Source organism: Gastrolobium bilobum, unplaced genomic scaffold (genome assembly GCF_033153095.1).
Source record: "Gastrolobium bilobum isolate Gb01-03AN ecotype WA unplaced genomic scaffold, APGP_CSIRO_Gbil_v1 utg16950, whole genome shotgun sequence".
NCBI lineage: Eukaryota > Viridiplantae > Streptophyta > Magnoliopsida > Fabales > Fabaceae > Gastrolobium > Gastrolobium bilobum.
In genome coordinates, this window is record NW_026896450.1 from 15,100 (window position 1) to 76,047 (window position 60,948).

Consider the following 60,948-nt stretch of genomic DNA (forward strand, 5'->3'; position numbering starts at 1 on the left):
TAACCTTGAATGGCACGTAGGAGTTACTAATTAAATAATGGTTATAGATAAGTAATGCAGTGGAGAATGGGCCCTACGGAGAATAATTAAACCCAAAAAAAAAAAAGTAGCAGTTGAGGGAGAGAAGCAAATGAAAGTATTTTTAAATATCCAAAAAATAATAAAAGAAGAAGAAATGATTGTAAATAATATGACAAAAGACCAAAAGATGGAATCCGAATGGCGATGCACAGAAACCACCAAAATCTGTTGCTTAGTTTTTCAAGCATAAATGATTGAGAATCTACGTATGAAAAACTTGTTGTATCATCAACTGACAAACATTATTCTCATATTTTTATTTTTATTTTTTCTTTGGAGAGAGCATTGATTCTTTAGCAAAATATATTTTGTTGCTTACTTATATTGGAACTCCACTATAGCTAGCTAGCTATCAAATAGAGAAGAAGAGGATAAAAGATAAAGCAATTACGGATGGAGAAAGTGCTCGAAAAGCCAAGACCGAAGAACTGAGACGGATCGTTCGGGAAGGCCACGTTGGGGTCTCCATGGATGAGTTTCCATCATGTTGATTTGTTGGAAGGTCCTTTGTTGTCTCAGTGTTTGATCAATGATTCTAAGCCTAGGTGTTTCACCCCTTGTCGTGCCTGCTACAACTGTGTCTTTCTCTCCCATGGCTTTCCTTGTTCCCTCAATCTGATCCAAAATCCCATCCTTCAAACATCTGAAATGTCTTGACATGGCTTTCAAAGCCAACGCCGAGTAAACTGTGGCGGCTCCATTGCCAGTCACTGCTTCAAAGGAGGAAACCACAGCCTTCATTTGATTGCAGTAGTGACTGTATCTTCTTTCAACCTTGAGATGAAGAAAAGTAGGGAAATAAAAAGTGAAAGAAAAGTAATATATATAAATTTCACTTTGAAAGTTACAGCCACCATATATTGGATTGATTAGTCTGTACCAATTTTTTTTTAAAAAAAGTTGAAATAAAGTTGCTAAGAAAAGGAAAAGGCAAACAACACTAGGGGTTTGGTTTCGGTTGTGAAGATAAATAAATAAAAAAAGTCGCGATTGTCACGATGCTGGCATTTATGACAAGACCGGCACTCGCTGCTTAATTAGTTCATGAATCAAAGGCAAAAGACCCCAATCTCATCAACCACACCAACGAAAAGTTAAGAACCTCAAGTGTGACGGGTTCACTTGAAGTAAAGGCATAGTTTTTACATACACCTTTTCCTTATTATGTGGAACAATCGATAAAAAAATATATAATATATTCTTAAATGAAGCGAAATAAGATTTGAAACATATATACCTCTTCCAGCATCGAAAGCAGCTTTGTCTTTCTCTTCTGCAATTCCACGAACTCAAGAGAGCTAAGAGAGTGCTTCTTAGTGTTATCCTCTTCCAACTGCTTGTTCTTTTGAGACTTTTGCTTTTGTACATCATTTTGCTTTGTCCCTAGACTACAAAACTCGTTCAGAAGGTCCTGTGCAGGTACCAAGAACTTGGAGTTCTTGAGCAGGAAATGTCCTTGATAAACATTTGCAGCTTTAGCACTAAAACACCCATCATCTTGCAACATTTGTTGATGTTGAGAATTGGTTGATTTTCCGAAGAAGAACCCATTTCTAGAAGTTGAAGAAACAAAATCAGGTTGGTGCTGATGATGACTAGTTTGTCTTAGCTCAAAAGATTGCAACCCAATACCCGAAGGGTTGGTTGAACTAAGAGAAAGTGAAAGACCTTGACTTGGCCTTTCATTAGCTTCACAAGGGAACACACACCTTAAAGATGAATCGTCAACTAGTAATCTGTTATTCTCATGCCACGGGGAAGAATCATGAGCACCGATGATTAGATTGTCGCTACTTGTTTCAGAAATCCCTGATGTGAAATCTTGTTTATTATACTCAAGCTGATGATAGAAGTTGCTAGAAGACTCGTTCATGGTTTTGGAAGAGGAAGGACCCGCGTGTTGACCAGGTTTGCCTAAGAAACTTTTCCACATGACGGAGTTGGTGTCACTCTGCTGCTGAAGATTCTTGGAAAACCCTATCATCTCCATGCCGGTTGTGAGGTTGAACATCTCCGGGTCGGACACAAAGCCTTGGATATGGTTCACCAAATGGGTTTGATGAATCGTTTGGTTACCGGATGACAAATCCGAATAGCAGAATCCATTTGATGAACCCATGTCCCTTTGATTTGTCTAGCTTCACAAAATTAAGCTTTCGGTTTCTTAAGTTGCAAGGGATGTGTTTTCATCAGGATTGAGTCCACCGCAAATAGAACTCAGAAACTCTCCTCTATAAAACGAAATTGAAGAATTGAAGAATATTTATGTATATATATATATGATTTATGAGTATATAGTTTTCATGTTTCTAATTAAAAGAGTGCGTGGAAGATATTACCTTAATGGAAGATAAGTGGAATAAGCAGGTAGCTGGGTATTGGAATCAAATTAGAGGTGAAGGTGGGTGATGTTGATGGTGTTGGATGATGATGATGGTGAATATATAGGAGGGGAAGTGCGAGCTCCTTTTTCTGAGTGTTGTGCTCTTAACTATAAGCAAACATGAGGATACCATGAAAACCAACCTAGGAACAAGGATGAGATATTCTTCTTCAGAAATAGAAGATCAGATAGGGGTGATGATCCCCTCCAAGCTATGATCATCATTTGATATATATGCCTGCCCCCACCCCACTCTCCCTCTATCTCTAAATAGAAATGAGTCAATGCACCAATATGTATAAATACAACCAAAATAGTTTTCCTTCAACCAAGGAAATTTCCTCAACTATTTCTTACCAGGTTTTAAAATATTCCTACAATCATAAACAATAAATAAGTAAAAGTCTCTATGCTGAATTAAATACAAATAATTCATTATATCATTTAATGTTCTACTTTTGCTGGAAAATTTTTTTTTTGCTGCCAGAATTACATAAAATTAAAGGGTTCGCTTTTTCTGCAGTTACTGCAGTTAAGTTATCTGCAGTAAGCCTAATACGACGTCATTTTGGGACAGAAATCATGGTGTTTTTGTAATTTTAATTTATTTCAGGGTTATTATAGTCTTTATAATTTTAATTATTTAATTTTTCAATCCCAAAACGACGTCGTTTTGAGAGTAAATGCAGATAACTTATCCACGATAACGGTAAAAATATTATTTTGAAAACTAAATGGGTTCAACTAATCTTTTTTTTTTTTCTCTTCTGTTTATTGTAGGACTCATTAACTTTTATATGAGTGTGACGAAATTTTTTTTTACAACAAAAGCAAAAATATATTTCCCATCACATTTATATTAGGATACAAATTATGACTTTATGAGTGTTATTTTAACGTACAATTATTGTAATAAAAATGATATTATTATTTAATCATGCATGTACTATTTTATCAATTAATGAATTTGAAAATTTATGTATTATTAAGTTCATTAAATAATATATAAAATAAACTTTCTTATATCAACTAAGGTGGTGTATTGGATTAGGATTTTAAAAGATTTTTTTGAGATAAAAAACTTATAGGTTTTAAAAGACTATTTAAAATTGGAGGGACTTTAAAGACTTTTTTCACAATCAAGATTTCATATGATTGAATTCTAAAGGATTTTAATAGAATTTATAATATTTGAAAGGATAATATGGATTTATAAGATTTTGAAAAAACATGAATTTTTAACAAACATCCAAGATTACAAGAGTTAATAAAAAAAATAACAAAGAAATGCAATGATATTAATAAAAAAAGTAAAACCTAATATAATTTTTTCAATCACTAAAATATAATATAATTTTAACAAACATTTGAAATTAGTAAGCAACAACTCTTCACATATCTAAAGCTATACTAGTCCTTTGCACTTTATCATTTTCTCGTTCTTGCTCTTGATTTGGCCAATGAGTTGAAATTATCTTCTTCATTTGCTATAAGAGCTATGCATATATGATTATAAGACCCAATTTTTTTATTTATTAAATTTTTTAAATTTGCATATAAAATCTAAAGTTCATGATAAAATTTCGTTTGAAATTTTTTGCAATTAATCTTGGAAACCTTGGGATTTTTGGTCTACGTGATGAGAGTTTTATAACCATATATCATATACATGTTTTCATTGAGTATTTTATGAAAATTTCAAATCTAAATTTCTGTGTTTTATTAAATGAAAGTTTAAAAAATTTCTCAAATTTTTTTCAATCAATACATTGAAACCTTAAATTGCTTTGGAATTTTTGAAAAATAAGCTTTTAGTTATCTATTGACATAAAAATTGTTTGAAATCATTTCTTGTAACGAAGGAATTTCGTTCATGAATGTATTGTTCCTTTCTTTAAATTGATATTATTTTATTGATGAAAAACAAAAACCGGTTTGAGAGTTTTGGTTCACTGTTTTATTTTGTTTTTAATACAAAAATCACATATTTTTGTGCCAAAAAAAATCGCGTCCTAAAGCTTTAAAAATTATTTTTAAACTTCCAAAAACTCTAAAAAAGGCTCAAAAGTTGTCTTTGATATGGATTATATTATAATCTTGTTAGTTTATTGTTTCTGGGTTGTTTTGTGATAAAAATCGCTAAAAAAATATGCTATTTTTGAACTTTGTTGAAGCTCCCATAGCAGAACCAAGTTTTGAGCGAGTCAAATCGCCAAAGAAAAAAGAAGACACTGTAACAGAGAAATCTCAAAAAATCCTATTTATATTTCTCACTAAAAAGTCTCACGAAATTCACACCAATAGAAAATTCATTATAATCGTCAAATTTTTAAATACCACAAGATTATTATTTTTTTGTTAAAATCTTGATTGAATACCAACGTATTTGGACGGACTCTAAACTAATCTTTTAAAATTGTAATTGAATACCACTTGACTTTTTTTTAATCTTTTAAAATCTTAATTGAATACCAATGGATTTTTTTTGTCCAAAAATAATCCATTAAAATCCTTTAAAATCTCAATCCAATACACCCCACTAACAGTTTTTATAATTCTAAATATACTATATTATTTAGAATTTTAAATATACATTATTTTTCAATCATACTGTAAAGAACCAATTCAACCCAAAAGCTTAAGCTATTGGGTGAGGCTACATTAATGGTTTTATATATCCCAACACGCCCCCTCACACGAAAGGCCACTGGACTTGAAGGGTGGACAATGCACAGGCCCACCTACCTGTGCGAAAAAAAAAAATTCCACTTGAAAGAAAGTGGGAGACGGTGATGATCGAACCCGGGACACGAGACTCTGATACCTTGTAAAGAACCTTGGGATACACCACCTCAAAAGCTAGCTCAAAGGGTGGGAGTGCCCAATGCCTTATAAACTCTACATTAGTTGCACATACAACCAATGAGGGACTATACATCTCTCAGCACGCCCCGCCCCCTCACACAAGAGCCCATTGGGTTTGAAGAGTGGATGATGCAACAGGCCCAGCCTACTTGTGCTAAGAAATTCCACAAGAGAAAGTGGAGAGTGGTGAGGTTTAAACCCGGAACACGAGACTCTGATACCATGTAAAGAACATTGGGATATTATTTGCATATTGTTTTATTTTTTCAAAAATTCATAACATAAACTCATAAAGTAATGATCGTCCTTTGCCTGGTACATAAACTACGTGCCGCCACATTAGTTGTTTTCTGAAACATGATGATTTTTCACGATAATATATACAGATCAATTTTTTACAAATCTCATATATTTTGTTACGAAGTTAAAGTTATAAATTTTTACAAATTATATATGTATTATGGGTAATATATATTATTTAAATATATATTGTTCATAGTACATAGTATAATTTATAAGTGTTTGTAAATATAATCTATCTCTTTATTATAATTAATTTTTGTTTGTTTTATTTTTTACTTTATTTCTCTTTCCATTAATTCACATGTTGTATGTGAAGTACACAGAAAGTATTTTGCAAAGAACATTTCTGTTAACAAAGTCTCCTCTTACCACCCCTAAGACCATAACAACAATAATGCTACCATCATTAAAGTTGTAGATTCGGGCCCAAACCAAACGACCATGAATTGTTTTATTTATTTGCAATCGAAATTTACTTGAATTAAAATTAAAAAAAAAATGGGGATGAGAATAAAAAGATCCTTATAGGGGAACGAATCCCCAGACTGAGGTCATTCCTAAGTAGAGTGTTTGACAGGCTTTTAAGATGGTTTTCAGTGAGAAGGGTGGGTCCTCGTCCTGCCACTCTCTGTTGTTTTTCTGAACCACAAGCTACCATACTTATTCTGTTACTTTTTGTTTACACAGACGAGATATAGAAAGAAGTTGCTCAACTATCCCTCCCACCCATAGATACGACGGGAGATAGGTTAATTATCAAATATTTCTCTATTATTTAACTTATTATAAACTTTCGTAAATTTATTAAATATCAGGCAATAAATATTTAATAACCTATCTTACTAAATAAATAAATAAAGATATGAAAACTGAATAATCCCATGTAGATGGATTAAGAAGAAAAAGAATAAATGCGCTTGTGTTTGAATAAAATGTTCCTAAATTAAGGGACCAAGCCTGGAAAAAAATTCAAAATGAATTTATCCGTTAAATATATAAATAATTGTGTATTTATTTAATAAATTAAAATTACAGTAATATTCTAAATTTATTCAAAGAAATATTAAATATATACTTTTATTTATACACATTTACACGTAAATACACTTAAAAGTTGAGAGGAGATATCCACATGAAGTGGTCCTATCTTCGCCCATCTAATTCTTGCTAATTGGTGTATTAAAGTACTCCACCCATCATTTTCTCTTACCATTTTGCATGGGAGGGGACCTCATCTTTTCTTTTTGTTTATTCATCATCCAAATATGCACCCTCCACGCGCATTTGCTTTTGCTATTACCCAACGGAAATGTCAATGAAGTAGTACTTAATAGCAATTAACCAATCATGATTATTAAGATTCGTATTACTTTTTTTCTTAATAGCATAAAAAGTTTAGTAAACATTATTACTAATTCCCATTTGCAGTGCACGTTGTTATATGTGGGTAATCCATCGGTCCTGTTGTAGGACAAAATTTTTCGGGCCCATGTTTTATTTTTTTTCTCTCTTTATATCATTTTCTCTCTTTCAAAATGTTGTGTCTACAGAAATTTTATTTTGTTTTACTGTAACAGGAGCGATGCATTTCCATATATATATACAAATGATCTCTCTTCATATATATATATATATATATATATATATATGAGAAAAATATTTCTCAAGCTGCTTGAGATAAATTTATCTCCGGCCACCTCAAAACTACGTCATTTTAATTATTTATTTCCTTATATGTATTGATTCACCTTTGAATGGTTATGATTCTTCTTTTCTCTCGCTTCCTTTATCACCATTGATTCATCTTTGTACGATTATGATTTAGCAGCCGGAGCCGGAGATAACTTTATCTCCGGCAGCTTAAGAAATGATAAGCCCTATATATATATATATATATATATATATATATATATATATATATATATATATATATATATATATATAGGAATTTATATTTCTGCAGCTACTGTACGTGCAGCAATCAAATACTTGCCATATATATACTTGAAAATATTAAATGTGGGGAATCATAACCATACAAAGGATGAAAACATTAAATGTGGAGAATCATATATCATACACCTGTCGTTGCTATACGTAAAGCGGCTGCAAAAATGATTTTACCATATATATATATATATATATATATATATACATATATATATATATATACATATATATATATATATATATAGGTCAAGATCATTTTACATCAGTGTAAGTTACACTCTCAATCTTATCCGTTGATCCCACTTATATCTAAGGGCTCTAATTTTTTAGTAATGTGAGCCAATGGATACAAGTGGATCAGTGGTCAAGATTAAGTGTAAGACTTATAACTCTTACACTGGTGTAAGAATATCATGTCTCTCTCTCTCTCTCTCTCTCTCTCTCTCTCTCTCTATATATATATATATATATATATATATATATGATGGAAGATTTGGTATTGTTAAAAAAGTATAACTATGTATTCTCGGGAATACATAGTTATAATTTTAAAAAAAAAATTAACTTTAATATTATAACTATGTATTTTCGAGAATACATGATTACAAATATTTTACCACATCAAATCTTGCCTATCTCTCTATATATATATGAGTTTGTTTTTCTCATGTAGTAGGAGAAAATAAGTCATTTCCACACATACCATAAACAGATTTGCCATTTTTTTTTGCTATTTTTTGTTTTTTTATTAAATAGGTGGATCGTACACTTATTGTATCTATGACATGATATTAGAATTCTCATGTAACATGAGATTTCTTTTTCCTACACAGGGAAAACATTTTCTCCTTTTAAAGGAGAAAATTTTTCTCATGTTAGTAACTCATAATATAAGTGGGGCCCCCAAATTAGTTGAGAGAGAAAAAGTTTCAAGGTGGGACCCACTTATGCTATGAGTCACTAACATGAAAAAAAATTTCTTCTTTAAAATGAGAAAATGTTTCCCCTTTAACTATATATATAGATATATATGTAAAGAACCAATTTAACCTAAAAGCTTAAGTTAGTGGGTGATGGTTAGGGAAAAACATTTTCTCATTTTAAAGGAGAAATTTTTTCTCATGTTAGTGACTCATAGCATAAGTGGGTCCCACCTTGGAACTTTTTCTCTCTCAACTATTTTGTGGGCCCCACTTATATTATGAGTTACTAACATGAGACAAATTTTCTCCTTTAAATGGAGAAAATGTTTTCCCATAGCTAAAACCCATTTTCAAAATTATAGTCTAGAATTAAAATGAAGATTCTCTTATATATTGTAAGAATTACATATGAATGCAGACTAGGGGTGTTCGCGGTCTGGATTGGATCGGTTTTGAAAGTAAAATTCATCTGATCCAATCCCTTCGGTTTGATCATGTAATCATCCATTCGATTTAATTTTTTTTTCAAATCCGATCCGATCCAATCCAATTTTTTTTCGGTTTGGATTGGATTGGTTTTCGATTTTTAGAATATCCTAAAATTAGTTTCATGATTATTGTGCAAATAATATCTTTTGTATATATTTGCTATGTAAATTTTTTGTTTTGAAATACAAAACTATCAATAAACAATACTATAGTTGATGATATGTGACTAAGTTTTTTCTTGGGTTTAGTTGATGAGTTAATGGGTCTTAAGTTTAGAAATTTTTGGGCTATGATTGGAAAAAGGACAAGTAGGTAGAGGATAATTAATATATTGGATCGGTTTGGATTGGATCGGTTTTCATCAACCCATCCGAAAACCGATCCGATCCAATCCAATTAAAATTTGTGGTTTTTTTTCGGTTTCCGATTTTTCAATTTTCAGTTTATTCGGTTATCGATTTTTCGGTTCGGTTTTCGCGGTTTGAATCGGTTTGGATTGGTTGATGAACACCCCTAATGCAGACTATGTTATGTCCATTTAGTATTGGCTTATTTGTAAGTGATTATTATTGGCGACATCTGTTTTTCATTTTCAATCAGAATGTATGTTGCACCGATACTGACACGGGATACGGGACACAACACGACATGTCGTCGTGTTAATTCTAATATTTTTAATATATATAATATAATTTACATTTAATAAATATAACAGTTCATAATAAATCATATAACCAATCAAATATTCAAATTTCATAACATAAATATAAACAAAAATAATTTTTTGTATCTTGTTAATTTTTCATGTCAAATTTCATAACAGAAAAAATAGATTTATACATCTATTTTTTTATGTTTAGTTAATAAAATAAAATTAAAATTAAAAAAAAACGTGTCGGATGTGTGTTGGAGTGTTGACCGCATGTCGAAAAAAGTGGACTGCATGTTAAAAAAACGTGTCGAAAAGTTGACCGCGTACCTTAAAATATTGATCACGTGTCAGAACATGTCGGTGTTGTCTGACACGTGTCCGATACACATTTTTTTCAAAAAATGTGCGTGTCCAGATACCATAGATCAGAACCACCTCCAACAATGTAATTTGCATCACGTCAAATGTTCTTAATTATCATGTTGAAAAAAGAAGTTATAATTGCTGAGTCACATTGCATGTGGAGGAGCCTTGGCCTCAGTTTGTTTTTAAAAATTAACCACGTTTTTAATGTGGCTAAATAATAATGGCTAAGTTTTTGGATAAAACTTAATGTTAGGTCTCACCTAAATTTTGGTTAGCCCTACCTCAATCAATGAGCTTTGTTCGCCACTATAGATATATGATTTTTTAACATCGGTGTCAAATTAAAAAATTTGATATTTAATTCTAATCAATGATTTTTGCTAATCAATAATTATAATTTATTGTAAATTAATAATTAATAATTAATTAATAAATATGAATTAATATAAATTATAAGATTCTTTGATATGGATGTCATATGATTCTGCTTATATATTTAACTAGCGAGATTGAATCAAGCATGCACGGGTATTGTGCAATCTGCTATATATGATACGAATCTTAATAGAGATCAGATGATTAAAATAAATTAAAGGAGACTTGAAAAAACAGTTTTTCATGGTCCTGAAATAATTTAAAGCCGGTAAGCATTTCTTAGTGCGGCATATTTTCCTTAGCTTATTTATGCCATTCTCTTGTGCTTAAGGTTGGAGGTGAAGGGGAATGAGTTTTTTTTTTTTTAAGAAATGGATTAAAATTATACACGATATTTTCCTATAAAATTTTAATGAGAATATGAATTCGTTTTTTGGTGCATTAGAAATTAATAGATATAAAAAAACAGGCTAACGAGGGTGGAGACGCGCGAGAGATGAGAGTGGAGGGTAAATGTGGCCACCACCACAGCTTTAAATTTTTGTCTGTGAAAATGGTTGTGGTCCTGTTAGGGAGAGGGAAGCAGTTTCCGCCGCTTGCCAAAATTCTCTTATGTCCTACACCACCATGACGTCACTCCTCTCTTGTGGTTTTTACCCTTCTCCCCCAGTTTTCCACTCTCTCTCTCTCTGAATCAGATATGCACTACCCACGAATCCCACTCCTCGCTAAGTAACAACACTTCCGGTCCTCTCGTTTTATATTTTTTTTGATACATTCACTTCCGGTCCTCTCTACATATCTCACATTTATAATTTTTCTCTTTCAAAATATCTTTCATTTATAAAATATTATATTTTTAAAACTTTAACTCCAATTTTTTATGAAAAAAATATTTATCATTTTAAATGACATAACTTGTATCATTTCACTCTTGTAAATAGATGAGACCCACATCTTTATCTTTTAAGAGATAAAAGTTGCTATTTCTATACCTCAATTTTTATATCCATATTTTATACTTTTTTCATTAAAATAATAGAAAATAGGAAAAAATAGAATAACTTATTTTTTTAAATAAAAGAAGTATAAAATAAAGATGAAAAATTGAAATATAAAAATGACTATTATTTCAAGAGGAATTAATAATGGAGAAAGTTATACTTATAACATATATTCGTTTACAATCTCTTACAATCATATCTTAACCGTTGATTTCCGTCAATCAACGGTTAAGATATTCACAAATTAAATTTATTAATTAATTATTAATTCGCAATAAATGATAACCGTCGATGGATGAAAATCAATGATTAAGATATAGTTGTAAGAAGTTGTAAACGAAAATAAGTTGTAAGTATAACCTTCTCCATTAATAATATAACAAAAGTGTTATTTTTATATATTTTTTATATTTTCCGTACACTTCCTTTTATGATAAAAAAGAGAAAGAAAAACTAACCTTTTATTTTTCTTATAAAAATATGTTAGAAAAATATAAAAATTACATTTATAATTATAAAGACAGTACCCGGCACCCGCCCCATAGCAACAGGTTCAAAATGGAAACAAATTAATGTGACATAAATGAGTAGAGGCTGCACAGGTTTTTATTATTATAATTATTTTGAAAGGAATAAGAGAAGATTTAGATAGACATACGCAAATTTCAAGGACCAAAGGTGTGGCCACTGGAGAAAGAGGGGTGACTTATAAGGACTCCATAAATGGCGGGGGATTGTATGCGAGTAAGACTCTGTTCAACTGTGAGACATAATTTCGACCACAATTTTGAACATGTTTGAAACTTGTATCTACATGCCACACAACCAGGCTACCCGCGCAGTAGGGTGGTCCATCTTCAGATTCTTTATACAAATAAATAATAATAACTTCGTTTATTCGTACATATTAGTATATTTGTGGTTACTGTTTAGGACCATCCTAAGCCTATCCTAGGGTTACTGTTAATGTCAATGTTGAAGTAGGGAAGGCATGCAGGGGCCAATGAGAACATCATGCAGCTTTTATTAAATAGAGGAATAGAGGATCCACCGTGTCAGAGATTGAAACATGTAAGTGGAGAGTACTTTAGGAAACCAACGGCCCCAAACTATGGTGCTTCCATCATTAACATACACAATATTATTAATAACATTCTTCCGTCGCCTTAAGAAAATCACCAGCAATCCCCAAGTATCGGCAATTGAATCGCATGTCTACTTTACAACTTTTGTAGTAATAAACTACGGTAAAAACGGGTCCAAGCTAAGCACGGGTTGGCAAAATTTATTCTACGACAAAAATATTTATTCTTTTAAATAACATAATTTATATTATTTTACTTTTACAAAGAAATCAGATTCATACTTTTTTTTTGTTCACTCTTTCTTTCTTTATCTATTTCTTTCTCTCACTTAAAATGACACAACTTTACATCTTTAAAATGAAAGACATTTTTCTCCAAATATATATGTATAATTTTCTTCATTAATTTTTGCTGGTGCTAAAAATATTATGAACTTTTTATTTAATTTACACAATACAAATTAGGAAATTAACGTTTACAAGCTAGCAATTTTATTTTGTTTTATAGTTAAAAAAATTTACTATTTTGTTTTAATGTACTTATGTTCTATGATATCATGGACTCTTGTGTTATTAATCTATGCAACGTGATACTATTTTATTCTATATTTAAGATTTTTTAAGAACTTCGTTTTTTTATCAATATTATTTGCAGTTCACTAGTCCTTTATAAAAGAAATTAGATGATTTTCTTAACCATTTCCTCAAATTTTTATTTTTATTTTCAATCCGCGCCGCTTCTTTTTATATTTTGTTTTTAAATACACGATGACAATGTCAGGGAATATTTTTGAAATTTGTTTAGTTGTAAATTCTTGTTTTCTTTCACGGTTTTACAAATCACAACATACTTGCACATATATTTCAGCCACATTGAAAGTATTTATCTTTAACTTTGGACCAAGTATACTTCTTTCTTTCATCATGACAATGGGGAATTATACCGTGTTCATAAAATAATGTAGATGACATTTATTTATTTTTATTTTTTAAATATTTCAATCGATTCATTGCTTTGTGTTAATTCGATTCTTATATTTATTTTTAATGTGAGAATTCCATTTTCATTGAAAATAATTTGTGGCCAAAAGTTACGTTCTTAGATGTTGAGTGAAAATTGATTTCACGAGTAAAGAATATAATTAAGAACATCAAACAAAAATGATACTATTTTTTTAAATGTAATATTCTCATAATGCTATACAAGAGCCAATGTTGATGAGTGAGGCTCGAGAAACTTGAGGTTTAAGGAATCCTAGTTCTCACTCTTGATATTCTAGAATCTTCTCTCCTTTCCTATATAAGCTTGTGTTGTATATGAGAGGTTAGGGTTAGACATTTTTGAAAACAATTTAGAAAGTACCTCTAGGGAGAAGCTTGGACGTTAGACCTCCTTAGAGTTTGAGAAAATACCATCATTGTAGGTGAGGTTTGAATATATCACCATTATTTGTGAAGTTTGATATCTTATACCCATTATTTTTATAGTGAAAGTTTGATTCTGGACTAGTTTTATGTGAGTTTTTACTTCTTCACATTAGAGAAAGTTTTCCCACGTTATTATAATTAATCTGTTGAGTTTATCTCTCTCTGTGTGTTTTTAGTTTTTCCGTTGCGCAGACAGACGTGGTGATTCAAGCTCACCTCTGATTGAAGAGCTGAGCTTTGAGCTCAATGTTTGACTTCCACAAAGCTTCTAAGCTGAGCCCAACACTTACCCTCGTTGCAACCAGTTGAATATTTAATTTGTGCATTCAATTATAATTAATTATATATATATATATATATATATCACTGTTATATAATCGAAGCTGGCTACTAGGTAGTTGTCCCCACCCAAACCTTATCTTATCTTTTTTTATTTTTTCTTAGATTTCTTTGCCGATTTATTTAATTCAATATTTATCGATTGATTCGGTTAAATTAGATAGGATAAAATTATCCCTATCAAGTTTTCAATACAACTATATATAGAGACTCAAACTCGAGAGTCGAGACCAATGATTAAGTTAGAATGATATCTTACCAGTTGGAATTTCCTAGTCATATTTAGTTTTTCCAAAGATGTAATGGCAGGTGGCTGCAACTGCAGCTCCCTTTCCTTAATTACCAATTAAACCCGTCAACATACAAATTACAGCTATACTTATTCTATTAATCCTTGATATAGTTACCTACTTTAAACTTTATAGTCTTAGAACTTCTTTCCCACCATTTAGTCCATGCTTTCATCTTACTATCTGAACCACGAAATTTCCATTTTCCACACTTTAAAGTTCAATTTCACTTTCCCTTTTTGTTCACACAGTACAGCTTCCCTATTGTATGGGAAGCACGAACAAAATTTTAGCACCAATTTATGTGCTTATTTTGATCGGGTATAAGGCACCTTTCGATACCATAAATTATATATTTTCATTTTCATTTTCTTTCTAAATGATGCAGAAGGATGGTTATGGTTATAGTTTACCCCGATTTTTTGGTTGAATAGACCTTTGGACTGTCAATTTTCAAATAGATGGATACATGACATCTTAACTGAGTAAGCAAATCCTATCCGTTATCAATCGATCAATTAAAATGAAGATTTTTTTCCCACTCAAATCCATTTTTTTTTTATAAACAATCCATTTTATTAGTACTTATCAAACACTTACAAACTTAATTTGGTACATATAATTTATTCCGTGTATTTCAAAAGCAAGTGAAATAACCTCTAGGGGTTTGATTAGCTGTGGATGAACGTATATTGTATGAGAAGGCATAAAATTATAAATTCAAATCATATTGCTAGTTACTTAAAGTTGGATTGAATTTTTTTATTTTCCAACTTGCCTTTATTAAATTAAAAAGATAAATTAGTTGAGGTTATGCACAAGTTAACTCCAACCCCAAACATCACCTGATTGGTTGCAATATTTACAAATAAAAAATCAGTACGTTCGGGATATAGACTCTAGAAACATGCAATGCATCCAACTCGTTTGATTTTATTTATACATTAGTATACTAGTACAAGAAAAAAAAAAAATCATAATTGATGTTTTTTAAACGAAGAACAAATTTTATAGATCAGTTTGAGATTGAAAAACATTAAAGCAAGCAATGATCTATATATATAGAAGTGATAACGGGAAGCAGGACTTGACTGCTAATTTTTTTATTTTTTTATTTTAAAAAAATATTCCAATATGAGATTTTGTATGGTGTCTGGTGTTGTGCGAATATTTGATATTTCCCCTCTCGCACGAAATATGGGTCTCATTCACCGACGCGACTGAAGTCAGCATAAATGATAAAACCCTAAACAAAACAGAAAAATTTCGTCTTCTTGTCTCGAGTCTCATGTATCCCTCGTCGACCTTCTCCTCACATATATTTAACTCATTTTGACTAATTAATCTGTTTCTCATTGACAAGCTAATTGTTCTAAGTGTACAAAGGTTACGTGCACACTTGTGCAGCTTTATTCTAATGCGTTTATAAATATTTTAAGAATTACGTCTTTCCCTTGTACATGAGTTTCCAAGTTGAACCTCCTTTCTTTAGCCTTGTCACTGGAGGATTATGTGAAAGGTTTTCCGCAGAAGACAAGCTTAATGAAAGCAACCCTTTATTTTATATATACGCCTGGCTTCATTTTTCTTCTTATTTTATCGCTTGAAATTCCAACATTAAAGTTAATTTTTCTAGTTAATGACGGTTGCTTGAAAAAACTTCCCCTTTTCATATTATGATATTGATAGGGATAGGATATTGTTACTACCAAATAATGTTACTACCAATGATACTATCATATCTTAATCGTTAATTTCCGTCAATCAACGGTAATTATCATTTATTGCGAATTAATAATTAATTAATGAAAATAATAATAGTTGATTGGCAGAAATTAACAGTTAAGATATTGTAATAACAATATCCTATCCCATTATGATATTAAGGATATGATATTGTTACTACCAAATAATGTTATTACTAATGTTACTACCATTTTTTTTATACATGTTACTACCGTATCTTAACCGTTGATTTTCGTCAATCAATGATTATCATTTATTATGAATTAATAATTAATTAATGAGGTTGATTTGTGAAAATAATAACCGTTGATTGACGGAAATCAACAGTTAAAATATGATAGTAACATTATTTGGTAGTAACATTAAATGGTTGAGAAAGAGGATGAAATGCATATACGAAGTAGAACAAAACAACCGTAAGTTTTCGATTTTCATTTTGTTCTCCATTTCATTTAACCATATATTTATCACTCACCGTCAGTTGTATGTGTTTTCCACACCCAGCGTTGGCCAAGCTCGAAGCACCTTTAAATTTCTGCTAACTAATTAATGACAATTAGTGCACAACTTTGCTTTGTTGCCCAGCGCATACTAGCTATGGTATTTGGATATCAAACAAATTTGGGAGCATATAGCTCAACCACAGCTTCAATTTATTAGTGTTTTGTAGAAAATCTTAGATTTATGCGGAAGCGGTTTAGGACCTAGTACATTGATATGCTTACTGAATCATCCTTGTTTCACAATTACCTCTCGGTGCGCAGGTCTCGTGTAGAATATTCCCTTGTAGGATTCCTCTTCACGAACAGCTCACCTCAGCGCCGCAGCACGAACAACCTCCTTGAAGCTGGACTGTGGCAGATCTTCCAAACTATCTCTCGAGGAGGAAGGGGAAGTGTGTGGGCACTGATTAGATTCTGATCTTGCCTCTTTCTCACAAAAAAGACCTTTAAGGCTGATGACTTAAGAGGTACTATTTATATGGGTTCCAAGAAACCCTAGTTCATTGGGCTCTAGGTTCCTTGGGCTCTTCTCATACTAATAACCCATTTGGGCTTTAATAAAAGAGCAAACCCAACAATCTCCCACTTGCTCTTTTGGATACAAACTTGAGTCGTAAAACCCAAGATCATGTAACCCATAAGTCATCGTCTATCCGAAAAATACCCCATCCCTTGTCTCAAGCTAGCTTGGGGATCTACCATCTGTTATTAATCAAGGCTCCTGATAATCAACGAATGATTATCTAATTCGGTGCTACTCCACTAAAAGCCCGAACTTGAACTCCAAGATTAACAACACTTATAACATGAATATGCATCGCCCCTTTGTAGAATGTCTATAATTGATTGACAAGTTTTCTGTAACTCAATCAATTATTTATTCCCTTGACTATGATAATTTCTCTAATGGATTACATGCACTGGCTAGTGTCTTTAATATCCAAGTACCGAAATATATCAAGGGGACATTTCCTATAAATTCCTTGTTGTTTATCTCATAAATACTGATAATCAAATAATCTCACTCCCAAAACACCGAGTTATTGGCCGTCAAAAGATCGGACCTCACCCGTTGGTAAATCAAAGAATGAAGACTATTTAATTATTTATTTAAAATAAACACAGGATTAAGGGCAACTACATAACTATAGTTAACTGGAGATTTGATACCTTGTGACAGAAAAACAACCTTAATCAAATCTCTCCTTGATCCTTTCAATGTGAATGTTAATTCACACCAATATTTTACAATGATTCGGACAAAATCATTTCATAAAATATTGCAGCCTGAATAAAGTGCCCAACTTTATTTAACGGCTGTGACTCCATTCATCAATTGTGAGATCCTATGATCATGTCCTCCATGAACGTATCCATATGATCATATACTCCACAATTTGATCCGGACCTTTTTTTTTTTTTTTTTTTTTTTTTGGTAACATGATCCGGACCTTTATGTTTGTAAATAGTGCGCAAAATAAATAAATAAAACCTTATTTATAAAATTCAGAAAATTATTTTATTGTTTCATCGTCTTACTCCAAGAGCACAATGAAACCAATAACAAACACTTGCTTAATGCAAGTCTGGGATCCTCCTAAGACCCAAAGAAGTAACATGCCTCTCGAACACAAGTTCAGGCAAACTCTTAGTAACTGGGTCTGCAAGATCCACCTCTAATGCTATCTGAGTTTAGTGAAAAACTCATAGCTCGAGGTTGATTTTCTTGAGTGAATATTCACTTGAAATAACTGAATTTTTGAAAACTCAGCTTTTCAAGACTCCCACTAGAATATACCAGCATATAATCTCTCGTTCTCCAAAGATACTTGAGTACATGCTTAACAATAATCTAGTATTCCTCTAGGTTCAAAATGGTACTATCTCACTACTCCCACTGCGTGACAGATGTCTGGTTTAACGCCCAACATGGTATGCGTGAGTCTACCTTTGCCAAAGCATAAGATATCTTGCTCATGCATTCTTCCTTCTTAGAAATCTTTGGTCACTCCTTAGGAAGATGAATTTCACATCTGAGAATTATAATTCTTCTCTTAGAATTCTCATGTTGAATTTTGGGTTTTGTCAATGTAAGTAGCCTGAGGTGATGCCAACAACTTATTCTTCCGGCCTCATAAGAGTTTTATACCAAGAATATAATTGGCTTCCTCAGTACTTTCATACCAAAACACTAACTTAGCCAACTCTTTATGCTTGATATTACCTCCACATTGTTTCTAATAAGGAGCATATCATCTACATAAAGTACCATAAAAGCTACTGTCTTCCGTTGTATCCTTTACATACAAATACACATCATTCATCAAGGTTCTCTCAAAATCAAAATTTTGATAACCTGATCAAAACTGATGTTTCAAGACCTGGATGCTTGCTTAAGTCTATGAAATAGACTTTCACAACTTGCATACCGTGTGTTCCTACTCATTTGCTATAAACCCTTTTGGTTGTTGTATGTAGATATCCTGACATCCAACTCCCAAAATGAAATCTCATAATTGAGACTTATAGCAACTAAGAGAATCTGGATAGACTCAAGCATGACGTCTGGAAAAAATTGTCTCCAAGCTAGCTTTGAAGGTTTTCACCTTCCTGTCCATCCTTTCTTTGCCTTTTATGTCCACATGCACCTTGTGGGTTTTACCCCTCTTAATGTCTTTACTAGGACCGAACGGAGTTGAAATACAAGTATTTCATCTCATTGTTCATAGCTTGAGCAACACTTGATCAACAACATCTTCTAGTGCATTATAATAACTAGTAGGATCAATATCACTCAACAAGAGACAACTTGAGAGTTAGCAAGGTTCTCTACCACTACGAATGTATTGCACTAGACCTTGTGTATTTATAGGTAAAACAAAGAGTGGGTCAAATGATGGATCTTCAATTTCTTGAGGATCCGCTTATCCTTGATATTGTTCCTTTACATGTGATACTAATATTTCTACTAGTTTCACTTATATATTATCATGTTGAATTTCCAATCATGGTTCTCTTGTTTGTTCACTTAGAGATATATCTATCCCCTCTTGAACAATCAAGGGAACAGTGGATGAAGCTTCTAGAGATTCTGGAAATTCTTGATCTTAGATAAATCTCATCAAGAATAACCTAACTTAAGAACTTATAATTTCTTATCTAGTCCTCCTTTAAGAAAATCATGTGAGTGCTCACTTAGATTATCTTGTCCTTAAGACTAAATAAGAAATCATCCCTAGTTCTCTTAGGGTAGCCAAAAGATATGCACTCTTCCATACAAGATTCCATCTCATTTGACCGTTGTTGTAGGACGTGTGTCGTAGCACCCTAAATCTGAATATGGTTTGATCTGGGCTTGCACCCTTTCCATAATTCTTTAAGTGTCTTTACAACAAACTTTGACGGAATCAAGTTAAGAAGGTACATTTCCTTCTCTTAGGCATCTCCCTTGAACAACATTGACAAAGATAAATAACTGAACATGATCTTCACCAAGTCTAGAAATGTTTGATTTTCGCATACTGCAACTTCATTCAACTAACGCGTTCTTAGAGTTGACAGTTACGAAAACTATCCCCTCTTAAATCAGGTAAGACCTGAACTTACCAGACAGGTAGCCAACACTTTAGTCAGACCAAAGTGTTTTTGATTTGAACACCTACATTCCGTCCTCTTTCCAACCATATATAGATCGCCCCATTCCAAGATCGGTAAGTCCTCGAAAAGTCTCCGACAGTGCTGACTGCGCATCTTCCTCGCGATTTCTCGATCTTGAACTTTTACAAAATAATGAAAAAAATACACAAAAATACACATACCAATGTACAGCCAAGACTCTGATTAGATTCTGATCTTGTCTCTTTCTCACAAAAAAGACCTTTAAGGCTGATGACTTAAGAGGTACTATTTATATGGGTTCCAAGAAACCCTAGCTCATTGGACTCTAGGTTCCTTGGGCTCTTCTCATACTAATAACCCATTTGGGCTTTAATAAAAGAGCAAACCCAACATGTTTAACCTTGAATATATATATGGACTTGTTAGGATTTTCAAGTGCGAGATGAAATCTCATGTTAGTTGATAATTAGTTAAATGAAGTATATATAATTACAAGAACTCATTAATCCAACATATTAAGATTTTGAGTTGAAAGCGAGAGAAAGATCCGTTTACAAACTTTTTTTACAAATTACACTAAGTATAACCGGTCATACACTCTTAATTGAAATATGACCGGTCATACTTAGTGTAGTTTGTAAAAAAAAAAAATTGAATATCAAACCCACTTGTTTTGATTAACTTAACTCATTGAAGATAATTATATGCTATGGGCTCTTGCTGGCCCACTTAACGTGGTATCAATCTATCATAGCCGAATTGAGTTGGTGTAAAATTGTCGGTAACCAAAATTTTGCAAGTTTGAATTTTGGGTCAGGAAGACGCTGGCTAAGCCGATTTTGGATAAATATTCCTTAGCCCAAAAGGAGTGTCAATTTTTATTTTTTTATTTTTTGGTAGTTAAAGGAGTGTCAATTTAAAATGGGAGTCGTCTAACTTCGGGAATTAAAAAAAGAGACCAAATAAATATGGAAAAAATATTTTTATACTGCAGAATTTTTTTTTCTTTTATATTCATATAAAAGTGAATGGATCTTATTATAAAGAGAAGAGAAATAAAATATTAATGACATCCACTTATAAATAAGAACTAAACGGGAAATAGTTGTCAAACTTTACAGTTTTTAATTGCCCCCAGCCCTGGCATGCATTCTACAAGACATTGCAATGGTAGTCTAAACGTAACATGGTCCCCTATGCTATTCCATGATTGAATTCGACTATGCACCCATTGATTGCACATCAGGTATGGGATGGGGTTCCCCACTTTTTCATCACTCACCAGGCCAAGGACTTGCGGTTCCTAAGGCTCTGGAAGTTTGGAGGGAAAGGGAAGGAAGGAGATTCAATAGGAAGGGAGGGAAAGGAAAAGAAGAAAATTAAAAGGTATTCTATTCTTCTGTTTGGGAGCTTAAAAAATGATAAGGGAGGAAATAGAGGGTTAATGAGATATTTTTATCATTTTATCCTATTTTTTTCCGTCGACACTATCGGTATTTGAGAATTTTCTAATAATGTCACATTTAAAAATCATTCACATTTATGTAGTTTCACATTTTAATGAGTAATTTTTAATATTTTTCCCTTCAAACCCTCCAAATTGGGGGAACTTTAATTTTAAGAAGAAGGGGAGTTTTGGAAGGTTTAGTAAAAATCTCCAATTCCTTCCCTTATTTTTTTAAACTCACAAATTAGGGAAGGACTTTCTAAAATCCTCTATTTCCTTTCCTTCCCCTCCTAAAATCAACTCCCAAACAAAGCCTAAGCAATTAGCTTCGGGTCTCGTGGTTCCTACATGCCCATAGACAAAGGAAGGCTTATGAAGATTAAGGGGCTTTTTGGTACAAGATAATTTTTTTTATGTCTGAAAATTATGATTTTTAAGAATATGATGGAAAAGTCACTTACTCGAGAAAGTTATCATTGTTTGGTAGAATTGTAAGTTTTTTTCTAACACCCGAGAATTCCAAGAATACCACCCCTTTGGTGGTAGTTTTGTATGACATTTTGAAAGAAAAATTGTACACAAAACAAAATTTGTGAAAACCATATTCTCGAAATTTTTTTCAAAAATCTTTATATCAAAACATGAATAAATATGATTACCAATATCGCTTTCCAGAGAATCTCAAAAAATTTCCTCAGGTTACATCTCTCGGACCTTTTCCTTCGCAAGTTCTCATTGCTGTTTGTTATTAGCTTTTCAATCTTATGACTCATCATCCTTCTTAGTTCTTCCCATGCATATGATTATGCATACATTTATTATTATCGAATCCTACAACGAGTGTAAACCAAAAAGACTATCTTATCGTGTAAGGTAACTGATAAGTCTCTGAAATGAGACTTGAAACATATGGTTTTAATGTGCAAATGGAAATAAAAGAATACTTTTTATGTTAGTAAAAGCCCCAAATTTACACTGAGTTGAATTTATTGATTAAAGTGCTAATGGGCTGTAACATTCCATTTTTCAGGCCCATTTTCCTTTTGCATCAGAAATACCCATTAGCGGAAAGAAAAGAAGTCAGCATGAGAAAAAAAATATATAGGGAAGTGATGGGCCAGACCTAAAATACTAAAGCCCAAAAAGGAAAGGAAGAAAGAAAGCAAGAAAAGGAAAAAAGGAAAGAAAGAGAAGTCTGTAGCAGAAACGTGAAGAAAAGAAAAGAAAACGCAAACCCTAGCGAACCCACATCGTGCAATCAGAATCCACTTCATCCATCCCTAATCCCTGCCCCAAATCGATCCAGAAGGTCAGAATATCCTTTGTCCACGGTTCATCTGTCCAAATTGACCCATACCCACAGTCCATGAAGAAAAAGAAATCACGAAAACCCTAGCCACTATTTTTGGATTCAGAAAAAGCCAAACAAAGATCCGTTACTTAGTGGATGCTGGAGCGATTGTGAGCACACGTCAGTGTACGGGTTGAAGGAACGACAATTCCATCCGATTTGTAAGAGCAGAGGAGTGGAGCACTGTGGGGACCACTCATTTGCAGCTCACAAGCAGCGCGTCATATTGCTGAGCTGGAGAAAAAGAGGATAGTGTGCAAAGAGCCCTATAAAAAGGGAAATAAGAGTGAGTCATGAGGCTGCTCTCTTCTGGTTCTGATTTACCGTTTCTTAGTTTTTGTTTTCTGAACAATTTTTATTTTATTTTAAGTTCTGTTTTGTAATGAGATTCTGGTTCATTTGATGAACTTGATGCATGTCTTTACAGCACTGAGATTGCCGGTTGTTAGGCCAGTGCTGTAATTGTAGTTTTTAGAATTTTTATTTTGTGATTTCTGTAGTTCTCTGTTACTGTTTGTAAGCCTCATTCATATGGATAGTGGCTAACTTTTTAGAGGTTGGGTTTAAGTGATACCCAAACCTCAGTGCTTGTCAAATATTATTTGATTTCCTGGTTTTAATTTTTATATCTCAGTTGTTTAATGTTTTTTTTTTATGTTTAAAATTATCTGCATTTTGGCCAAATGTCAGAGGTTTGGTTAGGATTTAGTTGTTGAGAAACAACTAATTCTGGATTCTGCATTAGACACATGGACTTAGATGAGAAATCATATAAGGGATCTCAATTCAGAAATGAATGAGTCCTCATGTAATAATGGACCTGAGTCTCAAGAGTCCTAATCCCACTTGGCATAGAGATATGGAAGTGGGCAACTTTGGGCTAAAATAATTTTTAAGAGATTAAAAATTAACAATACAGTTCTGTTAACTAAGAATCTTAGGATGAGCTTTTTGTTAATCAAATTATTTTTCAAGCGCTGTGGGGAAGGAGAGCCAGAACTCAACCCACCTTTTTAAACCTCTTTATCAATTCAGATTTTCCAATTTCCTTTGTTATTTCATATTTCCATCTCTATTCTGATTTCAAAATCTTTGTCACATCTTTCATTTAAGTTGCTTCATTCTTCATTCGTATTTTATAACTTAGGAAAGTAATTCAGAAAATTTTAAAAGAAAAGTGAACAGTAGTGTTTTAGGTCCATTTTAGAATATTTTTTTTACTTTACAATTTTAATTCTTCTATTTTCAAATAGTAACTCAGTTTTAAGCAATTACAAATTTTAGTCATTTCAAAACGCCAACGATCCTTGTGGGAACGATAACTGGGACTTATAACAGCCCTATATTACTTGTTGTCGCGTATACTTGCGCGCATTACTTGCACAACTGTTAGCAAGGCAACAGTAACCTTAAAACTTCTCACATCAAATTTGTTTTATTTACTAAATGTAAGACATCCCAACATTTTTCCTTTTCGTTTTGTCCTCTGTCTTTTTTCCCCCTCACTTTTTCATCTTGTTCCATGCAGTTTGTAAATCTTAGCATTTCTGTTTCTCGTACTAATTTTTCAAAAATTTATTTTTATTTATTTATTTTTATTTTATTTTATTTATTTTTAAACAAAAGGGTATCAAGAAGGAGAGTAAAGTGTTCGAAAGTTCATCACTTAAGCCTGAATATGTACTTCAATGCTGATTTTAATATTAAGTTTCAACCTAGTCATCATCAGTGGCCTCTTTACTCAAACTAATCCCTCGCTCCGGATCAGTGCACAAAGCTGTAAAAAACTGATCACGGAATGTTTTTCATTCACAAGAGTTGGAGTTCGAACCCCCAACCACTTGATTAAGGGACGAAATGCTGAACCATTACACCCACCCACCCACGTGGTTTTAACAAATACGACTGTTATCAGTTTAATCATATAACAATAAATTCAGACATTGCGACATTGGCATCTTTCCCTTTTCGATTCCCCTTTGTAAGGGGCGTTAACTTGTTAATTTGTTACATTGTCGTTTGACTAGTATTGATGGAAACTCCAAATATGCAAAAGCTGTTTTCATACATCTTCTCGATTAATTGGAATGGGTGTTTATTTTGTCTTTGGTGAAAAGAATGAATAATTGAGTGCCATGGCTTCAGAAGTAAACTAGGACAGTAAATATTCATTCCAAATGTCCCACAGTCCGGTTCCTTATTTAAAGCAAGATACAAAACCCCATAATGTTGTTTCGGATCTCTCAAACTTTTGTTGGGAAAAAAGAAAGAAAAAGGAATCCATGATCCTCAGTAAAGAAATAAATTATATTCCCGCACCTAAACCTCCGTTGAAGTCATTCCTAAATAACACAAAAATCAATAATCAACATTAATTAATTTGCAAGGAAAGATATTTGAGGAAATTCGTCGTCGTCATCTGCCTTGCATCCAAAGCTATACGATGCTCTAATATAAAAGAAATTATCCTCATGATGAACCTTCCATGAACTCAATTGATCAACTTAGCCTGCAACGAGCTGCTGCACTTGTTAAATATATATAATCTTAGTAACTCGATCATTGAAGGCCAACATTTACCATGACCTCTTGTTCAGGAGCTTGTACCTAACGATCAGAAACTCAAATTTCATCAATAAAACTACAAAAAGAAGATAGCACTAAGATTGAACTATTTCCCTGGAAAATATATTTTGCTAAAACAAATTTTAGTTTTGCAGCAACGAATACATCTACCTGGAAAAAAAGGGACATTTTCTTTGGAATACATTTATCTAGCAGGCCCTGACAATATATGCTCAATAGTATTTAGGAGTTAAGAAATTCCAATCAAAAGCACACATATGACGTGGTTTAACTTCACAGAGCAGAAATCAAACACCTAAAATCATTACAGAGCCGCCCACAAAAGATAGGTGGTTTTCCTTAGAGTCACTGACAAGTTAAAAATACTTATACAGTATCCTGGCATTAGAAAATAGAAATACTATATAGATGCTATGACCACTTGCCACCAAGTATTACAAGAAAGTTCAGTGCTTAGACAACCAATTGAATTTTATTTATAACATTTTAGTTTCACTCTAACAAATCAAAATTTCCCTCAGAAATATTTTGGAACCTAACAAGTTACAAAAGAAGCTCAAGTTGTCTTGCCCCTGCGTGCTTGAGGAAGATGGAGCAATCTCATTGGTAAAATAGCAGATTGATTTGTCTTAGGTTTCTGATAACCGTTTTTATCTGCTCTTACTTCGAGAGTGGCACCATTCAACTGACGAGAGCGAGCAAAATTATAAGCAGCCTAGGTGTAAAACATAGAACAGATATGAAGTGAGAAAAGAAAAATGGTTCCAAGTACCCAGTCAAACTATAAAACCAATATTCCATCTGGTTATTTTCAACAAAAGAGGAGCTGAGAATAAACAGTGTTATCTACTTCCAGGCAAAGCATGAAGACATTGAGTCTAACTAACACGTTTCACACAAGCAACTTTGCAGGTAAACTACCAGGGTTTGAAAGAGGATTCGAATGCTGATAACTTAGAGGAATCAAATATAGATGATCATGAGAATGTAAAAAGGTGACACACACCCAGTCAAGTGCTGCCAATTCCTCCACACTGGCACTATCTGTGTTCAAGGGTTCTCAATTGATGCAGTTGTAATTCGTAGTTGTCTTGTCTGTTCTTGCTCTCCATTCCTCTTCCAGAAAGCCCTTCTCCACCAAACTTCAAACCCTCTTTGAATATTTGGGCAATCTTCACCGGAATTCAAGAAACGATTAAACCAAGCAAGCAAAATTTCCTGTTGCCAGGAGAGTGGCAGAGTGAGAATTGTGTTACTAAGACCATCCTCAATCAGGTGCCTATCAAGGCCTTTGGATGCCCTCCTCATCCAACCAAAGTCACCATAAAAGGGCACCAGCCATGTTTTTAGAAGTAAACACCTGACATCTTTAGAAGCCAATAATTGTCCCTTCCCAATCCCAACAAACAACCTAGCTGTAACTGTGCTAACCTCAAACCTGTGAACTGCAGGCACTTTTGAATGTACTTCAGATAATTCTGACTGAGATGCCCATGTTTTCAGGAAATCCTCAGCAATCTGTCTATCGATTAAAATATCCAAAATCCAATATAAATTATCTGCTTGTCTCGCAATTTGACTCACATCCTGCAAGTCCGAAGCTGCAGCCAGCAAAAAGTGGTGATGAAGTAACTGCAGACAATCATCACATGCTGAGTATATCGACTCCTTCCGAAGATCATTCTGAGAAGAATTTTCACGAAGCATCTTAGACACTAACCCTTTCATCTCACGCCTGGCCTTCTCATCTTTTCCTTCAAGAACCACACGAATAAGTTTAACTATAACTTCCTCATTGTCATTCCCCTCTTCATTCCCATTGGCAACATCAGTCGAAACCCTCTTCAATACTTCCCCAGCTCCAACAGCTTCAAGACGAAGCTCGGACAAGAGAGAGGCCACCTTCTCTTCTTCATCCTCGGCCCACGGGGCCGCTTCCAAGTACTCCAAACAAGACAAAACCCCAGCATCAAATCCAATTGCAGCTGAAACCTAGGACAACAACACAAAAACCAGCAATCTTGTTCAGTCTCATGAAACCATGAAGCAGGCAAAATTCAAACAAGGACAAAACAAAAACAACAAAGTGAGAAATGGCTTTTACCGGTACACATGAAGCAATTAAAATTCAATTACCTAAACAATAGCATTTCTATCCTATAAGTGTCCATAAAACAGTTGACATCCCAAAATTCAAACTTGCTATAGTCTCAACCTAATCCTACAGTTTTATATTATCCAGACAATAAAACAGAGCAAATATTAATCCATAAACAACAAAAATAACAAACCCCCAAAACAAAACAAAACAATCACAAAAAAGGCATTACCTTCAAGATACCCAAAACTCTTGAGACATCTTCTTTCATGAGCTTCTTCCTAAGATCCTTACAGTACATCAACCTCAACGTCTCGATGTAAACCTCAACGTCATCGCAATCAGCAATTTCAACAACGTACGGCGACGTCGACCGCTGCTGCTGCTTCGTCCACCGATCAGATAGCTTCACCGCGAAGAACCTGCTGTGGGCAACGAGAATTTGGCGATGCACATTCATGGAGACGCTGATTCCATCTTTGGAGCTGAGAGTGAGCTTGATATCACTTGAAACGGCGTCGTTGAACTGGTTGCCGGGGCTGCGAGAAGCCAACAACTCCGATATTCGCTGCATCATCAGGGTTTGCCGATCAGGCACCGGAATCTGGGGTTTCTGCATCGACGACGATGTGGCGATGTTGTTGTAGTAGTTGTTGGGTGGGATCTGGGTTGCTCTATCGGGTTCGCAAGCCATCATTTCGGAGAGGGTTGGGCTCGATCGGGTCTTGTCGGGTGGCGGCGACATTGGGTTAAGGAGCCCCGCGGTGAGTGCGGAGTTGAATTTGGAGAAGCTCGAAGGAAACGGGTCCTGACCCGAATACCCGTTAACGGTGGCAGTGGGCGAAGAGCGGGTGAAGTCCATGATTGGGGAAAACCTGCCGGGCGAGAAACGAATCCTGTAGGACGATGGTGAATCGGGCAATGGTGGGTCGGGTTCTGGTTCGGGGTTTCGGGTCGGGCATAAAGGGGAATCGAGATTGCGGTGAGGGTGGGGGTGGTGGGTTTCGCTGGGAGAGGCAGAAGCTGAGATAGTGGTTTCACGATACTTGCGACGTTTGGGCTTCGTGGGTTGATTTTGAACTTTGAGGAAAGTTGTTGTAGTTGTCGCTGCCATCAAATGTTGTTCTTCTAAGGTTTTGTGATTGTTGTCCTTTAGCGCTTCGCAGAAACACACAGAGTCAGAGAGAGAGAGAGAAAAATTAATAAACGGCGTTGGAAACGAGACGTTGGTAGTGTGAGTCAGATACAAAAGACATGAAAATAGCCAAGAAAGGCTGAGAGAAGCATTAAATAACTGAAAGAGAAATGTCTAAAATATGTGCTTTTTATCCAACTGGAGGATACTTTGAGTTTTTTGGGGGGTTTTGTTGAGGAATCACCAATGAATTCAAGATATCCGGTTTGTACTTTTATAGGTTGATTACTTCGCCTGCCTCGGCTTTGGGTGCCTCCGCCAATAGGCTCATCATCATATGCATAATTATTGACATTAACAAAAATTAAAAGTGATTAACATTTAATAGATGTGAAGAAGCTGGCAATTTATCTATGCCATCATGACAGATGAATATATGATTCCTTTCACTCCTCTTTGGATGCTGGCTTTAAAAGCAATAAATTATTAGCCTTTTAATAATCCCTATACTTACATTATGTCGGGCATTTTGTGATTATATAAAAATTTTAGTGTAAAAATTATTTAAAAATATATATTTCAAGAAAAAAAATCTCTCTCTGTGTTTCTATGGCTCTTTATTAAAAAAAAAAAAACATACAATTTAAGAAAAAACTGATTTAAAAAAAAAAAGTTCCTTCTAATAGTTTTTGACTTTCAACTTTTTTCTTCGTTATAAAAAAAAATTATTATAAGACTCTTCTTAAAACCTATTTGGATTTGGCTGTGCTTTTTTCCATTCTTGTCAGGAAAAAATAATAATATGCTCTTTGCATTTACTTAATTGACCTAAATTTTACATTTCTAGTATTTAGCCTGATGCGAGTCATGGGACTGCATGCATGTGTTCATATCATGGTGTCGATTGTTTAACATCCTCACCATCCAGAGTCATGGGACTGTATGCATGTGTTCATCATGGTGTCGATTGTTTTGTTCGCTAAGAGCTAATAACTGTTCTTTCTTTCGTGGTCAGCTTTTCTTTTCGTAAAAGGAAACACACACTACAACAGCAAAAAAGGAGATATTGTTTTTAATCATCACATACTATCATTCTAGTTCAGCAAATAATTTGCTTTCTTTTTTCTAGTTTTGAAGTCGCGTTGATAGATACCTCTGGACGTGAGGTGAAAACAGGCTACGCAATGTGTCGGGAGCTACGATTTCACTTACATTATACTTGACGTACGTTTATTTATTAAATGATTAAGCTTATTTACTAAATAAGTTGGATTAAGGTTTTTAAATTTTTTGGGATTTTTTTTTATTTTTGGATAGATAGGAAAGAAAATTTTTGGGATATTAAATTTCTAATATAATTAATTTTTTTATAAATAGATGATTTTAAATTTGATTGTCACTCTTATTCTTATAATAGAGTTTTGAAGAGTGAAACACCATTTTGGTTACTAAAAGATCTCACTTATTTTAGATTTGTCTTAAATTCATAAATCCCAATAACAAGTCCCTAAAAGTTCTTTAAATTCAACACGGAGCTTTAAAATAATAATTTCTTAAGTTAACTCTTAGGTTGAGTTAGTTTTTGTTTACAGAAGTTTTGGTAAGTTAACATGGTCATCTAGTGACACGTGCATTAGAGGATGTTAATTTGGAAAAAGAAAATTTACTCTATTCTCAGTGTCTTTCTTTTCTCTGACTCTCTCGGGCACGAATATTTTGCTTAATAATAATATGGTGGATGTTCATTTTCCATGTAGAGAAAGAATAAATATTTGGTACTACTGTTGTACTTAGATTCAGTGCATCTTAACAATGAGAGCATTACACATTAGAGGAGAGAAAAAAAATTAGACAGAAAAAATAATAATTTATCTGACATGTAATATTATCATTAGTGAGATGCACTGAATCTTTGATAGAGCAGTAGTACCAAAGATTTATTCGTAGACGAGATGCCCTTGTCCTATTCTTTATCTCATCGGTAAGCAACTCGAAAAATCTCAATTTAACTTTTCTAGAAGAAAGCTGTCTTCGTCTATGGACCAGAAAAATTGGGTCCCTCGTGGATACTATGAATAGAGAGCTCTTTTTCTCTCTCGTTCAAAATGTCATTGTGAATATGGGTCTTGGCCCACAAAGGTCACATTGCTGGCCCAATATTTCAATTGTCAGCAGTCAAGCTATCTGTCATGATTCAACTACACACTCATTAAAAAAAAAATTAAACCTTTCGAGTGCTATTTGTCAGTCTTCTACCTTATCAAAATGGAACTCGTTTTGTTATCAAAAAAAAAAAAAAATGGAACTCGTTTCTCTCTATAAAGAGTGGCCACTGGCCACTGGCCACCATCTTTCAACACATTCCTCCAAGTAACAAGAAATTCCCATGTATAGTGAAGAAAAAAATGTTAAAAAAATTAAAAACAAAGCTTCCTCATCACTTCCTAACATGATATTAATGACGTGACATTCAACAAAAACAAGTCAATGACCGAGATCAAATTAGTCATTTTTTAAATAATGAGAGAAAAAAAATTAAATGCAAAATAAAGATGAACTAAAAATAAAAAAAATATTATATTTAGAGAAACTAAAAACATATTTATTTTCTATATATAATGAGTCATTTGGGTTAACGGCTGCGCTTGAAGTTGTGATACTTTTCTTGGTATAAGTTGGGCCCCTGCAGTGGTACGAAGGACGAGATCAGCCCAAACAATAGTGAGTAGAAAGGCACGTTTCACTTTCAAAAGATAATCAACATGGTATAGTAGGATAACAGGGTTCTAATCACACAATTCTCCCTAATATATATACTTTTTGAAAAAACATTCTTCTCCTCATTCAAATTATTTTTTCTATACTAAAAATTTTAAAATTGTTCTTACTGATCTGGATATAACATGTGTGAAATAAAAGCCCAATCCAATAAAGATCCACTGAATGCTAGACTTAATCATGAAGAAACCACAAACGCGTCCAAAATGTGAGCATCTAGCCTATTTGGCCATCAATCGAAGAGTAACTTAGCGGTTAAGACTCCATTATAGTGAGATCAGCAGCTCAGGCAATTAGACCGCTACATGAACACAATGAATGAATGCAGTTCCAGCTTACCACCACATCTATTGAAACTAGCCCAAAACTAGGCTTCTTGACCAAGAAATAGCTTGTGAAAGGCCATCTTTTTTCACTGATGAACATGAACACTACCCTATGAAAGGCGGTATGATGCAAGGTATATAGGCACTATAAATACAGAAGCATTCAACTCAAGTATGATATCTCTCTTTGAATACGTGAACCATATTGAATATTGAACTGACTTGAGATCAGAGTACTACCCCTAGTCTCTTCCAAACTGCTCAGATACTCAACTTACAGATCAACCATCTCGCTAGAGAACACAACATCTCGGCAAGTTACTTTGTCACCATCCTTCATCTTCAACTGTGTGTAATCAGACTCAGCCCAATATCATTGGACTGATCACTTACAAAAAGAAATATATTATTCTAGTTATCGTTAATTTTCTACGATTGAGCAAACCTTGATTATATATATAACGACTAAATATGATGTAAATTATATAACTCATTAATAAATTCTATGCATCGCGGTCACAAAGGTTGAAATACTAGTTGACTAATGACTATGTTGTCAAATATGCAGATAAGTGATGTTACATTATATCATAGTTTACCCTAGTAATAACCCTTGTACTCTAGAAAATGAGTAAAATACTAACCCACATTTCATTTATTTATTTATGTATTAGAATTTTAAAATATTAATTTTATATAAATTATATGATTATTTTTTATTAAAATATTAAAATAATGATTACATCAAATAAATACATTTTTGCTTTAAAGATATGTAAGTAAACATAATAATTGTAATATCTTTGACATTTTTCTAATTCATAAGCTGGTTCACTTCGAGTTCGGTCAAGTGAAGTTAAAATATTTTTTCTTTAATTTCATTAGTCCAATTTACACATTTCATTGAATAATTTGAACCGGCATATCAGCCTCAACTCATTTTAACACCCCTCTACAATTATAATAAATTTTGTGCATTTATAGACACGTGCAAACAATCTTTACACACCCCACATGCCTGCGGAACAGTGACCATTTAAAGCAATGCCTCATACTTACTGGCACTTGCAGGGTGACAGATACCAATTCATAAAACACAGATTAAACCATGGGCATTGCACTTGCCACAACCTATGTTCTTTCTATCTTTCTATCTTCGGTTCTTATTTATCTGCTTCTATACTTTCTTCGTTGAAATTAGACAAAAAGAATGTCATCATGATTTAAAAGCAAGCGTCATGAAGATATAATAAAGCCAAGACAAGACAAGAGAAAGAAGCATTAAAAACAACCGAAAGAGAGAACACCATTGACATAAATTGTTCATCAAATAATCAAATAAATTAACAAGGGTAACCAAAGACAGTGTGCCTATAGCTGGAAAGATATCAATTTACATTGAAAAATATTAATTAGATCTGCTCTCTAGAAAAGATTCCACTTAATTTTCACTGGTTCAGTCCCACAAACAACACGTGTGCGGGTACAGTAATATTCTGCTTAATGAAAAGTGATTCAGAAGCAAGGCCAGCCAGGATGCTACAACGGTACAACAACTTAATCTGTTTCAAAGGCACCATGAAAAAGCCTTTTTCAATTTCTACATGCCACTTTCTACCTAGCGTATCTACATGCAGTACATAATAATAGTAATACACATATATATATATTTATTGGCTTTTTAATTATACTATGGTACAGTAGTACAGATCATGTCTTCACTCAGTCCAATTGAATACTTGCGCAAGCTGTAAAAAGATAACAGAGCTAGCTCTTCTTTCTAGCTAGTCATGCCAATGTCAGTAGTTCAGGTCTCTTGCTTCTTCTTTTTTCTTTTCTTTTTTTAATTTGTTTTGTGTTCTGTGCTTGTCGTTTAATAGAGATATAGTAGGAAAGAACTCTTTAGGTTAGGTGGTGGTTATTTTTCACTCCATCATGAATTATATTTCAGTTCATCTAAACATTTTCAGTGTACATCACCAATCACCAACGTGCTCTCACATGTTTAAAGAGGAGTTCTGGGAAACAAAAACACTAAAGAATGACGACACAACCAATTTGCATATATGCTCATATGTGCAACTAGTTGCAAATTGTCGCGTAAACCTTTTTTTTTTTGCCCTTGTCAATTGTCATGAGGCACAGACAGTATCTGACAAACATATTGTGATGCACTGATATTTGCTCGGGTTTTAAGTTTTATTTTTAACCTAATGGCAGGCAACTTCTGATGCTTAGATTAAAGGTTTTGGAACCAATAGCGACAAGACCTTTTTTTAAGTTATAAGAATGGCCAAATTGACTTAATTAGCATTCATCAACGGTTAGAATCAAACAAAAGAAAATAATAACAATAACGCGAGTGGGAAGCAGAGGACTAAACATTGGTAATTAGGTCCTAAAGCGAAGTTATCATGGTTGGATTTAGCTGGCCTAATGACCTGTTAATCTTATCCGCCAAATGATAGAGGGCATGACCGGAATTTTCTTCTGATTAATTAAACTGCTACAATGGAATATGGAAAACTACTATAATAAATATTTCGCCCAAATTGTAAGCATCGAATTCAGAATGTATAAAAGTAATTCAGCAATATATAAATTTATAATTCAAAAACAAAGAAAAGATAAGAGAAGAAATTGAAGGTGTAATGTAATCTTATGGGGTTTGGATAGGGAGTTAGGGACTCCAGTCATGGAAGCTAGACAAAGTATGAGACAAAGGGAAACAAGAATGCTATATATATATATATATATATATATATAGGTACTTGTGAAAAGTGGACCACGAATAACTTAGTGATTCAGGAACAATATATATGGGAATGGACCATTAGTTGTCTTGGCCGCATCAGACACCGTGTCAGAGCATATTAGCAATAGAGCCTTTTGCATATTGCTGGTGGGTGGTGGTGGCCTAACGCAATGCACCCGTTTATAGAACCGCCCCATGTCGACTAGTGTGGCTGACCACTCTTTTTGTCATGGTTCAAAACTTCAAATATTTTCAGCCCCATTCTTTCTGCAGTCTCTACCGTGTTAATTATAGTGAAATCAACTAGAGATTATTAGAACTAAAATAAGCTAAATTCTTTTATTAATATAATCCCAATGTCAAGGATTGCCGCCTTTTGATTTCAATTTTTAATTATGACTTTGTTATGGATATAAACATTTTTTAAAACACTAGTATATGAAATATAGTTTAGTATTTCTAAGCAACTATTTAAACCAAAAAAGTTGAAGTTACATTAATAAATTTTTATTCTATTTTTCTAACACGTCTCTTCACATAAGAAATTTCGTTATCAATTAGTCACAGAGACTCTGATACTAAGTAAAGAATTATTTCAGTTCAAAAACTTAAACTATTAGATGTTGTTATATTAATAATTTTATATTATACTTTTTTAATAGAGTCAAATTATAAAATATTCAGAAATTTCTATATTTCCTATCAAATATCCTACATACCAGTGTACACATGGGTAACTTAGTAGCATGCTTTATAATTTAAGCTGATAAACGTTTCAAGAATTTTATTTTATTTTTTAAAAAAATGGGGTAGTACATATCAATCAAATATTAAAAAATATTATTTCGAATAAAATGAATAAATAATTTTTGTTTGTTTGCTTTCAATCGTATCTATTAATTAATTTTTGTTGATGATAGGAATATCCGAATATGGTAATATTTAATAAAACCAATATTGTTATTTGTATACTATATTTATTATTATATTTATTTTTTGAAAGGAAGATAGAATTACATTATTAAAAATGAAAGCAGATAGTCTATCCAACACAAAGAAGAGGTGGAATTCAACCAAGGTTACATTCAACAGAGACAGTATATTTCAATTATCATACTAAATTAATAAACCAATATATTTGGGCTACATTCACTACTAGAAAAATCCTGCATAGCGAGGGAATTGCTATGAAAATTTCGTCGTTAATTTCATCATCGTTACTACTTTCCCTTGCAAATTCCCTCGCAAACAATTTTGCGAGGAAAAGTAGTAGCGAGGATGAAATTGGCGACGAAATTTGAAATAGCAATTCTCTCGCTATATAAGATTTTTCTAGTAGTGATTCAACAAACCATAGTACAAATACGGAATTTATATTGAGTTATTGACGATAAAACTTTTCTATTACAACACTTCCAAATATTTTTATACAAATTTCAAAACGTTTAGCATTATCCTATTTTGATTATTAAATTTATCTTCAGGTGAATACTTTTTTTTATTATTATATAAAACTATTACACTCATTTTAAAAAAATAAATTATGCCGAAAAATAATTTGATTATTTTAAATTGTTTAATATCCTAATACTTTTATTATTTTAAATTGTTTAATATCCTAATACTTTTATTAAGTAAAATACAAGAATATTAATGAAGTGGGAAACTAATTTAATTAAGGGTTTTATAATTATCATTTAACATGAGAATTTGAATTTTCCTACACACACTTTGATTTTCGTGTCAACGTAAGTTCTACACTTAATTTTTTCTAACATACGGGTCCCACATACTTTTTGTCTCTAAATATGAGAATTCAATTCTCATATTGAATGATAAATATAAAACCCTTTAATTAAACAAAGCTAATATTTTTTAAAATAAAAATAATGTTAACCTCGAAAAACTATTTTTCTTCTAAAATAGAGATATTGAGATGGTACAAAAATTCATTTCTCAAAAGAGGAATAACCCGCCTCTGTCCCGGAAGATCTCAGCCTTTCAGAATCAAGGTTTCATGAATTTTGTTCACTCAGCTAACCCCTGCCCTGCCCTGACACCCAAAGGCCAACATTATTACTGCTTTCACGGGTTTCACAGCTGTGGCTCAGAGATGGACTTCTCGCCATCAATGATGTTTGTGCCTCAATTTCAACGCTCTTTATGATTTCGAAACATGTTTTGACGCATATTGTTATGAGCTGAAGTGTTAATAAGGACGCGCACAGTTAAGGATTATGTTCATATATTTTTTATGGACGTAGGTTCAAATCATGAGGATTTTGTTGTTGGGATTTTTATAATTTTGCTCACAAATTTTCAAAGAAACTAGAGATTTATTTTAATTTTGGTGGAATATCGGTATTTAATCTTACCTAAATTTTTATTAAAAAAACAAAAAAAAAGTGAGACACTGAGACTCAAGTCGTGGACCCCCTCCTAGCTTGCTTTAATTATTGGATGCTATTGAATTGCATGCAGTCCCACCTCCCAAGGGTATCTCGTTAAAAAATTCGTTTATAAAGTGAATGTAAATAAATTATTTACATTTATTTTTAAAATGACGTTGTATTGATTAAAAAATTATAATAAAAATGACTATTATAATTCTGGAATAAATTATAATTATAAAAATACCTTAATTTTCGTCTCAAAACGACATCGTTTTGAGCTCAATATAAATAAACTATCTACATTCACTTTAAAAAAAGCGAACCCTAAAAAATTTGTTACTTACATAATAAAAAGTAAAAATATAAAGAAGAGTATTATTTTATTTTATTATTAAAATAATAATAAAGTATAAATAACATAAGCTATATTTATAAAAAATTTATTGATTAACTACATTATGTATTTTCGAGAATGCATTACTAACTAAATTTATTTCCAAAAATACATAATTAAATTTATAAAAATTTATAAATAAAAATTTGAAAATATAACATTTTCGAATAACATTTGTTATTTCATTAAATAGTTTTTTTGTGAGCATTATTAAATGGTTTTCTCCATAAAACCCAAAATCTCCAATAATATTTTTGATATCCACATTTGACAGTGCAAGAAAAGGATAAAGTGGTTAGGGACCGTATTTTATTTTATTTTATTTCCTTTTTATGTCTTGTCAGATGAAAGTCTCATCTGGAGAGAGAGAGAGAGAGGATAAAATTCAAGAAAATGTTCTAAAATTAAGCTTACCCGAATTATATGTTAGTGAAGCGCGCCAATCGAGATGGGACAACAACTCCGTGAATGGTGATTGTGTTAAAAGTCACACCAACACCATCTTTGGTTTCTTGCTGCTTCATCAGTGCCGCTGTCTAGCTTCTTTAATTTAGTGGGCTTCCAGTGGGGATGATTGGTGGAACCACTTATCCTCACTCTGATGTATAGTCATGGCACATTTTATAAAGAAATCTCTGCATTCAAAGCTTCTTCCCTAACAACAAAGGAAAGGTAGTGTAGAAACGAGAAAAGAAAAAAAAAAATAGTAACTCTTATTGACATAATTTGTTGTTACATGCTCATATGGTCTGGCTATATTTAGAAATTAAATTGTAAGGACCAGCCACAATTGACAAGGTCAAGAAGAAATTGTAAGTACAACAACACACCTAATATCAAAGTGACCAAAGAAACAATCCAAGCCGTAGAAGAACCTGTTGTTGGTTGATATGTTCCACTCCAACAGCAAATGCTCATAATACAAAATGGAACGTCTCGCCTGATTCCTGTAGTTTTACCAATCCAAGTTTCAAATGTTGCGCTTTTCGCGCATGCGTACGGTTTAAACAATGCTCAGGGGATGAGTCAAGTACCAGCAATTAGTTTCTTCTTTGAAGAAAATCTCCCCATCATCATGAATTATGTTATGTGCATTTTCTTATCATTATTTGATGGTGTGATGCGTTAGAAGTCAGTTTTAAATTTTAATCACTATCACTTGATCAGCTCCAATTACTACTTCTTCACCAATGAAAAATTAATGTAGTAATTAATTCTTTAACTGTGTTGTATTTTGGGTCTGTAATCAATTATCTAATTACATTAAATTTATTACTAACACATCAATAATGACTATAGTACGTAAGTGATCTTCACTTTTGATAAGAAATATAAATAATTATTTGTATCCAAAAAAAAAAAAAGTATTAAAAAGGCTAAAAATCTTCTAATAAAATCAATACAGAAAAAAATGAATTAGTCGTTAAAAGGCGAAATATAAAGGACAATCTACAGGTCTTTATTTTATTAGTAAATAATTAATTTTATATTAATTAAATTGTGGAACTTGCAATTGCAGGAGCGAGGAAGCTACAGTGGTAGTGTCATCAGATCTCCATAAAGGCAAAGCCCATTGTTGGCATTTCCACATCAAAGTCTCAACTCTGAAGAAACTGTTTGTTGTCTTCTATATATTAACCCAAGCTGGTGTTGCTTACTCTCTCGCTTTCTCTCTTTCTTTCTATTCACAAAGAAGTGTGAAGTGTGTGAGTGTGCAAGACATGGGATTTCCAGTGGGGTATACAGAGGTTCTCTTTCCGAAGCTGTTTCTGAACTTGCTCTCTGTTTTGGGTTTCATCAGAAAACTGATCTGCACCCTGTTCCGCTATCTGGGTCTCCACGATTTCCTCGAACCCGACATTGCCTGGCCCGACGCTTCCACCCGGATACCCGAATTCGAATCGGTGTCGGCTCTCCTGATCCGGGAAATCCTGCCGGTGGTGAAGTTCCGGGAACTGGTGGACCCACCCGAGAGCTGCGCGGTGTGTCTGAGCGAGTTCGACGAAAACGATGAGATCAGACGGCTGGCGAACTGTCGACACATATTCCACCGAGGATGCCTGGACCGTTGGATGGGGTACGATCAGAGAACGTGCCCCCTGTGCCGAACACCCTTCATACCAGATGATTTGCAAGGTTCCTTCAACGAGAGACTCTGGGCTGCTTCTGGGATCCCTGAATTTTACTCTGATTACCCTCATGTTGGTTCTTTATAGCTTGCTTCTATTCTAATACCTTAATTTTCTTATCTGGGAAAAAAAGGAAAGAGATGTTAGTTTTTTTTTTTTTTTTTAATATTTTTTTTTGTGAATGTGTATATATACAGAGCTCATGGAAAGCTGGGACTTTAGTTGTATATCAATTTTATTTAGATGTATTTTTTAGAACTGGGATCTGGTTGTTCTGAGTTTTAACTAGCTATCTCAATGTTTTATTTTTAGTTTTGTTTCTTTTGTTGGAAATATTCAGTTTTTGTTTTGGTTTTGAAGTATTTATTTAACAATTCCAGATGAATAAATAACGCTATTCATCACGAATCAGTTATTAACGAAAGTTTATGAATGAAAGAATGGACGCGTGGCATTATTGATTTATCATACTCCATTTCGGATTTGCAAGCAATCTTGAATGGAAAGTTCAATGAGTATACATGAACTTGGTTTTAGTTTTGAGCTCTTGGCATCTTGGTGCTTGGATGGATTGGGACGTCAAAAAACTGAGTAGCACTGCATCACAGATTCGACATATTATGAGTCATATAAGCTCTTTATTTATTTATTTTCTTTGAACATTTCCAAGTGGAGGTAACGTAGGAGTATGGCAATGGTAGGCTGCTTTTACCTATATTCCATCTCTGCCAATAAAGAGGTATAAAACTTCAATTTTTAATCCATCTTGCACTCAAAATTAATCATATAGTTAGTTTAAAGAGTTAAAATTTATAAGAATATCGAGAAAAATTCCTCATCTCAAAAAAAATAATTAGAATTGATATATATATATATATAAAAAAGCGTAGAGTGATATTGGTGTAACTGCAAGTAATTAATGATTATGATAACGATAAATGAGGGAAAAAAAAAAGAAGCAAAAGAAGGGATGAAAATATTTTCAGGGGCACAAAACATTGGATATATATTTTTTATTAAATATGATAAAAAGTAATTTATTTATACTATTTTTACTTTTATGATTATTTGTATTCATGTTTTATTTATTTTTCTGTTTTTGTAAGGGAATAGATACTGACTATTTGACCATTTTGCTCCTCATTAATTAATTAATAATTATTTTGCCCCTGATTCGAAACTATTTATCAATCTGCCCCTCTTTAATCGACTACTTTGCATGTTTAATCGACTAAATGGTTGTTGGGAGATTTAATCGACTAAATCTCCCTACTTAATCGATTAAAATCATACTGACTTATTTTTTTTTTGTCAAATATGGAGATTTAGTCGACTAAATAGGGAGATTTAGTCGACTAAATCTCCCAACAGCCATTTTTTGTCTGTGTTGGCCATTTAGTCGATTAAAAATGCAAGGTAGTCGATTAAAGAGAGACAGATTCATAGATAGTTTTAAATCAGGGACAAAATGGTTATTAATTAATTAATAAGGAACAAAATGGTGAAAAAGCCAATAGATACTCCTATAAAATGCAGAAAATGTGTTCTGTGGGGAGCTCTTTCGTGGTTTGATGATGCTAGGTGGTGTTAGTTATGTATTAGTTGGCACATGATATGGGGGATAATTTTCCCTTTGGTTCTTTGAAATAGGATTTTGCTTACAACTAGTTTCCTTTTTGTTTTTTGGTAAGCTATACAACTAATTTCCTTTAACTTGACGTTTCCATGCTGAGCTTTAATTACACACGGAATAAGTATTCTCATTTTTTTAAATAAAAACAACAAATTAATAAAATGGCAATTTTATTTTATGTTTCATTTTATCTAATTAAAGATTATTATCCCTTCCTAAAATATGGGATAGCGACTTCATAAAATTTAATTTAAATTTGTTGTCTTGACTTTATTTTAAAAGATCATATATTTTTTAAATATAAATAAACATAATCTATTAAGTTATATACTTATAAATGTCTAATTTATTTAAAATTTAAATTATTCAGATACACGTAATTCTTCATTTAGATATGTTAAAACAATATACAATTAAGAAGAATATTATCTGATGCCTGAGAATATCTGTCTGGGTGGCCATCATCATGCAATATTGAAAGCAAAAATTATATGAAAATTATAAAAGGTGAAAGTTATGGTAATAATAATGATAAATGAATAAATAGGTAAAATAATAATATTAAAAATGATTTTTTATTTAGTTTTTCACAAACATAATATAAAAATATTACTTTATTAAATTTCGGAATAATTTCATATATTAATTAATAGAATGACTTGGATTGAAAGTGTTTATTTCATTTCACTTCATTCCATTTTATTTTTATTTCATTTTGATTTTACAGAATCGTCATTGCGTAAATTAAACATGACATAAGTTTATCATTCACTAGCGAAGAACATGCTTTCAATTTAGTTACAATTTCAAAAAGTATAGATTAAATGGGAAAATTATTAAAATTGAAAAATGTAATATGTATATATAATTAAACAAAAGTAAATATAAATTAAAAAAAATAGAATAGAATAGAAAATTAAATTGCTTGAAAATAAAAGAGTTCTGATTTAATAAACAAATATAGGCTATTAATGAAAAAACATAGACTAAAATGAAAAACCAAAAATAAAAAAGGGTATACCAAATAACTATTTAGTAACGTTAATGAGAAATTCACTTTCCCATCGTATTCTTTAGAATTATGGATCTGTTTAACCAAATTCCCATCAAATTACATTGTGTAAATCTTCAATCTCTGCTCACCGATTTTGAAGAATATTTTGTAATTATAGATACTCACTTAATTTATAATGGAATTTTTGTTTTTTTTTTTGTTAAAGTAAATAAAGAGGGGCTATACCCCAAAAACAAAACAATTACACAGAAAATTCAGAGCCAAAGGCCCTCCTATCGTCTTCATTCAGCAAGGCTATCAAGGTTTGAGGTAGACACATATGCCATCAATGGAAAGAGCTTTTTTTGCCGACCAATCTGCGCAATTATTCTTTTCCTGTGAGCATGAAGATATTTGACCGTCCACTCCGTCTGATTTCATGCCTTAATTCTTCTCACCAGGTTATGTTCAGGCCTGTTGTCATTGTCCTCCGTGAGATGGTTCCTAACATTGAGGGAGTCTCCTTCAATTTATAATGGAATTTAATCCTGCCGCCAAGTGACTTTCTCCGTGAGATGATTCTAGATGTGTATACTCGATGTCTTCATGATTCTCTCCCGTCAACAATTACATGCTCATTAAATATTTTTTTAATTGCTTTTTTTTTTCCAAGTTCCTATCTGTTAGTGTTTGGTGGGGGGAAAAAAGTCTTAGTAAGCGTGCGTCTAAAGTATCGTTTGATGCAAATAGTATATCCATATGCTCTTTCCACATAATTCTAATATATTAGTTGTGTGAATGGTTAGAAGCAAGTAATATATCCATATATCGTCTTTGTAAAGACTTTAAATATCTTTATCTCTGACTCGTCTCGCACTCTGAATTAGTTTCGTAGTCGGTTCAAAAAGTCGAAGCTTGTAGGAATACCAAAAGAGTCAACTCGCTTCAAAAAGATAATTAGAATTGGGTTAACTCCATATACATATATATATATATATATATATATATATATATATATATATATATATATATATATATTGTATTTTCACGGATACATGATCCCGTGTGGTAAGGCGTATGCTTCCATCTCTATTCAAAAATCAATTTGGTATCTGGTTGACATATTTTACCAATGGGGGTCTTCAAGTTCCGCGGGCCCAACGGGTTTGAGTCCCGCACTCCTTCCCATGCAAAACTCACACGTCTTTCTTTTTTTCTTTAGGTGAGTGTCGCGACACCACTGGGGAACTCATAAGGGTGTGCCAAATGGCACAATCCTGTTACCGTAGGCAGTATCATTACTGTGATACTTTGGAAGGCCATAACTTTTGACTCTGGTATCCAAATCAGATATTTTTTCTTTTGATTTTATACAATTTTTTTGAGATATTTTTTGAGATTTTATATAACTTTTGACTCTGGTATCCAAATCACTACTCATTAACCGGCAAAAGCACTCTTCTAAGACTATTGGGCAAAAGAATTGCTCAGTTAAAGTTAATCAGATAAGTTTTTCCAAACTAATATCGTTAAACACATCACTGGTACTGACGGGACTAGTCCCGCCAATGATCCTAACGGGACTGATGCCATGTCAACACCACGTAGGCAGTCCCGTTATCGTAAAACTTCAGAAGACCATATCTTTTGACTCGGGTATTCAACACCACGTTAGGCTTGGAAAAAATGATCGGGTTGGCTTGTAACCCGGCTAAAAGTAGTCGAGTTGAGTTAGGGAAATTGAGTTAGTAACTCGAATCAGCCCGACTCGTTTCAGCTCGAAAAAAATCGAGCCAACCCACGGGTCGGGTTGGCTCGCGGGTTATGGTTTTTTTTAAAAATATAAAAGTATAAAAATTAATGAAGGTAAAGTGGAAGGCTAAAACCTAAAATTCCAATTCCAAAGACCCAAACGAAAATACCCTGCAGCTGCCAATAAGTCCAAAATCGTGCATTAAGGATCTTTTTTATAGTATGTGTGACAGTGTGAATAGGGTGCCAACTGCCAATAAGTCCAAGTCCAAATGCAAAAGGTATTTTCTATGGTTTATCTGTATAATGTCTTTGTATTGAATGAATTAATAATTTAGCAAAAAAATTTAGAAGTTACAGCATCAGTGGAATTCTATTTCTTTTTTTTCTTTTTTTCGAGCCAACCCGCGAGCCAACCCTAACCCGACTCGGGTCGGGTTGAGTTTTCTGGCTCGTTTATTTTTCGAGCCAACCCTAACTCGACTCGTTTTTTTCGTGTTAAACGTGGGTTGGGTCGGGTTGGCCCATTTTTCCAACCCTAATCTATGTAATGACACATCATTTGACATATTTTATCTTCCATAGAAATAGTTTAAATTTGCAACAATAGTTCCACAATCACAAGAGCGTTTAGCCTCTAAGCCAATAATTTTTTCAGCAACAAAATAAGTACTTTAGGACTTTTCGTAAGAAGAAATGTTCTTATCCGTTGTTGCCTATGCGCGTTGATGGAGAAGAAACCAGTGTCATTATTTGTTATGATTGTGGTACCATTGTTATAAATTCAAATTATATTTGTGAGAGATAAAATATGTCAAATGACGTATCATTACATAGATATTTTAAAAATTAGTCCTCTCATTAAAAATTCGATTAATCTGATCATTAATTTTTTAACACCCACCCTTATATTTAGAATCATGACAAGAAACCTAAAAAATAAAAAATGAGGAGTCAGTTGTATGAATTGGATGGGAGGGACACAGAGAGAAAACGATTTATAAGGAATTAAAATAATTTTGACAAAGGGATACACAGTCCTCAAACTCAGGCACATTCATTTCCTGAATATTTTGTCGCATTGAAGCGCGATACTCGCTGACAAGTTAAGGTTCAATCTTCAAACCAGCATCAGAAGGCCGGTGCTGCTGGTCTCTTCTCAAATTCGCCACTATACTAATTATTATTTGTATAGTGTCTTAGTAACGTTGAAGCCTGAAGGGTTGACAACCATTCCCCTTCTTCGCCCCTAATTTATATGTAATCCCTTCAATTTTCTCCTATCATTTTGTTCTCCAAATGTGGTTCTAGAGTTAGTTTCTTTTTGGAAGAATATCTTTGTTATTACCATAACACTGAGTAGTGGGTACATCTATCGATTATATATATTTATGGGTTCGCTTTTTGTCATGTTACATGTCAATAGCTTTTTACCCGCACACAAATCAAGTGTGAAACTCACATTTTAAAAAATAGTCAGGATCCGGAACCAGATCCTGTTAAAGAACGAAACAGTGTCATTCTTATTCTTATAATATGACAAAGTGATTTTCTTATATTTATTTAGGGATATGTGAAATTGTAACATAAAACAAATTCATTCCCGGTTATTTTACTTTTTATTTAATATTTAATTTTCATTTTATTATCAAGTTCTCTGAGAGCAAATTAGCGTTCCATTTTGTTGTATTGTAGCTCAGTTATCTTTGCACTCTTAATATCGAAGTCCACAATTAAAGATGGATGGTAGGTTCTTAGAAGTATAAAATCCCACGGCTCATCACAATAATTAATAATAATAAATAACTAGTGAATATATTTAGAATTTAAAGAAAAAACATAATTAGCTAAAAACTTAAAATAGAATGACAAATTGTGATTAAATATTGAGATTGCCAATATCTCAAGGTAAAATTACTCACAACTTATTCCAAATTCTAAAGATTTTTTAAATCAAATTTTTCCTTCACCAAATATTATAATTAAGAAAAAAATAATGTCACATTACTCGTGATTGAATATATTGGAATAGTTTTCAAAAAAAATAAAATTATATATATATTGAAATGAAAAGTAAGCTTAGGAATGGTACACCGTATCTTCAGGGTTAAGACATTATTAAGTGGATCGAACCAATATATATATATGAAAAAATATTTCTACAGTCACTTCAGATAAGGTTGACTACAGTTATCCCCAAAACTACATCGTTTCAATTATTGAAGGGTATTTCTGTAATTTTAAGTGAATTAATGAAGGGTGTTTCAGTAAAATGTATATGATAAAAAATAAACAAAATTACGAAAACACCCTTGATTAATTCACCTAAAATTACAGAAACACTCTTCATTAATCAAAACGACGTAGTTTTTGAGTAGATGCAGATAATTTTATCTAAAGTGGCTGTAGAAATATTTATCATATATATATATATATATATGGGAAAAATATTTTTCCTGCAACTTGAGATAAGTTTATCTCCGGCCACCTCAAAACTACGTTGTTTTGTTTATTTATTTTCTTATATTAATTGATTCACCTTTGAATGATTATGATTTTCCTTTTCTCTCTCTTCCTTCATTACCATTGATATAATCTTTGTACGATTATGATTTAGTAGCCGGAGATAAAATTATCTCAAGCAGCTTGAGAAACGTTAAGCCATATATATATATATATATATATATATATATATATATATATATATATATATATATTAAGTTCTACTTGCTTAGACATTTTTCTTTGAATTTCGATCCTCTAAATTCCAAAAAACAAACCGCTTAATTTTTTTTTTAATTATACTTAATATTATTTTTAATTATGAAATAAAATAATTTTAATAGTTGATATCATGCATACTTTTTTAAAAAATCTCGATCCTTTTTCTTTCGGATACTTTACCTATATTCATCGTTAAGCTCTTCCTCAAGCAGCTGCTCTCATTAATCTTTTATTTAACATTTTATTTTTTTTCGGTAAACACATTTTTTTAATCCTTCAAATTATCACTTACATGTAATATTATCTATATTATAATTTTATACAAATTATTTTACTAAATAATACGAGTCAATCGGTTATTGATCCGAGAATCATAGAAAAAAAGAAATCTAACATAACATGTCATAATTTAATATAATTGATCTGGATAAATATTATACAGATATAAGGCCCAAATTAAAAGTCTTCACCATTAAGCAAATCCTTTAGTCACTGCTATCTCATCTTTATCCCCAAGCTCATAACAGTCATCAAGCTGCACAATATTAAAAGCCTATAACAACAAGTTCCTCAATCTTAAAGACCACAAGACAACAAGCTTCTCAACATTGAAAGCTTTATCCTTCTGAATACTTCATCTCCAAGTATGTCTCACCACTTGCAAAGCTGCTCATCTCTCCACTGTAAATACATACATATTAACACAAAGGTACACATCTTCTTCTACATAATTAAACCTGCTTGAACCAAATCTGATTTGAGCTTCAGAGTGTCTTGCAGGTACACCCCCCCTCTTGTTCCATTGAAGTCACATGGGTTAAAGCTGCTCCAAACTGCAAGATGCTCTGACCTAAAGAAATTCCAGGCCATTTGTGTAGAGAAAGATCACATGATCGGCCCAGTTGTAAAAACCTGTTCTGATCAATAATGATTGAAACTAAAGGGAATATAAAGTAGAAACAAACAAATAGATAAAAAAGTAAGATTCAAAATGCATAAATAAAAAAAGGATTAATATTTCTCTTCAAGATGGAGATAACTTTATCTTCATTTTTATGTGAATGCAAAAGATAAAATTATTCCCATCTAGAAACATTAATCCCATAAACAAATAAATAAGAACTACAACAATCAAAAAATTAAAAACATAACGACAAATATTTTGTCCAAAAATAAATAAAATAATCATTGATTTATTTTTATCATGTAAAAATGACAATCTATACAAAATTATCATTTGCTTCTGTAGAATTACTTACCAAACTAAATGATCATTATTTCTGTACAGCAATGTTAATAGTCCACAAAAAAGATTTCTCTAATTAGGGTAGCCACAATTTATAATTTTCACTACATCTCTGCACTAAACATCACCTTTGGACGGGCAAACCCGTTCCAAACGATTAGGACAGGGATTTAAACTAAAACCCCACTAATCACCAAAATAAGCTTGTCTAAAGTGAAAAAGGTGTCTGAAATTAAATAAACATACTATTTCTTCCTTAGTCACTCCAAAAACAAACTAACATTAAAAAGGCTTGCCCCTTTTCCCCGTGCCATCAAACACATCTTTGTGAGACACGTATAATTCCAGTCTGTCGACACGGGCTTTCATGCACTGGTGGGCAAACAGCTCAAGTGGCCAATAACACATGATTGAATCACGGGTTTTGAAATATTTAGAACAGTACATTACCCCACATTGCACATAACAAACGAAAAAAGGGAAAACTATATATCTACACCAACAAGACCAATATACAAATAGAAGACGAAGTATCAGAATGGACAACACGATTGGAATTATAATCTCGTATCAGAAAACAAAACTTGTGGGGCAAATGCAAAATAATCAATCAATCTAGCTGTAGCATTTCATCACACACGTATGACTGCCTGTCATTGGGGCGATTGTGCGAACTTGAAGAAAACACTGATTAATGAACCAATCAATTGGGGCCAGAAGGGTGATATCCTGGTGGAGGATAAGCAGCAGTTGGGTAACCAGCAGCGGGTGGGTAAGCAGCAGCAGGGGGATAACCAGGAGCAGGATAGCCATAAGAAGCCGGTGGGGCGGGTGGATAACCATAGGGCTGTCCATATGCTGGTTGTGGTGCATACCCAACCTGAGGAGGAACTGGCTGATCCATGCGCGACATCTGCTGAACAGGGGGCACTGCCATTGTTGGTTGGGGTCCAAACTTTCCATCACGCTTGTCCATTTCAACCTTGTGCTGAGTCTGCAAATAAAATTCATTTGAATAATAATTATCATGTAAACGATACAATGATTAACCATTTTTGAGTAATAATTGACAAACTTACCTGCATGCATGCACACACCCTACAAATAAAAAGAAACATAGACTTAGTACAACGCCTTCCACTATAAATGAAGGGCCTTGAGAGAGAAAAGGAAGCCTTACGAGCAGTACACAAAGTCAGCCAAACAAGATAGCAACTGAGAAGCCTCTTGAATTTCATCACTTCCCACAATTAAGGCAATAATAGAGCATATGCATGCAAGTTGTTGGAGGCAAAACATGAAACCCTAAACAAGAGAATTATAAATAAATTAACAGAATATCATTAAAAAAAATACTTGCATGTGTATATGTCTGTGAATGTGTCTTGTGTGCACGCGTGCATGAGTGTCTCTGAGTGTGTGTGAGAGAGGGAGAGGGGGAGGGAGAGAGAGAGTACAATAATGCAATTATCACATTGTGTTGTTTGAATGTTAAATTCATCTTGCAACAGAAAGCGAGTTGAGGCCACTGAATTACCAAAGCAGCAGAAAACCTGAAACAATAATGCAAAATAACAAATTTAACATGTGAAAAAAAAATGCTATATGAAATAACCATAGAAAATTCTTGAGACCAAGAAAACCAGCATCAAAGGAATCCTGCATGCTCTTTATTTAATGGTAAATAACAACTCAAATGACAGTTCAAATGCTCTTTTCTAACACCCAATAATTAAATAAAGCAACCTTTTTGAATTTAATTATATTTTCAGTACATTTTCATCTTTTCAACTATGTGATAACTCAACAACCTAAAATTGAAAGAAAGTTCGAATATAAATGACTCAGGACTAATGACTTAATGAATGAAATCAATAACTTACTCAGCAAATCCACCACCAGGGGAAAGGGTATTTCCCATCCTAAGTCCTTTTTTGACCATGAAACAAAGACTTCAGTTCATCATTAACAACGACATAAAAACTGGTGAAAAGACACCCTTGAGTCCATATTCTCTCCATCTTGAACTAATTGCATTTCTATCTACAACCTTGTTCAGAAATCCTCAATTGAATTGATCACAAGCTTTCTTAAAATCCAGTTTAAAATCTTGGATAAATTAATCTGTACGTTCCTATACTATTTGGAGATTTTCAGTTAGATCCATATATTATAAAACTTTGTAATTGAGTCCCTAGAGTTCCAAAAATTCCTAAATGGTTCCTTACCTTACCCTTGGAGCACCATCTGTAGGGATCCAATTAAGAAACTTTTGGATCCCTATAATTTAAAAACAAATCAATAAATAAATAATGGGTCCTTGAATCTATCCTACCGTCAGAAGTTTATAACAGCTTAATTGAAAATTCCCAATTAGACGACCTATAAACTTGTTTAGCCTTGAATCTTCAGCTACGTCATTTGCTACTAGGGCTGCATCTCAAATCTGCCTAGTGCCCACTGCCACCACCTTCCCATTAGAGATCAATAGATTATGCTTCTATGGTTAAACATTTAGCCCACCCCTTACCCTTCACCATTAAGAATCAACAGCTTTTATCATATTTAGTATTCATTATTCCAAATACAACAATAATAACAGCAGTAACAGGCCAAATCTAAACTGTTAGAAAAAATTTACTAGGCTGACCATAAAATCCTGCATGTGCATTTCCTTCCTCCATTAAGTCCTAACCCAGCCATATTTTATGTAGCCAACTATTATTTCCCATTATATCGAATTATAGAATTGGGCTAAAATCATGCCACCGCTAAGGCATCACAGCACAAACCTGACTCATAAGGAGGGATAACGATAATCTACCACAGAAAACACCCACAATAACATTCACCCATATCAGGTATTTATAATATGTAAGAAAACAAGTAAAAATTTCTATACCTCGGTGCAAAGGCAAAATTCAGGACATTTACTTTCTCCGCACCTACCACTGCAGGGCATGTAACCAGCACAACATGTGTATCTGGAACAAACCGGACAAAGACATATCACACAAACAGACCATGTAAGTCATTTTGGAAGTTTGGAAAACATAAATAGAATCAATTACCTTGACATATCATCATAAAGAGCTCGTTTGCGAAGCAGGTATGATACACATGGCGCACTATAATGAGACAATAGAACGTTAGATTACTTCTGTTGAAAATACATTGTAGAATTACATTTATGCCTTCAATGCAGGTCCATTAAAATTGTGATCTAACTGAAAGTGCATTGGAGATATAAAATACCAATTCATGAATCAGGTCATTGAATCAACAAACACTTAAATGTGAGAGCAATTGCTGTGAAAGTTTGTTCACGCTGATCACACGTAAACTTTTAAAACAAGTACCACCATATACTTGGAAACGAAAACCAGCTCAAAGCATGTTCGTACAGAACACTTACACGGCATGATCTCTAATCATGCCAGAATATGGATCTTATCTGAAGGAACATGCCTTTTTTTAGCCTTAATTACAGCATACAAGGGAAAGCCTATATTGTCAAGGTATCCACAGAAGACATATTATGATCCAATCCAACTGAAAAAACTCAGAAAAGAATCCCACTTAATTTCATTGAGCAAAGTAAAATGATCTTTGTCCTATAATATTCATGTTCGTTACCTGCTCTTCCTCCGATCTTAAAAACGACATATTAAACAGATAATAACACTGATCAATTTTGAACAGAGTGCGGAAATGTCATTAAGCAACATGTCAAGATACTTCAATAGTCAATGCAAGTCAATGTAAATCCAAGATCTAAAGCATGTAAACGATAAACAGCAGAAAATGAAAACCAAACATTCCATTTCTCTTGCAAGCGTTAAAAAAAATATAGAGTCCAAAAAATTAGTATCGGATCCAAAAGAACTGGAACAGAGAGTTCTAGATCACATACCACCACACCGCGAAGCAACAATCTGCACACAATTCAGTTTCACCGGACGATGTCAGTATAAGATAGAAATGGAAAATCGAAATTCGGAGAGCAGAGGAGAGTGTGAGTGTCCTTACAAGGAGCGTCGACCTGAATGGTTCTCAAGAGATCGGTGTGCCAGAGATTCCGGTAATTCTGGCGTAGCTGCATCTTCTCGAGGTGCTGCTGCGACGCCATGACTAACCTTTTCTTCTTCAGCAGAATAACAGCAACCCTGGATCCGATAGTTTTAGAAATGCGGATACGATCTATAGAGAGAGATATATATACAGGACGAAATCTTCGTTGTTGTTTCAATAAAGGAAGGTAGAAAAGAAGAGAGAGAATCAGCGTCTCTCGATTTTGGGGTTTAGGAGTTCAACTTTGAACAACGCAAACTTCAATTGGCCTCTATTGACTTATCACGTGGCTAACAGCTGGACCCGTATGAACTAAGAAAGTTCATAGTAACAAGAATGCCCGAAAGGGCAGTTAACACTTCTCAACAAAGAAAGGTTTTAGTAAACAACGTCGCTGAAAGGCCATTTTTGTGGACGTTTTGAGAGATTTGTTTTTTCTTTCTCTTCTTTTAAATAGAAGTTAGGTTAATCACATTTTTTAATTTTTTTTAAGAAGAAGTTATACTTATTATCTCTTTTTCTTATTATCTTTTATTACTAAATTTTAATCGTTAATTTTCATCAATCTAACAGTTATAATTTATGAAGTTATATTTATTAATTAATTATTAATTTCCACTAATTATAATTGTTAAATTGATAAAAATCAACGATAAAAATTTGATAATAAAAAATAGTAAAAAAAATAGATAATAAATATAATATTTTCATTCTTTTATAATAAAAAAAGTCAAAGCTTCTAAGAAATATTTTTTTAAATTGTGTCAGTTTTTTTTTTGAAATATATACTTTTTTAGAAATAAATAGTTTTTAAGTTAAAAAATGTATATAATAATCAAACAGCCTGTACCTTCATTTTTAATTTTTTTTTTAAACTTTAACTTAAAAATAATTTTTAGCTTAAAAAAAGAGGTGTCAACACTTTCTTAATACTTCTAACTTTTAAGTTCTAATTGCTTTTAAGACATCTGATAATTTAGAGAGAGAAAACATTTTATTTTGTTTCTTATATTTAAAAAAATAATTAGTGTTTATTCTTTTTTCTTTTCTTTTTGGTAAATATTAGTGTTTATTATTTTAAAGGATATCGAATTATGTCAGTTTAATCAAAATTATTTTAATTTATAATAAGAGAAACATAAATCATGGTGGAAGGAAATAAAAAGTTTTTTTAATTTTAATATTAAATAAAAATTAATAGTTTTGACTAAAATAACTATCCTTTAAAAGGATAATCATTTTTATTTTAAAAAAATATTTCTAGTTAAAATTATAGTATTTTATTTTTTTTAAAAAACATAAAAAGATGTTAATGCTTTTTTAGAAGTTAAAAATGTATTTATAAGACTATTTTTTTAACTTATTTAAATATACCCTATGTAATGTACCATACTTACAATTTTTTCTTTTACAATCTCTTACAATCATATCTTAACACCGTTGATTTCCGTCAATCAACGATTATCATTTATTGTGAATTAATAAATAATTAATGAGTTTAATTTGCGAAAATCATAACCGTTGATTGGCGAAAATCAATGGTATTAAGATATGATTGTAAGAGGTTGTAAAAAAAATGTTGTAAGTATAACCTTCCTCATATATATATATATATATATATATATATATATATATATATATATATTAATCGGTCATAAGAAGAGATTAAATTTTCAAATAATTATTGTTACAGTCAATTTGCTAAACACCACATCAGTAAATCCAGTGAGAATTGACAAAAACTATCCTAATAATAACCAAAACTAATTCAACATAGAGTATGGCTATTTTGTAGATGACAAAGTTTACAAATTGGAACACTAATTGTAACATCTTAAAAAATAAAAAAAATAAAAAATAAAAAATAAATAATAATAAAATAATATAATTAAAAAAAACAAGTGTAAATGTGGAAGCATCGCTCCAAGTGAAAATTAATATTATTTTAATAAAATATTTAAAACAAATCCCTTAAGGGGAAAGAAAGAAAGGCACATTAAAAAAAAAAGAGAAGGAGAAAGAAAAAGAAATGTAACATTGGAAGTAAATTTCATTATCTTAGTTTCACTTTTTTTCGTCTATTTCTATTTTCGAACTTCTATTTCTTTTGGTATTGGGGAACTTTATTTTTCTAAAGTTGTGGAGACATTATTACTATGGCAAACAATTTTCTTATAGACACTTTGGTTTTATGGATCTGCTTATATTGGTTATGAATATGGTATTAGATCAAGATTATGGAACTAATTGATTGTATTTATATTCCTTTTATATCAAATGAATAGTTATAGAATATGTAATTTTAACTGAAAATTTTGATGTGAACTGACGCAAAGAAGTTCGAGATCATATGATAATGGTAGTATTGTAAGGAACGTCTTATTTTGGCTAAGAGCTCGGCCACTCAATAACATTTCACATCAAGAGACACTCAAAGATTGAGCACTTAGTAATTTTAGTTAAGTATTACATGTTTTTTCTTATATTTATTATTATAGTTATGTTGGGAAAACTCGGTTCCCTCAAGCTCGGCTAAGCAGCCTTTGTGCGGAAGTCAATCAACAAGATCCTAATCTCGGATCTCGGCTATACCTCGGCCTGAATTTCACCAGGACAGGCAGCGCAGCGGAAATATCAAAACGAAAAATCACAAAATAGGAGAGAAAGAAGAAGAAAAACACAACCAGATTTAACGTGGGAAAACCTTCTTCAATGAAGAAGTAAAAACCCACGGGACCTAGTCCAGATCAAAAATCCACTATGAAAATAATGGTTACAAATAATCAAATACACTAATGTGGTGGTTAACTCAACCTCTCAAACAATGGTGATAATCAAACTACCCTAGAGATGTTTCACTCAAACACTCTCTAGAGATCTCTCAAATGCAAAGCATAAAGCTTTGCTCAAACAAATTTCTCTCAAATATCTGTCAAATAAAATTCTCTCATATATGACCTAGCATCCACCCACAACTAATAAGTATATATAGAGGAGGTGAAAATTAGGGTTAGTATTTTTAGGAAACCCCTCAAATGAGCTTGGGCTTAGCATTGAAGGAGGAAGTCCAACAAATCTCCCCCTCCGACTTCAATGCGTCGGCTTCAGCATCAACCCGGCTCCTTCACAGCAGTCTTCAAATTTTCTTGCTGGAACCGGCTTCGTCATCATGTCGAACCAATTTTGGTCAGTGTGCACCTTGACGAGTTTGAGCTCTCCACCTTCCACCACATCCCGGATCCAGTGATACCTCACATCAATATGCTTAGTGCGGGAGTGATAGGTTGAATTCTTTGCAAGATGGATTGCGCTTTGATTGTCACAACCCAGCTCGTACTTGTCTTGATCATGGCCGAGTTCCATGAGGAACTTCTTCATCCACAACATCTCTTTGATTGCCTCAGTAGCGGAAATGTACTCAGCCTCAGTTGTCGATTGTAACACATTTCTGAAGTCTTGATTGCCAAGAGACAGCTCCTCCGGCAAATCTCATCATGTATCTCGTCGTCGATTTCCTCGAGTCGGTGTCTCCCCCTAAATCAGAATCAGAGTAGCCTTGCAACTCGGCTTTACCTTCTCCAAATCGGAGACATAAGTCGGTCGTACCTCGGAGGTACTTGAAGATCCACTTCACTGCTTCCCAGTGCTCTTTGCCGGGGTTTGACAAATACCGGCTTACCATTCCAACAGCATACGCCAAGTCGGGTCTAATGCAAACCATTGCATACATCAAGCTTCCGACGACGGATTGGTATGGGACCTTCATCATCTCATCTTTGTCTTCATCAGATCTCGGACATTGCTTCTGGTTCAGCTTTATGTGTCCAGCAAGGGGGGTGCTTACTGTTTTGGCTTTGTCCATGCTGAATCTCTTCAGAATCTTCTCAATATATTTTTCTTGACTCGGCCACAGTAGCTTCTTCTGTCTATCTCGGATAATCTTGATTCCGAGTATCTGCTTTGCAGGGCCGAGGTCCTTCATTGCGAAGGACGAGCTCAACGCCTTTTTCAGGGCGACTATCCTTGATTTGTCTTTCCCTACAATAAGCATGTCGTCAACATATAACAACAAGATCAAAAAATCTTCGGCCTCATACCTCTTCACAAATACGCAGTGGTCAACTTCTGTCTTCTCAAACTTATGATCAGTCATGAATGATTCAAATTTCTTGTACCACTGCCGAGGTGCTTGCTTCAAGACATAGAGGCTCTTTTTCAATCAACATACCAAGTCTTCTTGGTCTGGAGCTTGGAATCCTTCAAGTTGCTCCATATATATTTCTTCTTCTAAATCACCGTGAAGAAATGTCGTCTTCACGTCCATTTGTTCTACCTCGAGGTCCATCGAAGCCGCCATGGCTAACACGTTTCGGGCCGAGGTCATTTTCACCACAGGAGAAAAAATCTCCTCAAAGTCTACTCCTTTCTTCTGATTGCAGCCTTTCACTACAATCCAGGCTTTGTATCTCGGCTTTTGCTCGTTCTCTTCATTCTTAATCTTGTAGACCCATTTAATCTTCAGAGCTCGTCTTCCCTTTGGCAACTCAGTCAACTCATAAGTCTGATTCTCGTGCAGAGACTTCATCTCGTCTTGCATTGCCTTTTCCCATTCTTCTTTCTCTAAGCTTGTCACAGCCTTATCATAACTCTGAGGCTCACCGTCTTCAGCAACAACGGTGTATTCATCAGATGGGTATCTCGTAGAGGGTCTTCTTTCTCAAGTTGGATATCTCGGTTGTTCTTCAGCTTGAGGACCCGGTTCATCATTCTCATCCCGGATCTCATCATCAACTCGGACCTCAGTGTCTTGGTCATCTTCAGCTTGTTGCTGGTCATCAATTTCTTCATTCTCTTGATTTTCTCCCCCTGCTTCAGCTCGGACAGGAGGATTGGGTTCTTCACGTCTGATAGTAACTCGAACTTTGGGCTTCGAGATGTCATGAATGTTCTCATATTCATGAAAGATCACATCTCGGCTTCTCACTATCTTCTTATTGATTGGATCCTAAAGTTGGAACCCGAACTCACATATCGGCGAACCAAGATAAATGCATTCTTTGGTCTTTGCATCAAGTTTAACCCTTTCATCTTCAGGGAAATGCACGAAAGCTCGGCATCCAAACACTTTCAATTGATTATAGGCCGCTTTCCGACTTGTCCAGACTTCTTCTGGAATTTCTCCTTCAAGTGGCCATGATGGTGAGAGGTTGATCAAGTCAACAGCTGTTTTGACGGCTTCTCCCCAGAATGATTTCGGCAATCCGGCATTGGACAACATACTTCGGACCTTCTCTTCAATAGTTCTATTCATCCTCTCAGCCAGTCCATTCAGCTGAGGTGTCTTGGGGGGCGTCTTCTCAAGTCAGATCCCGGCCGCTCTGCAATATGCATCAAATGGGCCGCAATACTTACCACCATTATCAAATCGGACCACCTTTAATTTCTTGTTAGTCTCCCTTTCAACCATTGCATGGAATTCTTTAAAGGATTGGAGTACCTGGTCTTTAGATTTCAACAAATATACCCACACTTTGCGGGAATGGTCATCAATAAATGAAACAAAGTACTGAGCTCCTCCAAGGGATCTTTCTGATAGGGAGAAGACATCAGTATGGACGAGGTCAAGAATATACCTGCGTCGTCTGGGTTGATCTGGTCTCACAAAAGAAACCTGGTGCTGCTTTCCAGCTAGGCAATGCGTGCAACTATCCAACGCTTGGCCTTTCAACCCAGTCAGTAATCTTTTCTTGTTCAGGATCTGGAGCCCTTTCTCGCTCATGTGGCCGAGACGCTTGTGCCATAGCTCCAAGCTAGGTTCATTTCGGACAGAGTTGGCTTCTCCGCCATTGATCTTTCCTTGTATCATGTACAAGGAGCCTTCCTTCTTACCTCGGGCTACGACCAAGTTTCCCTTGGCTAGCTTCCATCTAACACTACCGAAGTAGTTTACTAACCCGGCATCATCAAGCTTTCCAACCGAGATTAGGTTCAAACGCATGTCAGGTACATGCCTCACATCCTTCAACACAAGTCGGCATCCGACATCCGTGGTCAGAGTTACATCACCAACACCAACAATCTTGCTGGTCACTTGATTTCCCATCTTCACGACTCCAAAATCACCACCTCGGTAAAAGGAGAAAAAACCTTTGTGTGGAGTAACGTGGAAAGAGGCACCGGAGTCAATAATCCAGGTGCATTCATCATATGCAACATTCAAATAATTATCCTCACCAAGGAGGAATATCTCGGCATCCGGGTTGGCAGCCACCGCAGTGGTGCTCTTTTCTTCCCTCTTCTTGGGAATAATCTGATCCGGCTTCACAGAACCGTTCTTCTCATCATTCTGCAGGGTCCAGCAGTCTGGCTTCTTATGGCCTGTCTTTCCACAGTAAAAGCACTTCAACTCATATTTTAGCTTTGACCGACCTCTGGACTTTCCTCTTCTGTCACGATCTCGACCCCGGCTTTTGCTTCTACCCCGGGAATCAGATTTCCCTTTGTTCTCAGCAACGTTGGCCTCAGACGTGCTTGAAACACCTCGTTCTCTTCTCCTGAATTCTTCGCTCAGGAGGCTGTCTGTCACGACATCCATCTTCAACTTTCCTTCTGGAGCTGAATTACTTAAAGTCACCACCAGAGTATCCTAGCTTTCTGGCAGCGAGCTCAACAACAGCAAAGCCTGCATCTCATTATCAATTTTCATCTCAGCTTTTGACAGCTGATTCAGAATACCTTTATAGGTGTTGAGGTGTTCAATCATGCGCATGTCGTCCTTGTATTCAAGCTTCACAAGTCGGCGAACCAGGTATGCTTTATTCCTGGGAATCTTCTTCTGAATCATGGACTCCAGCTTCGTCCACAACTCATACGCGTTCGTGAATTCGGACACGTGCTCAAAGAGGCTTTTATCAATATATTTCTTGATCGTGGCTACTGCCTTCTGACTCAGGATCCCACTCCTTATCGGTCTTGCCTGTCGGTCTCTCATCAAGGGTAATGGGCTTATGTAGATCTTTGCAGTAGAGATGATCTTCCACATCGGTCTCCAATAGGTGAAATTATCTACGGTCAACTTGAACATGTCTCCATCATTGGTTATGCCACTGGTCTCCATCTCGTCTCCCTCAGAACCCGTCGAACTCGGACTCTGATACCACTGTTGGGAAAACTCGGTTCCCTCAAGCTCGGCTAAGCAGCCTTTGTGCAGAAGTCAATCAACAAGATCCCGATCTCGGATCTCGGCTATACCTCGGCCTGAATTTCACCAGGACAGGCAGCGCAACGGAAATATCAAAACGAAAAATCACAAAACAGGAGAGAGAGAGAAGAAGAAGAACACAACCAGATTTAACGTGGGAAAACCTTCTTCAATGAAGAAGTAAAAACCCACGGGACCTAGTCAAGATCAAAAATTCACTATGAAAATAATGGTTACAAATAATCAAATACATCAATGTGGTGGTTAACTCAACCTCTCCAACAATGGTGATAATCAAACTACCCTAGAGATGTTTCACTCAAACTCTCTCTAGAGATCTCTCAAATGCAAAGCATAAAGTTTTGCTCAAACAATTTTCTCTCAAATATATGTCAAATAAAATTCTCTCATATATGACCTAGCCTCCACCCACAACTAATGAGTATATATAGAGGAGGTGAAAATTAGGGTTAGGATTTTTAGGAAACCCCTCAAATGGGCTTGGGCTTAGCATTGAAGGAGGAAGTCCAACAAGTTATTATTGAAATAAAGATTTTTATCATAAACATGCTTAGAGATGGCTGAGCTGGTTATAATTTGAAAATCTCAATATAACTGATATTCATCTCACATTTATTTATATTTATGTTGACCTTTCCAGAAAATAAACTTGTCTAGTGTGTGTTTGATGATTGATGGTTGGGGATCAACAGTCAACTTTTTTTCGAGGATAGTATGAAGTTTTACATCGTGTTTGGAGAAGAGGAAGTGACTGCTATTTTCTACCCTGACAGAATAGAAACTAGTAGAAACTTTTGTGTATAAAACATACAAAATGAGACTTAATCAACGCATTTATTATAATATTAAATTGGTTTTATACAGTTTAGATGCTTGCCTCTATTGATATAATATAATTTAATCTATATGTAATAGTGACATTAACTTCGCATCTAATATAAAATTATCTTTAAGGTGTTGGCCTGTAACCACTTTTTTTTTTAAGAGTCTTATATAATTCTTATACTTTTATTTAAAGTATTATTTAAGAATTAATGTATATTCTCTATGCTGCTAACCTATAAAGGGTGTTACATTAATAACCTTTTTTTGTTATTTGAAATAATTAATTTATTGTCTCTCTTTTGTTCAATAAAATTCTTCTTTGAAATAATGAATCACCATTGATATCTCACTAGCAAGATCCACCAAAGGTATGCAAGACAACACGAGAGAAAGAAAAAGAAGTCGTTTAATTACTTTATTTTAATTAAAATCTTAATTAAATATATAAAAATTATTAATTTACAAATTAAACCACAACTCGTAGCTTAGCTGCACAAACCTAAAACGCAATATTGATACACAACTTGTATGCTTTGAAAAGAGAGAAATCACTTATTAAGGAAGGTTTGGACTGAACTACTGAAAAATGAACTTTTTATATTTTGTCTTTTTTTTTACATTCATTTTTTATGTGTTGTATGAAACAAATTATATCATGCAATATGAGAAACAATATCTTTTTTTTATAAG

At 33.5% G+C, this 60,948-nt stretch overlaps 4 protein-coding genes across 5 annotated transcripts in view; 1 reads left to right on the forward strand and 3 right to left on the reverse strand.

Moving 5' to 3' along the window:
- Positions 1-2,707, reverse strand: part of LOC133299831 (homeobox protein BEL1 homolog) — a 3,947-nt gene extending 1,240 nt beyond the window's left edge. Inside the window, exons 1-3 of the mRNA XM_061499326.1 lie at positions 2,421-2,707; positions 1,319-2,312; positions 473-855 (exon numbers count right to left, since the gene is read on the reverse strand). Coding sequence (XP_061355310.1) covers positions 473-855; positions 1,319-2,200 — 1,265 coding nt within the window. The 5' untranslated portion in view covers positions 2,201-2,312; positions 2,421-2,707. The remainder of the gene's footprint in view (positions 1-472; positions 856-1,318; positions 2,313-2,420) is intronic.
- Positions 2,708-25,487: 22,780 nt separating this feature from the next.
- Positions 25,488-29,140, reverse strand: LOC133299834 (BTB/POZ domain-containing protein At1g63850-like). The gene is made up of 2 exons (XM_061499331.1): positions 28,114-29,140; positions 25,488-27,775 (listed from the first exon to the last, which is right to left on the reverse strand). The coding sequence occupies exons 1-2, from the start codon at positions 28,993-28,995 to the stop codon at positions 26,834-26,836; spliced, it is 1,824 nt and encodes a 607-aa protein (XP_061355315.1). The 5' UTR covers positions 28,996-29,140; the 3' UTR covers positions 25,488-26,833.
- Positions 29,141-39,383: 10,243 nt separating this feature from the next.
- LOC133299840 (brassinosteroid-responsive RING protein 1-like) lies at positions 39,384-39,878 on the forward strand. Its single transcript, XM_061499339.1, has one exon. The coding sequence runs from the start codon at positions 39,384-39,386 to the stop codon at positions 39,876-39,878; it is 495 nt and encodes a 164-aa protein (XP_061355323.1).
- A 7,530-nt stretch (positions 39,879-47,408) lies between these two features.
- On the reverse strand, positions 47,409-52,544 carry LOC133299832 (uncharacterized). 2 transcript variants are annotated; one of them, XM_061499327.1, is made up of 8 exons: positions 52,170-52,543; positions 52,054-52,075; positions 51,212-51,268; positions 51,043-51,124; positions 49,598-49,693; positions 49,321-49,445; positions 49,220-49,238; positions 47,409-49,134 (listed from the first exon to the last, which is right to left on the reverse strand). In XM_061499327.1, exons 1-8 carry the CDS (start codon positions 52,267-52,269, stop codon positions 48,844-48,846), a joined length of 792 nt encoding a protein of 263 aa, XP_061355311.1. In that variant the 5' UTR covers positions 52,270-52,543; the 3' UTR covers positions 47,409-48,843. The 2 variants fall into 2 exon arrangements, with proteins under 2 accessions (XP_061355311.1, XP_061355312.1); XM_061499328.1 differs by having other exon boundaries at positions 48,989-49,134; positions 49,216-49,238; positions 52,170-52,544.
- Positions 52,545-60,948: the final 8,404 nt, after the last annotated feature.

What these genes read in the sequence shown, in the direction of transcription:
- LOC133299832 (XM_061499327.1), bottom strand. Translation starts at nt 52,269, where the DNA reads ATGGCGTCGCAGCAGCACCTCGAGAAGATGCAGCTACGCCAGAATTAC. An exon ending in TGTTGCTTCGCGGTGTGGTG is followed by an intron (nt 51,269 to 52,053) that starts GTATGTGATCTA and finishes GTCTCATTATAG; the next exon opens with TGCGCCATGTGTATCATACC. An exon ending in AATTTTGCCTTTGCACCGAG is followed by an intron (nt 49,694 to 51,042) that starts GTATAGAAATTT and finishes TTATTGTTTCAG; the next exon opens with GTTTTCTGCTGCTTTGGTAA.
- LOC133299840 (XM_061499339.1), top strand. Translation starts at nt 39,384, where the DNA reads ATGGGATTTCCAGTGGGGTATACAGAGGTTCTCTTTCCGAAGCTGTTT.
- LOC133299834 (XM_061499331.1), bottom strand. Translation starts at nt 28,995, where the DNA reads ATGGCAGCGACAACTACAACAACTTTCCTCAAAGTTCAAAATCAACCC. An exon ending in GAGTTTTGGGTATCTTGAAG is followed by an intron (nt 27,776 to 28,113) that starts GTAATGCCTTTT and finishes TTGTTGTCCTAG; the next exon opens with GTTTCAGCTGCAATTGGATT.